A 72,089-nucleotide genomic window follows, 5' to 3' on the forward strand; every position below is an offset into this window, starting at 1 on the left:
CATCCATGAGATCGCCTTCGTCAACATCTGGCCAAATCAACAAGCCAGGTGAGTACTACGAAAGTACTCGCAAGACAGTTCAGACATAAGATATAACAGATGTAAACATGATGCATATGAACAGATTAATAGAGCGCACTCAAACAATGAGATAGCAATGCATGGAAAATAAAAGGGGAGTCGGGCGGTAGTCCTCCCGAAACCCCAAAGTAGTACTGAAGGCCAATCGAGTGTCTGAATGACTCCTCGAAAGGATACAATTGAAATAACAATGCCGCAGTCGGGCGTCAAGGCGACACCTCATAAAGGGCTTATAATGGAATACTACTGACATTGCGTGCCACAGTCGGACGTCTGAGCGACATCACGTAAAGGGCTTATATCAAAAGTAAATAACGGGCGTGCCAGAGTCGGACGTCTGAGCGACATCACATAAAGGGCTTATATTGAAAGTAAATGACAAGAGTGCCATAGTCGGACGTCTAGGCGACATCACATAAAGGGCTTATATTGAAAGTAAAAGACAAGAGTGCCACAGTCGGACGTCTAAGCGACATCACATAAAGGGCTTATATTTAAAGTAAAAGACAAGAGTGCCACAGTCGGACGTCTAAGCGACATCACATAAAGGGCTTATATTTCATAACTTAATATTTCAGTAGCTCATGAATTTAAATCATTGCAAAGGAATATTCAGATACGAGATAAATAAAAGGTTAGTCCATCCACAGGAATAACAATTCAACCGGGTTTACCACTCAAGCTTGTTCAACGGGGATATACCACGGAGACTGACATAGGGACTGGCATGGATAAGGATATACTGGCCATGGTCCGGGCGAAGGTGGAGTACTCCGGTGGGTGCTGCAAGCTCCAAATTGATGCGCGGGTCAGAAGAGTGGATGTTCTAGGAGGCTACTAGCAAGAGCTGAGGGGAAGGGGTGCACGCACGGGGGTGAATCGAGCTGGATCCCGTGGCGGGTCGAGGCGGCCGGAGTTGGGGAAGAAGGCTCCCTCGGGGCTCTTCTAGTGGCTTGGCGTGGTATTGGTGGTGTGTAGAGGTGGTGCGGGTTCGAGTTCAAGCTCGGGACCTCCTTTTATAGGCGATCCGAGGGGGTGGCCGTGAACAGGATAGCTCTGGCTAGCGATTACGGTGAGGCAGAGGTTGGGCAGGGAGTTTAGGAGGCTAGGCACCATCAGGGAGGATCACTGGCGCCGTTCCTCCGCTAAACCTTGGTGGGGCTAGGCGTAATGCGCCGGTCCTCGACGGGATGGTAGTACGGGCACGGCGGCAGCAGGGAGCGCGCTCCGCGCCTACCAGTTCACGACGACGGACTGCAGCGTGCACGGGTGAGTGGATGGCCACGCGGTGGCCTCTGGTGGCTGGGGCGGCGCTGGATGGCGCCGTCCAACGCTGCGCCTCTGTGGCAGCCGCAAAGGCCGCTGCTGCCATGGCTCACGGGGTGGCGCACCTCCTCCTGCTCGTCGCCGACGCCCGCAAGCCTGCAGGCGATCGTGCGGCGCAGGGGATAAGAAGGAGGCACAGGGCGCATGGTGCCACCGCGGCTACTGGCGAGATCGAGAACGGGTTCTGAAGAAAACGACAGTGCTCACTGAAACTGTATCACTGAATTTCTGAACATGACAGTGACAGTGCCTTTCAGGTGTTCGACAAAATGATTTGGCATGAAGAATTTTTTTTTCTGGAGCTGGGACTTGGTGAGGTGACCTCTCAATGCATCCAGAGGCTGCCTGAATTTTCTCAGATTTTTAGGAGGAGAAAACAATTGAATTTCATCAAATTTGGCAAATATGGTCCAAACTTGCAGCAAGTACAATTTCAAATATTTGAACTGGAGTCCAGTGGATCATCACGGATCTAGGTTGAGGGCTCTAAGGACTAGCCAGGGAAATTTGTTTGGAGTCCAAACTCAAAGTAGAAATGGTAGTTCCTTTGTAAATCTCCAAGAGCCAAAGTATAGGGCAGAAATTATTTTTGATAAGGAATAAATGGAAGAAAAATCATGGGGAGGTTCAACTTGCTGGATTTGAAGCATAGCTTGACACAAAGATGAGGAATGGCTTTTGGGAGGTGGTTTACACTTAGGTCATGGTAGGAGGAGATTTTGAAAAGGGGAAAAGAATCACTCCAAATGCCATAGGCTATTTAAAAGATTTTTCAAAAGAAATTTCCCAAATGAAAAGCATTTGGTTTTGAGTCCACATAAGATGGAAACACCTCCAAGACCAAAAATCAAGGCTTGGGTGAATCCAAACAAAACGCTTGTCATAAAAGAAAGTTTTTGAGAGGGAGAGTCCTTTAGAAGAAAATTTTAAATAACATCCCTCAAATCAAGATAAAAGTTTGAAAAAGCCAGATAAAATTTTTGGCTGTCACAACACCTACCCCCTTAGGAAAAATCTCGTCCCCGAGATTTCAACTGATCCTCTAATAGATGTGGGTATTCTGCCCAAAGAAAATCTTCTCTTTCCCATGTAGCTTCATCCTCGGTGTGATTGCTCCACTGAACCTTGAAATTTTTTGTTGCTTTGTGACGGGTCCTACTTTCAGACTCTTCCAATATCTTTACTGGCCGCTCTCTGTAGGTGAGGTCTGGTTGTACATCAATGCTTTCATGAGATACATGCTTCTCCGGGTTACTCACACATTTCCTCAACTGTGAGACGTGGAACACGTCGTGGACGTCTGACAGTTTTTTGGGTAGGTCTAGTTGGTAGGCTACTGTGCCTCTTCGTGCAACTATACAGAAAGGTCCAATAAATCTCGGGGCTAGCTTCCCCTTAATTTTGAACCGTTGCAGGCCTCGCATAGGAGACACTCGTAGGTATACGTAATCACCGGGTTCAAAGCTGACCTCACGATGTTTTCGATCGTAATAGCTCTTTTGTCAGCTTTGAGCTGTCTTGAGTCTGTCCCTGATCTGTTTAACCTTCTCCTCGGCTTCCTTGAGCATGTCTGGGCCGAAGATACGACTGTCACCTGTTTCTGACCAATTTAGTGGGGTACGACATCTCCGTCCGTACAATGCTTCAAAAGGTGCCATTTGTAAGCTGGCTTGGTAACTGTTGTTGTATGCGAACTCGGCATACGGAAAACTTTCTTCCCAACTGGATCCATAGGTGAGCACACAGGCTCTCAGCATGTCCTCTAGGATTTGGTTTACGTGTTCAGTTTGTCCATCAGTCTGGGGGTGGTATGCTGTACTGAATGCTAGTTGAGTGCCCAGAGCTTGTTGTAAGTGATCCCAGAATTTAGAGACAAATTGAGTGACTCGGTCAGATATTATAGTCTTTGGGACTCCATGCAAACAAACTATACGGGAGAGATAAAGCTTAGCTAGCCTTTGAGTGGAGTAGGTCATCTTCACGGGAATGAAATGTGCTACCTTGGTTAGCCTATCTGTGATGACCCATATGGCATCATTTCCGCGTTGTGATCGAGGTAGTCCGACGATGAAGTCCATTCCAATTTCACCCCATTTCCACTCAGGTATCCTGTTTGGCTGTAGTAGCCCTGCTGGCTTTTGATGCTCGGCTTTTATGCGCTGACATGAATCGCAACAAGCAATGAATGCGGCTATATCCCTTTTCATACCGTGCCACCAAAATCTTTCCTGAATGTCTTTGTACATTTTGGTTCCTCCAGGGTGGATCGAATATGGGCCGGTGTGGCTTTCGGTTAGGATTTGTTGCTTGAGTTCCTCAATGTTTGGTACGCAAAGTCTGTCCCCGTACCATAATATTCCCTCATTGTCTGTGACGAACTCTGAAGCCTTGCCAAGGCTCATTTTTCTCTTTATACCGTCAATGCTGGGATGTTCCTGCTGAGCCTTCTTAATTTGTTCCATTAGGGTGGGATGTATCTCCAGATTTGATACGTTGCCCTCAGAGACCAACACCATGTTGAGTCTAGCGAACTCCTGCTGAAACTCAGGCCTTAAGTTCTGTGGACTGTCATTGCCCGGGCTGGGGTTCCGACTAAGAGCATCTGCCACTACATTTGCTTTCCCTGGATGGTAGTGAATGCCGACATCATAGTCCTTGACCAATTCCAACCAGCGTCGTTGTCGCAAATTTAGCTCTGGTTGCGTGAAAATATATTTAAGGCTCTTATGGTCCGTATATATTTCACAACGATTTCCCAACAGAAAGTGCCTCCACTCCTTGAGTGCATGGATGACTGCTGCTAGCTCCAAGTCATGAGTTGGATAATTTTCCTCATGTTTCCGTAGTTGCCTGGAAGCATACGCGACAACTTTGCCGTCCTGCATCAATACGCACCTGAGGCCCTTCCGGGATGCGTCACAATACACTTCAAAACTTTTGTGTATGTCTGGCACGATCAAAACCGGTGCTGTAGTTAGTTTCTTTTTGAGTTCTTGGAAGCTTTTCTCGCACGCCTCAGTCCATACAAATTTCTTGTCTTTCTTGAGCTACTATGTCATTGGTTTTGCCACAGTGGAGAATCCTTCAATAAACCTTCGGTAATATCCAGCCATTCCTAGGAAACTCCGTACATCTGTTACGTTGGCTGGCGGTTTCCAGTCAAGTATGGGTTTGACTTTTTCTGGGTCTACGGCCACGCCTTCTTGGGTCAATATATGGCCTAGAAAACCAACTTGTCTTAGCCAAAATTCACACTTGCTAAATTTGGCGTATAATTGATGTTTCCTTAATTCTCCCAAAACAATTCTGAGATGTTCAGCATGTTCTTCTGGTGTCCTTGAGTATACCAGAATATCGTCAATGAACACCACAACAAATTTGTCCATAAATTTCATAAACACTTTGTTCATGAGGTGGACGAAATATGCGGGGGCGTTTGTCAATCCAAACGGCATTACTGTGAACTCATATAATCCGTATCTGGAGGTGAATGCTGTCTTAGGGATATCTTCTGTCCGTACTTTTAATTGATGATATCCCGATCTTAAATCAATCTTTGAGAACACCTTGGCTTGTGCGAGCTGGTCGAATAGGTCATTTATCCGTGGCATCGGATATTTGTTTTTGATGGTGACCATATTGAGAGCTCGATAGTCTATACACAATCTCAGTGTCCCATCCTTTTTCTTGGCGAATAATACTGGTGAACCCCATGGTGAGGAGCTGGCTCGAATAAATCCTTTGTCCAGTAATTCCTTTATTTGCTTCTTCAATTCTACCAACTCGGATGGTGCCATTCTATAAGGTTTCTTGTAGATGGGGGTGGTGCCAGGTGCTAGTTCGATGCTGAACTCTATCTCTCGGTCTGGTGGCATGCCTGGTAGTTCTTCTGGAAATACGTCGGGAAATTCGCACACCACTGGAACTTTTCTCAATTCTGAAATGTCCACTTTGTTCAGCTTTGGTTGCCGTGACCGTGGTCGCTCTTGAGCTGTAACTTTTATTGTCTTGCCTTGATGATGAGTGAGAATCACAGTCCGATTGAAACAGTCAATAAATCCCTTGTTGGTGGTCAACCAGTCCATCCCTAGGATGACATCCAGTCCTTTATTTTCCAACACGATGAGATTAGCCTGAAACTTTAGTCCTTCGAATTCAATAATCACTCCTTGGCAGTAACTCTGAGTGATCTGCTTATTCCCGGGGGACTTGATGATCATAGATTTTTCCAAAGGAAGTATCGGAAAACCATGTTGCAAAACAAAACTCTTCGAAATGAACGAGTGAGAAGCTCCAGAATCAAACAAAACCGTGGCAGGTATTGTGTTGACAGGGAACGTACCGAGTACGATGTCTGGGGCATTATGTGCTTCTTCCCTGGTCACATGGTTCAGGTGACCCTTCCTGTGATTGTTGTTGGGATTGAAATTGTTACGCTTGGGGGCTAGATTGTTCCCACCATTGTTCGGCTTGGGGGTCGAGTTCCTTGGTTTTGGGCACTGTTTGGCATAGTGCCCTTCCTCTCCACAAGCATAGCAAGTGACCCCTGGACGGTATGTAAAGTCCTTGTCCCTCGAATGGAACTGTCTGGTTGGCCTTAGAGCAGTAGTCGTGGATTTTCTCGCTTCATTCCTCTGAACATCAGTCTTGCTTCGGTTGTTGCGAGCAAGAGTCGTCTTGTCCCTCTTTCGCTTACGAATATCCTCCAGACTGCGGTGCTCATTCTCCAAAGTAATGGCCTTGTCAACCAGAGTTTTGAAATCTGGGAAAGTGTGTACGACCAGTTGGCATTTTAGTGCTGGCGCCAGGCCGTCCAAAAACTTTTCCATCCTTTTGTTCTCAGTCATATGCTCATCGTAGGCATAACGAGATAGCTGGGTAAACTGACTGTTGTATTCCGTCACTGTCATGCCTCTTTGCTTGAGGTCATCAAATTCTCTTTTCTTGATTTTTATGATGCTCCTGGGGATGTGTGCCCCACGAAAACCTTCCTTAAACTCCTCCCAGGTGATGTTATGTTCACTGGGATGCATGTGTAGGAAGTTCTCCCACCATGCTGCAGCTGCTCCAGTGAGGTAGTGAGGTGCATAAAGCACCTTCTCATGATCAGAAAATTGAGCAATAATCAACTTTCTTTCGATGTCTCGAAGCCAATCATCGGCTTCAAGTGGCCTATCAGTGTGAGCAAACGTTGGAGGGCGTGTCTTCTGCAGTTCAGACAACTTGGAGTGTGGTTGGTATGGCTCACGGTGATGTCCCATATTGATGACGTGATTCATCATCTCTTGGTGTTGCTGTTGGCTTTGTTCGAAAAGGCGGCATACTTGAGATAAGGCTGCCTCGCTGTCCTGTTGACTAGACTGTCCCTGAGTGAAGTTGTTGCTTGTCTGTGTTCCATAAACTTCTTCTGGTGGATTTGGCATGGAACGAGTCCACGGACGAGACATTTTCCACTCTGGGGGTATTATTTTGCAAAATTTATGAGAAGAACTGTGTGGCACAAGGAAAAATTTGCAGAGACGAAAACTTTAAAAGACCTCAAGATTTTTCAAGAACATAATTGATTTCGCACGGAGAAGGACTGCTTAGCACATATCTTACACGCGATACGCAAACATACGATACATCACTCAAGATGTGCGTACACACTCCTGACATGTTATTAAGGCTAGCACACTCCTCCGGGATCCTACATGATGCGCACACAAATACTACAAACTAACGTACATATAAAACATATCATACATGCAGGCACATCGCGCGGCGACTAGGCGCACTCAGTCGGAGATGGTGAAGATGTCCTTCCCCTTGCCAAGGGTAAGACCCAGCGGTGCAGGAGACTCAACCTCCACCTCCTCCCTAATAGGCTCCAGGCACGTAGCACTGCGCTGAGGTGATGGCGCGGGTGCGACAGGCGGTCGTGTGGGTGCGGCAGGTGGTGCAGCTCTGACTGGAGTAGGAGCAATGACCCGGTCGAACTCCTCAGTGGTAGGCAGACGGCGAGCGGTGGCCAAAATGGCAGGTGAATAGGATGCTGAGGACGAGGCGAAAGTCAGTGGCGGTGCCATGTGGAGAAGCTCCCTCCTGTTGGCAAAACAGCCCCGAACTAAGTCCATGCGGGCAGCCACAAGATCGTCCACGAGGTTGTCGAAAGCTTCCTCCAGAGCTTTGAGATACTCAACAAGCATCTCGATAGCTTCATCTCGCTCTCCCCTATGGCAGGCGAATGCATAGTGACAAGTATATGGCACATGGCATGGGAGGTAGCGGTAGCGACGAGTCTTCATCGACGGAAGAATGTCCCGAAGGCGAGCTATCGCCTCACGGGCAGCCATCTGCATGGCATGCCTCTCCGTAGGCATGGCCCTTCCCACAAAACGGAAGTGGCGAGACACAGAACGCCCTCCCTTGAATTGCACCACGGCCTGGTGCATAGACACGTCGTCGCTGAGCTTGTGCTAGTAAAGCGTGAACTCCGGACGAGTCGCTGGCCCGATCGCGAGCTTGGTGATGGATACGAGGAGTTTGACAAACCCCTCGGGCACATTCGTGAACACCCGAGTCTCGCAGTCGCTGCCAGCCATCTACAAAAGTAGGCAAAATTTCTGAGTAGTCAAATCATAAATTTATGATGACCAACAGAAAATAGCTACATTTGCAAAATGCTGAAAAAGCACTAAAGACGCTAATAACCAATTAGCGATCGCACCTAGTGGCTTCCTACAGTCAGCCTGGCTCTGATACCAAGCTTATCATGACCGGTTTTCCAATAAAAATATTTATTGAGAAACTGATCCCTTTTACGGACCAGTAGGGAAGAATCCTCCTCACCGGTAGACAATTTCTTGATCACAGAAGAAAAACCAGGAGTACTAAATATAATACAAGGTTGAGCGGAGACTGCTCAACAATTTATTAGAAACACATCGATATTACACATAAAGGCGGATAGGGTGGCATAACTACTGACTCACAATAAAAGCGGTGGTGGATATGTCACAGTGAAGAGGGTGACATGACTCCTGAATCTAAGAGCTCTTCGAGCGTCGGAGTGAGGCTCGAGGATACTTATTGTGGGTGGCGGAAGCGTATATAATACAAGTGACCAATATCCAGGATCGCACGGGACTGACTGGGATTCCTCTAGGCGTCGGACTCACTATCAAACTCTTCATCCATGAGATCGCCTTCGTCAACATCTGGCCAAATCAACAAGCCAGGTGAGTACTACGAAAGTACTCGCAAGACAGTTCGGACATAAGATATAACAGATGTAAACATGATGCATATGAACAGATTAATAGAGCGCACTCAAACAATGAGATAGCAATGCATGGAAAATAAAAGGGGAGTCGGGCGGTAGTCCTCCCGAAATCCCAAAGTAGTACTGAAGGCCAATCGAGTGTCTGAATGACTCCTCGAAAGGATACAATTGAAATAACAATGCCGCAGTCGGGCGTCAAGGCGACACCTCATAAAGGGCTTATAATGGAATACTACTGACAGTGCGTGCCACAGTCGGACGTCTGAGCGACATCACGTAAACGGCTTATATCAAAAGTAAATAACGGGCGTGCCACAGTCGGACGTCTGAGCGACATCACATAAAGGGCTTATATTGAAAGTAAATGACAAGAGTGCCACAGTCGGACGTCTAAGCGACATCACTTAAAGGGCTTATATTGAAAGTAAAAGACAAGAGTGCCACATTCGGACGTCTAAGCGACATCACATAAAGGGCTTATATTTAAAGTAAAAGACAAGAGTGCCACAGTCGGACGTCTAAGCGACATCACATAAAGGGCTTATATTTCATAACTTAATATTTCAGTAGCTCATGAATTTAAATCATTGCAAAGGAATATTCAGATACGAGATAAATAAAAGGTTAGTCCATCCACAGGAATAACAATTCAACCGGGTTTACCACTCAAGCTTGTTCACCGGGGATATACCACGGAGACTGACATAGGGACTGGCATGGATAAGGATATACTGGCCATGGTCCGGGCAATGGTGGAGTACTCTGGTGGGTGCTGCAAGCTCCAAATTGATGCGCGGGTCAGAAGAGTGGATGTACTAGGAGGCTACTGGCAAGAGCTGAGGGGAAGGGGTGCACGCACGGGGGTGAATCGAGCTGGATCCCGTGGCGGGTCGAGGCGGCTGGAGTTGGGGAAGAAGGCTCCCTCGGGGCTCTTCCAGTGGCTTCGCGTGGTATTGGTGGTGTGTAGAGGTGGTGCGGGTTCGAGTTCAAGCTCGGGACCTCCTTTTATAGGCGATCCGAGGGGTTGGCCGTGAACGGGATAGCTCCGGCGAGCGATTACGGCGAGGCAGAGGTTGGGCAGGGAGTTTAGGAGGCTAGGCACCATCAGGGAGGATCACTGGTGCCGTTCCTCCGCTAAACCTTGGTCGGGCTAGGCGTAATGCGCCGATCCTCGACGGGATGGCAGTACGGGCACGGCGGCGGCAGGGAGCGCGCTCCGCGCCTACCAGTTCACGATGATGGACTACAGCATGCATGGGTGAGTGGATGGCCACGCGGTGGCCTCTGGTGGCTTGGGCGGCGCTGGACGGCGCCGTCCAACGCTGCGCCTCTCTGGCAGCCGCAAAGGCCGCTGCTGCCGTCGCTCAAGGGGTGGCGCACCTCCTCCTGCTCGTCGCCGACGCCCGCAAGCCTCCAGGCGATCGTGCGGCGCAGGGGATAAGAAGGAGGCACAGGGTGCACGGCGCCACCGCGGCTACTAGCGAGATCGAGAACGGGTTCTGAAGAAAACGACAGTGCTCACTAAAACTGTATCACTGAATTTCTGAACATGACAGTGACAGTGCCTTTCAGGTGTTCGACGAAATGATTTGGCATGAAGATTTTTTTTCTGGAGCTGGGACTTGGTGAGGTGACCTCTCAATGCATCCAGAGGCTGCCTGAATTTTCTCAGATTTTTAGGAGGAGAAAACAATTGAATTTCATCAAATTTGGCAAATATGGTCCAAACTTGCAGCAAGTACAATTTGAAATATTTGAACTGGAGACCAGTGGATCATCATGGATCTAGGTTGAGGGCTATAAGGACTAGCCAGGGAAATTTGTTTGGAGGCCAAACTCAAAGTTGAAATGGTAGTTCCTTTGTAAATCTCCAAGAGCCAAAGTATAGGGCAGAAATTATTTTTGATAAGGAATAAATGGAAGAAAAATCATGGGGAGGTTCAACTTGCTGGATTTGAAGCATAGCTTGACACAAAGATGAGGAATGGCTTTTGGGAGGTGGTTTCCACTTAGGTCATGGTAGGAGGAGATTTTGAAAAGGGGAAATGAATCACTCCAAATGCCATAGGCTATTTAAAAGATTTTTCAAAAAAATTTCCCAAATGAAAAGCATTTGGTTTTGAGTCCACATAAGATGGAAAAACCTCCAAGACCAAAAATCAAGTCTTGGGTGAATCCAAACAAAACACTTGTCATAAAAGAAAGTTTTTGAGAGGGAGAGTCCTTTAGAAGAAAATTTTAAATAACATCCCTCAAATCAAGATAAAAGTTTGAAAAAGCCAGATAAATTTTTTGGGTGTCCCATGCTTCTCGAGGGAGCTATCCTTCGCTGCATCCTTCCGTTCCTCGTCATTGTTTTCTTTGGGTGTATCCACCATATATATATCGTGTGATGAAGTGGCTGTCCAGCCCCCTGTGGGTGGTGGTTCCTATTCCTCTCCTGCATCGTAGTCAATATCGTCGATGTCTTCGGAGTTGAAATCGAGCATGTCGGTTAAATCGTCGATAGTGGCTATTAAGTGGGTGGTGGGTGGGGAGCGAATTTCTTCGTCGTCCGCATCCCATTCTAGCCGGACATAGTTCGGCCAAGGGTCTCCTGACAGGGAGAGAGACCTCAACGAGTTTAGCACGTCGCCAAAGGGCGAGTGCTGAAAGATATCCGCGGAGGTAAACTCCATGATCGGTGCCCAATTGGATTCGATAGGCACTGACGCAGGCGGCTCGCAGCCCATGGCCGGGGACGAATCCAATGGTTCGGCAACACGGGTCTCGGAGGAGGTGAAGTCAGTATTCGGCTCTATCGCCGCTGAGTGTGCGGCCACCGTGGCGGGGTCCATCCACCCGTCCTCGGATGGCATAATCTACTTCGGATCGAGGGCCGGAGTAGCTGCAGGTGTGATTTCCCAAACCCTGTCTGACGGCAGAGCTAAGTCATGCTCGTCGTGATTGTGCGGCGCACCTGACATGGGCTCGAATCCGTCGAAGACCAAGTCTCCGCGGATGTCGGCAGTATAGTTCAAGTTTGCAAACCTGACCTGATGGCCACGGGCGTAGCTCTCGATCTGCTCCAGATGGCCAAGCGAGTTGGCCCGCAGTACGAAGCCGCCGAATACGAAGATCTGTCCGGGGAGGAAACCTCACCCTGGATCGCATCGTTGCCGATGATCGAAGGAGCCATCTAGCCTTACGGTGATGGCACAGTGGAACTCTCAATGAAAGCACCAATGTCGATGTCAAACCGGCGGATCTCGGGTAGGGGGTCCCGAACTATGCGTCTAAGGCGGATGGTAACAGGAGGCGGGGGACACGATGTTTACCCAGGTTTGGGCCCTCTCGATGGAGGTAATACCCTACTTCCTGCTTGATTGATCTTGATGATATTAGTATTACAAGAGTTGATCTACCACGAGGTCGTGGAGGCTAAAGCCCTAGAAGCTAGCCTATGGTATGATTGTTGTTCTCGTCCTAAGGACTAAACCCTCCGGTTTATATAGACACCGGAGGGGGCTAGGGTTACACAGAGTCGGTTACAAGGGAGGAGGTCTACATATCCGTACCGCTAAGCTTGCCTTCCACGCCAAGGAGAGTCCCATCCGGACACGGGACGAAGTCTTCAATCTTGTGTCTTCATAGTCCAATAGTCCGGCCAAAGGATATAGTCCGGCTGTCCGAGGACCCCCCTAATCCAGGACTCCCTCAGGCCAGACTGATGGGCCGTGAAGATACAAGACAAGGACAACTTCCTCGTGCCTTACTTTCCCAAGTAAGTCCTCCCCTCAACCGCCCCGTAACATATGAATTCTTAGATTTCGATCGTTTTTCTTTTAACATTCTGTGTTTTCTGCAGTGACACACATTGCACGCTCATCCTCCTAAGCCCCAAATATTCCATGGCCACGTATTTCGACCCGGACCATCAGTCGAACGTAGACTACACAAATGTCAAGAAGGTTCTTGATGATGTTCTCCCCGGCTACGTCAAATCTGGAGGCACCTTCACCAGGCCTATTCGTAAGTACGGCAAGCACGTGTTCTCCCACAACACGACGTTCTGCTGCGTCAAGCAGCCGCCTGGCGGTCAGAAGGGTGCCTACTACGCCATCCATCACATGCGGGCGATCGTACGGGACCATCATCAACTACTGCTACCGAGTAGACTCAAAGATTGGGCCGCGAGCGTGTCGGCAATCCAGGACGCGGACATCAGACAAGAATTCTTTCGCATCCAGTCGGAGTTTGCGGAAATCATCCATCAAGATGTCCTTCGTACCTCGGGGCAGTTCTACCTCAGAAATCAACCGTCCAACAATGACATCAACACAATCCTACAAATGCAGGCTGACAACGCCCGTGGTTTCATGACTCCCACGATAGACGGCGGCTTCATCCACGCTCCGGTCCCTTGAGTCGAGTCGAAAGCAGTGATGCTGTGTCTAGTTCTGAAACATCGATTGGCTCATGTTGTAATTAAACTTTAATGAACTTGTAGTATGTCTCTTTGGTTTCGAGAGTCCTTCAACTTAGATGTAATCGATGCTATTAATGTCTTGCTTTTCTCTTCCGATCGTTCTGTTGCATACTTATATATTGCTTATGTATTGTCTGTGAATTGGTACTAACATTTTGTTTGGCTACTGCATAGCGATGCCGTGGTATGTCGTGTACAAGGGTAAGGTTCCCGGAGTCTACGATGACTGGGAGGAGTGTCGGAGACAGGTTCACCGATTCAGCGGTAACAGTTACAAAGGGTACGCCACTAGGGTCGAGGCCGAATCTAGATACGCCCGCTATCTAGCGGGAGAGGGGAGGGATCGTTGGAGGAACCGGATGAAGACGAGTTTCATCGTGATGATGCTCATCGTGATGACCGCAGCTCTCTTCTATGTGATGGTAGTTTAGATGATCGATATCGACTTGTAATGTGAAGACAAACTCGCGGTCTCGAGACTTGTAATATAATGTTCTATCTTTGTTCGGTCTTTTCAATTCGGAGACTAATATGATGAATTGTATTCAGAGACTAAAATGATGAATTGTATAATCTTTTATTGTATTCGATGAATCTGTTGTTGATGTGTGCTGTCTATATTTTGTCCAATTATACATTTTGTAACCTGTGCAAAAAACAGAAAATAAAAAATAAAAAAACCTAATATTCATACTAATGGCGCATCACATCATAGTGCGCCATTAGTATGCCAGAGCATACTAATGGCGCATCACTAAACAGTGCGCCATTAGTATGCCGAAGTTACTAATGGCGCATCCCTTTGCTGTGCGCCATTAGTATGCCAAAGCACCTGGGTATAGATGGCACCCTGGGAGGCATACTAATGGCGCACTGTTGTATATACTAATGGCGCATCTGGGGTGCGCCATTAGTATACCAGATACTAATGGCGCACCAGTGGTGCGCCATTAGTAAAATATACTAATGGCGTGCTACTAATGGCGCACCACTGATGCGCCATTAATGGCCAGATTAGGTGCGCCATTAGTAGTCCTTTTTCTAGTAGTGAAGACTTCCCCTATGTCTGGATGGGACTCTCCTTTGCGTGGATGGCAAGCTTGGCGTTCGGATATGAAGATTCCTTCCTCTGTAACCGACTTTGTACAACCCTAGGCCCCTCCGGTGTCTATATAAACCAGACGGTTTAGTCCATAGAGGCAATCATAATCATACAGGCTAGACATCTAGGGTTTAGCCATTACGATCTCATGGTAGATCAACTCTTGTAATCCTCATATTCATCAAGATCAATCAAGCAGGAAGTAGGGTATTACATCCAAACATCGTGTCCCCCGTCTCCTGTTACCATCGACCTTAGACTCATAGTTCGGGACCCCCTACCCGAGATTCGCCGGTTTTGACACCGATAGCAGCCACTAGCAAACCAGGGAAAAGGAAGACTAGGAAATAAATAAGCCCGAACCTAATGCTAGGCTATTAAGGCGATTGCACATATTACATCCACTGGGCATCAAAGTTCACCACCAGTGCAAATATAGGGAACACCCTACACTATACAAAAATGGCTTGCTGTTTCCTTCAGCCGGTGGGTACACGTTAAGAACAAATTTTTTATCGCAACAAAACAAATTACAACCATAAAACAAAAGGAAGGTTGGCATAAAAGTTAATAGTCTGACAGATAAATGCACCACCAGAAGTTCAGAAGCTCAGTTCATTTGACCTGACTATTATGTTTTCATGCTATACTGTCTGATGGAGCACCATAACCTTCGCTTTCATTTCTCCTAGGCTCCTGAACAACATAGCAAATGTTTGATAGTCTGGTTTCAGAACCATGCATATCTTGACGACATCGAACAATGGTTGTCCTTGTTTCACAAAGGGTCTCTGTTAGGGAATGGACTTGTGTCTGGAGCACAAATATAACATTGTTTTGAGCTTGCATATCTTGATCATGAGGCAGTTTGGATGAGATTGCCTTAACAACCAACCCAGTATTATGCAGGAACGTGCTTTTGGCACTTTTAGTGGACAGTTACTAACCCACTGCAGCAAGAGGTGACATTGCGGTTATAGGTGCCTCGTCACCTTCAGAAGGTGGTGGTTGCACCATTTTTCCGTAGCTTGCTGAAATGTTGAGTTTTTACATTAGTAGTACGAGAACAAAAGATATTAAGGAGGCAGCAAAACCAAACAAAATAGCTTTGGTCTATATATTGAACTTATTCTGGTGAACCCGTGTAAAATATTAGTTTTATTTTACTGCAAAGTACATAATAAAACTAGGTTCCAAACATATGACCATGTACCATGGCTAATGTATTGTCTATTTCTTCACATTGTATTGACAACTAAGGATAAAGAGACAAAGTTTATAATACTATAAGCATAGTATGACATCATTCATGTCACAAAACAACTGAGAACAGACAAACATGCAATTGTAACATTGTGTGGGCAAGTCCAACACGGAACTAGATTACAGATCAAGATCAAAGGAGCATCACTCCTATCTTTTAAACCTTGTAAGGTGCAATGATACGCTAAGACAATTGTGTATAAAATTGAAAAGAGTAATAGACATTGGCTGCAAACCATGCAGTTCAATGCACGAGTCAGAGTAAGTAGTAGTTAAAATGCATGAGGATTAAGTACTTACAACAACGGCTTTGACTGGTGTAGTCATGCCCTTCGTCTTGCTGGTGTGACAGTCCTTGAAGATTTCCACATCATTTGGTTCAGGTACTTTTTGCTCCTTGTGGGCCTTCCTCTGCATTTGGAACAAGTCAATATAGATCTTATAATATGGCACAACAAAAAGAGTGAAACAAAAACTAATTACAAGAGCCTCCCAGTGTGCAATATAGCTACGAGATCCCGTCGTCTGTTGGAATTTCACTTTCGTACGGTTGGCCTTGTTCTTTGAACACTTCACCTACAAGAAGATAGATTTGTGAGGCACATGTGTAAATAGGAGTTCAACATGTGATCTGATCACATACATATAACGTACTTGATACTTTGGATCAGACCAGTGTTTAATGAGGTCTCTCCAGTCTTCATTCGATATATTTTCCACTGGAGATGTTTGGGCAAGTTCACTATTAGCCTTGCCTTCAAAATGAGTTTTCCTCAAGTTATACCGATACTGTCGCAGAGCAGACTTGAAAACATGGGTGCAAGCTTGTCTGGTTGCATCATCTTGGCCATCCAACTTGAACCTCATCTGTTGAAAGTTATGGGAGTCTCATTATCAACAACCTAGAAAGTATGGGACAGAGCAAGACGATATTACTAGTTTCCATACATAACCATACTTACAGATAAATGGTCGAGGAAGGTGTTGAACTAGGTTTCATCTTTTTCATTCCTGTACTGAATTCATGTTGGGAGGATACATGCATGACACCTAACGGCAACCGCTGCCTCTGATACTAACTTGGCTGACTCTGTAGCATCACTTGGCCTTTTTAAACCTACCTCAAAACGGATCTCCATTCTTCCTTCTCTAGATTTAGTTAATCTATCGAGCATTATCCCTGAAGTTTGTTTCCTCTTGCGCCTAGGTGCTAGTCCAACAACGAACATAGGAAGTGTTAGTGTACATCAAACTGTGAGACTACATATAAAGAAGCATGCAACTGTAACTTGACTCCAGCAACTATCTTCTTGCTGTTGAAGCTCACAAGGTTCATCAGATCTTGCCAGCTCGTCTTGTGTCAAGAGTGCTTCGGAAGTAGTGTCAGGTGGCAAGGGAGCTTGGGAATGTGCTGCTAGCTGAGTTGACAAACGAGTAAATCGTGCAACTCGTGGTACTGTGGAAGGTGTTGCAACAACTAGGGCTGTCTCTACTTGTTTGGTGGTAGCTATTAGTTTCTGTTTGACTTGTTTTATAGCTCGTGTAGCACGGTGTTGGGGATATAACTATTAAGCATAAACCGCCCAGGAGGGGCCGGGTTATACTCATTATAAGTTATTTATATTGAAGCCCACGAAGACAAGGTATGTGGCGCTTTACAGAAGAGATCTAACAAGAAGGCCCAAGGCCCAAAGGCGGATTAGAGCCCGTAAACATAAACCTCCATATGATGTGTAACTTGTGTTGTAAGATAGGAAAGGGTAGAACCCGAGCCGGGCACGTTTATGAGCCGGCCGGGATTCTGTAAACCGCCGGGCGTCAACCTGTGTATATAAAGGGACGACCCGACAATGGTTTAGGGACAAGAAACAACAGATCGAGAGCCAGGCAAAGCGTATTCGCTCCCTGGTCATCGAAACCCTAGCAATTCCACCTCAACTGGATTAGGCTTTTACCTTCACCGCAAGGGGCCGAACCAGTATAAACTTCTTGCGTCCTTTGTCCCACTTTAACCCCTTTAAGCTAACTACGTTGCGATGGCTCCACGACTAAGTCCTCACACTAGGACATCTGCCGTGACAAAACCACGATAGTTGGCGCCCACCGTGGGGCTATCGCACGATGGTTCAAGTTCTTAGAGGGCAGCTTTGAAGGGCTCAAGGGATACGCTGTGGGCCGGATGACAAAGAGTCGTCGCGGCAAGCTCTACATCGATGATACAGGCTGGGGCCCCGAGGCCGGCTCAATTGAGTATGGGTACCGGGTCCCCTTCGGCGGTATTCACGTCTTCATTGGCAAGATCGGCAAATCGGGCCCTGAGCCGGACATCTGCACCGACATCGTCGAAACGTCTCAGCGTGCGAGACCCGCCCGGGTTCAGCCTGCCATGAAGCGTGCCTTCGTGGGAGTCATCCACGGAGTGGAATCTGAGGATAGATCGGTATCTGGTGATGAAACCGTCGTTTACTCTGATGACGAGTCATCTACCGGAGAGACCGAGTCATTGTGCCAACTGCAAGACGACCGGCTTGGGGGCTGTTCCGATGGCGACAGTACTCCGGACCCCTTCGATCCGCTGAGCCGGGTTGCGATCTTCATGGCCAGTACACAGTCAGTGCAGCACTCTTCGACCGCAGCGGCGATGATCTCCGGATCAGCGGCGGTGACAGCAGCTGGGGCAGGAGGCCCTGCGCAACCGCCGGTTCAGGTTTTGTCCGATTTATTTGACACTTTGGCAACGCTGCTGGTAGCAAAAGTTAACCCGGCGAATCAGGATCAGCATAACCCAGAAGTTGCGAAAGTGAAGGATCAGATAGCTCAAGCCAAGGCAGACCTGACAGCTGAGAACACCATGATGGCTGTAGAGCGGGCCGAGTTGGATGCACAGGCTTACCGGCTTATGTTGGATCAAAATGCGTCAAATAATGTCATGAGGAGAAGGTACCGGTCTCACCTGCCTCCGTTTTATGAGGCAAGGAATCTCTTTAACACGCGAGGAGCAGGAACCAGTAACCAGCTAGTGGTTAACCGGGTGGAAGCGCCGGGAACGGGGGCGCCGGTTCAGCCGCGCACGATGGGTCCACCTCGTCAGAATGTCCCATCACAGCACATATCAACACCTCCGGGTCATTACTCTAACCCTTTGGATAACATAGTCGCCGCCGCTTCATGATTGGCGGCTCTCCCAGTTGAAGGCGAGTCCCCAGTAGCGGTTGAAACGTGACGGGCTAGAGAGCTCCTTCAGACAGCCTTGACTCAGCAGCAGGCTTATTCGTACAGCCGTGAGAGGATTCATTCCACCCCCCGCCCAAGCCGGGTTACAGCAGGCATATTGATGAACTGGCTGTGTCAAGCAGTGCGCGGAACCGTAACCCTCCTCGAGGGAATAACCCAGCGGGCGGTGGTGCTAATGCTCAGAACATGGTGGATCACGGTAGAGCACGTCGAGAAGCCAAGCTAGCGGCGCAGTATGCGGCCCGTCAGCTTACTCCGGCTCGTCCAACAACTTCAGTCGAACCAGGTGTTGCTTTCAGTTCTTTGGGGCTACCGTGTCTCACCCCGGCTCTACATAATGTGCAGCTGCCCAAGGATTTCAAAGGTCCTCGTAAGGTGCCCAATTACACTACAGACTTACCCCCCGAATCATGGATTGAGAGTTATGAGATGGCGATGGAGATGCTGGATGTTGACGACGCGGCATGTGCTAAATACTTCACCATGATGTTGGAAGGAACAGCTCGCACTTGGCTGAAAAGTTTGCCAGCTAACTCCATTGGATCATGGGCCGAGTTAAAGGCCCGATTTATCCAGAATTTCAAGGACACGTGCAAGCAACCCATGTCAATTGTGGACTTAGCCGCCTGTGTCCAAGAAGAAGGTGAATCGACAATTCATTGGGTGCGCCGGGTCTCAGCAATCCTGCATTCATCGGACCGCATCAATGCCGATACAGCAGTCTTAACGTTGGAAGGCAATTGCCGGTTCACGCCTCTGAAGCTGAAGTTAGGACGGCTCAAGCGTCACTGCAATGACATGGGGACACTTATGGCGGCTCTGGTTAAGTATGTTGACTCTGATGGTACCAAGAAGAGCAGCAGCACCAGAGGGCAACAGCATAACCCGGTAGTCCATGGAAACAACGGTAAGCGCAAGGCGGATAACAGTTTGGATTTTGTGGCTAACACCAACACACAGAATAATGGTTAGTGTCGTAAGGGTAAACCGCCCCCGAGGAGTGGAGGACCAGGTATCAATCTTGAGCACCTGTTAAACCAGCCTTGCCCAAGACACGGGACGCGAGAAAGGTCTGATGTCTACTACGCAACCTTCTTCTTGTAGACGTTGTTGGGCCCCCAAGTGCAGAGGTTTGTAGGACAGTAGCAAATTTCCCTCAAGTGGATGACCTAAGGTTTATCAATCCGTGGGAGGCGTAGGATGAAGATGGTCTCTCTCAAACAACCCTACAACCAAATAACAAAGAGTCCCTTGTGTCCCCAACACACTCAATACAATGGTAAATTGTATAGGTGCACTAGTTCGGCGAAGACATGGTGATACAAGTGCAATATGGATGGTAGATATAGGTTTTTGTAATCTGAAAATATAAAAACAGCAAGGTAGCGAGTGGTAAAAGTAAGCACAAACGATATTGCAATGTTAGGAAACAAGGCCTAGGGTTCATACTTTCACTAGTGCAAGTTCTCTCAACAATAATAACATAACTGGATCATATAAATATCCCTCAACATGCAGCAAAGAGTCACTCCAAAGTCACTAATAGCGGAGACAAACGAAGAGATTATGGTAGGGTACGAAACCACCTCAAAGTTATTCTTTCCAATCAATCCGTTGGGCTATTCCTATAAGTGTCACAAACAGCCCTAGAGTTTGTACTAGAATAACACCTTAAGACACAAATCAACCAAAACCCTAATGTCACCTAGATACTCCAATGTCACCTCAAGTATCCGTGGGCATGATTATACGATATGCATCACACAATCTCAGATTCATCTATTCAACCAACTCATAGGACCTCAAAGAGTGCCCCAAAGTTTCTACCGGAGAATCAAGACGAAAACGTGTGCCAACCCCTATGCATAGGTTCATGGGCGGAACCCGCAAGTTGATCACCAAAACATACATCAAGTGAATCACGTGATATCCCATTGTCACCACAAATACACACGACAAGACATACATCAAGTGTTCTCAAATCATTAAAGACTCAATCCGATAAGATTACTTCAAAGGGAAAACTCAATCCATTACAAGAGAGTAGAGGGGGAGAAGCAACATAAGATCCAACTATAATAGCAAAGCTCGCGATACATCAAGATCGAATCACCTCAAGAACACGAGAGAGAGACAGAGAGATCAAAAACATAGCTAATGGTACATACCCTCAGCCCCGAGGGTGAACTACTCCCTCCTCGTCATGGAGAGCGCCGGGATGATGAAGATGGCCACCGGTGAGGGTTCCCCCCTCCGGCAGGGTGCCGGAACGGGGTCCCGAATGGTTTTTGGTGGCTATAGAGGCTTGCGGCGGCGGAACTCCCGATCTATTCTGTTCCTCGATCGTTTTAGGGTATATGGATATATATAGGTAAAAGAAGTACGTCAGGAGAGCCACGAGGAGCCCACAAGGGTGGAGGGCGCGCCGCCTGCCTCGTGCCTCCCTCGTTGCTTTCCTGACGTGCACTCCAAGTCTCCCGGGTTGCTTTCCTTCCAAAAATAACTTCTCCAGAAGGTTTCATTCCGTTTCAACTCCGTTTGATATTCCTTTTCTTCGAAACACTGATACAAGGAAAAAAGGAACTGACACTGGGCTCTGGGTCAATAGGTTAGTCCCAAAAATAATATAAAAGTACATAGTAAAGCCCATAAAACATCCAAGATGGATAATATAATAGCATGAATACTTCGTAAATTATAGATACATTGGAGACGTATCAGCATTCCCAAGCTTAATTCCTGCTCGTCGTCGAGTAGGTAAATGATAGAAGAAAGAATTTAGGAAGTGTGAATGCTAACAGGTGCATAAGTTTGATCAATGATAATTTCAGTCACCTTTTCTAGCATCATTATATGTCATAACAGTAGCTCAACTCATAGAACTTTTCATGATCAAGTAACAAGCTATTCACATGTTAAAGTATAGATCATAAACTTTCTAAAAAACTAACAAACCGTGTTATTAGTCATCAAACAATTACAATTCATCTTATTTTTAGGAATAGTCTATGTCAGAGCTTTGGTTCAGCAAACTTCACATACTCAACTATCATTTAGTCTTCCATGATTGCTACCACTCAAAGCATATTTTTAGAACAAATAGTATTCATCGAACACAGAGAAAGATAGGGGCTTAATGTTTCGCCTCCCAACCTTTTACCTCAAGGGTAATGTCAACAGTAATAATTCATGATCAAATATATTTGAATGGCCATATATGCTTAGATCTTTCCATCATATGATGCTTGCCAACTAAAGAGTAGGTTGGAATGAGAAGGAATATTACTGACTCTTGCATAAAAGTAAAAGAAAGGCCCTTCGCAGTGGGAAGCAGGGATTTGCAGAGGTGCCAAAGCTCGAAGCAAAAACAGAGATGAAAATAATTTTGAGAGGTATGCTTTCATTGTCAACATAACGACCAAGAGTTCCCAATATCTTCCATACTACATACATTATAGGCGGTTCCCAAACAGAAAGGTAAAGATTTTTACTCCCCCTCCACCAACAATCATCAATCCATGGCTTACCCGAAACAACGGGTGCCTCCAACTAACATCAAACCTGGGGGAGTTTTGTTTGCAATTATTTTTTATTTGATTTAGATCTTTTGATCATGGGACTGGGCATCCCAATTACCAGCCATTTTCTCGTGAATGATGAGAGGAGTCCACTCATCGTGAGAATAACCCACCTAGCATGGAAGATACTGCTAGCCCCTAGTCGCTACATGAGCGATTCGGGCATACAAAACAGATTATTATTTGAAGGTTTAGAGTTTGGCACATGCAAATTTACTTGGAACGGCAGGTAAATACTGCATATAGGTAGATATGGTGGACACTCATGGAAGAAACTTGGTTCAAGGAATTTGGATGCACAAGCAGTATTCCCGCTTAGTACAGATATTTTGGCTAGCAAAGGATTCTAAATAGCAAGCACCACATGTTAGATGATCCAAAACAATATAACTTATACAAATATACCCAAGCATAACTCATTATGTTGTCTTCCTTGTCCAACTTCAACTAATTTGCTCAGGTTTGAACATAATTAATGGGGATCACTGTCACATCCCTAGCCTTACCTTGCACTAGGCCAGCACATGTGTGTTGCAGCATGTTTAAATTTTATTTAAAACTGAAATGGGGATTGATCAAACCCTAGCACCAGAAAGAACTCAAATAGGTTCAAATAAAATCTTTTCCAAAGAACCCAAAATGCCTTTGAAAATGTTCATGATTTCTGATAAAGGTGAAAACCTGTGCCAAAAATGATGAGCATATTTCTTGGCCATTTATGGATTTTTAATTAAATCATAAGTATTTGAATTGGAGCATTTAATGGCTATAAATATGTTAAATGCTTCAATAATTCTGAAAACATTTGAGGGCTGTTAGCAAACATTTTAAAAGTGCCCACTAATTTTCTTAGGAGTTTTTAAAATGGTTTAGTATTTTAATAAATCAAAACAAAACAGAATAAATAGAAAACAGAAACAAATTAAACTAGACAACAGAGAGAGAGAGTTACCTGGGCCGGCCTACCTGTTCTGGCATTGTAGCGGCCCAGCCCACCGAGGGCAGAGCCGTCTTCTTCCTCCTGCCGGTAGGCAGAGGGGAAGCGTGGCGCGCGCACGTGCGTATCCGGCCACCTCCTGCTTCCCCGGCCCCTCCGGACGACGCCCACGTCGCCCGCTCGACCCCCTCTCCCTTCTCCCTCGCTCTCTGGACCTCCCTTCCCCTCGCTCCTCTGTTCCCCCCATGGCCGAGTATGCCGTCGCCGCCGCTCGCTGTTGCCACGACCACCGGGCCTCCCTCGCCCTTCCAACGTGCTCGAGACTCCGCCACGCCGTCCCCATCTACCCCACCAAGCCATGTGAGCTGGGAAGCACCGCAACGCCTCGACGTCCTCATCTTCTTCCTCGGCCACAGGAGATCGCTGCCGGGATTCCGAAGCCGTCAAGCCTTCCCCGAGCCCGCTTCGACGACCTCTGCAACCACCGTGAGCTCCCGCGTCGTAACCCCCTCTCCCCAAGCTCGATTACGCCCTCTAGTCGTGCCAGCCGCCGTACCCGAGCACCGTCGTCCTCCATGGTCGTTGCCCTCGCAGCCACCGTGCATCTCCGCTCAAGATTGTGCCTCTGGCGTGCTCCTGGAGCAACGATTAGTCCAACGCAGCCCCTAACTAGCTCTCCCGTGCACCGGAACACCGAACCCCCGCATGTTCCCGAACTCCGGCCGCCGCCGCGAGCTCGTCTCCGGCGAGTACAGCGCACCCCAGTCGCTGCTGCCTACCCCGTTGGATGCGGACAAGCATGGGCTCCCTCCTGGTGGTCGCACCGCACCTAACCGCAGCCCCTAGCGCCGCCCAGCTGCAGCTCCGCCGTGCGGAATGGTCGCCGCCGGCCAGAGTCCCGCGATGATGACGTGGCTCCGTTATTAGAGGCTAATCCCTTAACTAGCCACCTCACAGCCACTGACAGTGGGCCCTACCACAGGGTCAAACCCAATCAGCGCTGGTTTTGACCGGGATTAGTCCCCGTGTCACTGACATGTGGTCCCCACACGTCAGGTTTGACCTGGACGACCCCGCTGACCAGCTGACGTCATCCTGACGTAGTGCTGACGCAGTAATCTAATTACTGGAATTACTCTTATACAGGAAATTCCAGAAAATAGTGCAAACTTCTAAAATTCATAGAAATTCAACCGTAGCTCCAAATCAAATAATTTATATATGAAAAATTATCAGAAAAATCCAATCTATCCATTTATGCTACTTTCATGCATGAAAAACCAACTTATACCTGCTGTATAAGTGAAAACATTCAAATGGCATTTTAAATGCTCAAACTAGAGTTTGCATTTGAACCTTTGGTTCAAATGGACTCCCTTGCACTTGTTGCTAGCTGCATTAGCTCAATTCACAGCATATTGCCATGTCACATTCATGCATCATACTGTTGCATTGCATTGATTGATTTTCCTCTCTGTTGCCGGTGTTTGTCCCCTCTCGGTAGACGATGTTCCGGCGTTGTGATCGTTGGCACTAATGAAGACTCAATGCTATCTTCAGAAGTGCCAGGCAAGCATAACCCCCTTGTTCATTCCGATACAATCCCAATCTCTCGCTCCTGCTCTCTTTTACTACATTAGGACAACAACGATTCAACTGTTACTTGTTGCGGTAGTTGAACCCCTTATCCTCTGCATGACCTGTCATTGCCACAGTAAATAGATGAAACCCACTAGCATGAGTAGGAGTTGTTTGAGCCCTGATGTGCCTACTCATTCATGCTTGTTTGTCATGCCTGCTATTGCTTAGAGTTGTGTCAGGTCTGATTCATCGGGGATGAATTGGAAAGTGGTGAACATGTCCTACTGTGTGAGAGCTAAGTGTGTGAACACGATTTGGTAAGGGTAGCGGTGAGAGGCCATGTAGGAGTACATGGTGGGTTGTCTCATTGAAACCGTCCTCAGGAACTGAGTTTTGTGTTTGTGATCCATGAACAGTTACTACCACACATTGGAATGCTTAAGTGCCCCTCTCGACTTATTAATCAACTTGATCTCGGTCCAGGAGTTGCAACTAGTTTCTGGTGTTTGTAGGTAGTGTTAGTAGTCTACCAAGTGGCACCCGGTACAGGTGGGCTTGGGACAGACTAGGCACACGTGGCCTGGTGTACCGAGTGGCACCCGGATGGTGGGCTCGGGAACCCTGCACACATCGTTTGGGGCCGTGAGCGACACCCCGGCCGGATCTCCTTGCGGATGGAACCCGAATAGGCGATAAACCTGGACTAGAGACTTGTGTGGTTAGTCAGGTCGTGGCCGACTCCCTCGCCAGGCTTCCGCTTGAAGGTTGCCGAGGTACACGACGTGTACATGGTGGTAAGTGGCGAGAGCGTGTGTGACGAAGTACACCCCTGCAGGGTTAATATGATCTATTCGAATAGCCGTGTCCGCGGTAAAGGACTTCTGGGTTGCCTATAACAGTTCATAGACAAGTGAAAGTGGATACTCTAAAATGCGCAAGATAAGCGTGAGTGCTATGGATGGCGTCCTCGTAGGGAGACGGGAGCGGATCCATAGTGGTGTATTGATATGGTGAATATGTGGACTCGTGTGCGCCACCTCAAAAGAGTTACTTGCAGTCGTAGTTTAGGATAGCCACCGAGTCAAAGCTGGCTTGCTGCAGTTAAACTCCACCACCCCCTTCATTGATACCGATGCATATGTAGATAGTTCTGATGTAAGTCTTGCTAGGTACATTTGTACTCACGTTTGCTTATTTTATGTTTTGCAGAGAGACGTCAATCTCGCTAGTAGCTCCGTGTGGACTTCGACGTTTAGCTTGATACCTCAGCTACGATCTTGTGCCCTCGGCAGGATCTAGTAAATAGTCAGGCTTCTCAGCCTTTTTCATTTGTAGATGTCTGTACTCAAACATGTTAAGCTTCCGCATGTGCTTTGACTTGTATGCTCTGAATGTTGGGTCATGAGACCCATGTTTGTAATATCTGACTCTTCGGAGCCTAATGAATAAATACTCTGAGTCGTAGAGTCTTGTTGTGATGCCATGTTGTATTTGCACATATCGAGCATATTGTGTGTATGATTGAAATGCTTGGTATGTGTGGGATCCGACAATCTAGTTGTCTATCCTTAGCAGCCTCTCTTATGGGGAAATGTAGTCTAGTGCCTCCTTGAGCCATAGTGGTCCGCTACAGCCCGGTTCACCGGAGTCCTGCTAGCCCAGCACTACTGCTCTGGACACTTGACTGGCCGGCATGTGTTTCATATCGTTCCTGTGTCTGTCCCTTCGGGGAAATGTCACGCGGTGACATCCGGAGTCCTGCCTAGCCTGCTACAGCCCGGGTTCTCGGAGTTCTGTTAGCCCAGTGCTACAGCCCGGATTCGCACGCTGCTGACCGACACGTTCGATGTTGATTCATGTATGCCTGTCCCCATACGTTAGTGCCGCTTTGGGTTCACGACTAGCCATGTCGGCCCGGGTTCTCTGTCATATGGATGCTAGCGACACTATCATATACGTGAGCCAAAAGGCGCAAACGGTCCCGGGCCATGGTAAGGCGACACCCGTGGGAATACCGTGCGTGAGGCCGCAAAGTGATATGAGGTGTTACCGGCTAGATCGATGTGACTTGGAATCGGGGTCCCGACAGCGTTGGTATCAGAGCCTGACTGCCTGTAGGTTTACGAAGCCAAAATGGTCGAAGTTGAGTCTAGAAATTCTTTAGTTATACAGGGGAATTGATTGTGGAAGGGAACGTAAGGCTCTTTTTACTTCTTTACCTTATGCCCTCTAATCTGAGTCAACCTCTTCTCTTCTACGGGGATTAAGAACTAGGCTTCTCATCTTTCTATCAGGATCACGTGTTACTAATCCGTAGACTCGTAGGATTGTTGGTCTGAAGCCTCAGTTCAGTTTCTACTACTTCCGTGTGTTGATAGCTGATCTCGGAACCTTGATATTATGATGTTGAGTGGTTATGCCACCATTTTGCAGGATATCTCAAATCCTTTTGAGCTTTTACAGCCGTTATGTTGTCCGAGTCATCCCAGGTTTCTAAACAATCTGATGCATTTGCAAAATCCTTTCCCTCTGTTTTTGCATCCCTTTGGGCCAGATTAAGCACACTATCGGTGCGTTGAGGCACTCTATTGCCTCGGTATATATGTTGGAGCTATTATTATGACCCTAGGTGTTTTAGGGAGTCACCTAGTAATCTAGCCATGTTTTGTGTTCCCGGTGTGATGATTCTGGCCATCTTTCCCGAAAGCATCCCGTGATGCAATTTAGTTAGTAGGCATTCTATTTCTTGGGTTCTTGACCCAAGATTCACTCTACTTACCTCGTGTTGGTAGTGTTGCTCGTACCTTTAGGATATTAGTAACCTTTCCGATAGTCCTCGAGGTCCGTGGTATCTCATTCTTCCAATACCATGAACCATCATGGCAGAAGTTCTTTTGAACCCAAAGATCACAACCAGGGTGCTCTTGAGGAGTACTCCATCCATATTGTGAATCTGCCAGTCCTACCTTTCCGCATGGATTATCTGGAAGAAATATGTTGAACTTGTTTGACATACTAAATTTATGCATCCGCAACTCAGAAAACCATATGTTCCTTTGAGTTGTCTCTCTTTAGTTGTATTCTGACCTCTGTCTATCAATTGATAGTCAGGAGTAATTGTGCATCCGTGTTGTCGATGCTTATTATTCTTGTGGTCCGTCAAGCCGTTCTATTTCAGAATGACTAGGAGAAACAAACTCCAGTACCTCGTCCATCTCTGGGATTGGGTCAAAGTAGTTGTATTCCGCAGATCAAAACGCCAAACCAGCTTTTGACTCTATTCTACCTTGGAGTATTACCATCTTTATGTCAAGAGTGTCATGAGAATTGCACCACCTCTTATGAATTCTTGACGCAGTGATACTTCTCGCCATCATTATTCATTCCTCGGTCCCGTGTTGTCACAACCGGAACACCGACAAGTGAACCGTGATGTGTGAAATCAATACTCTAAGCAACTCGTTGCTTGGTAGTTAATGGCAATACCCTCATTCTTAGCGTGTTGGTTGTTCAATCATCATCCCGAGATTGATCGTGTTACCTAGTCCAGTTTCCTGGTGCACTCTTCGGTCAACGAGTTAGGATTGTATCAATTCCTCGCCCTTTTTGATCACATCGTCTTGCCCTGAAAAGCAAGATTGTTCTCGAGCTTAGTAACATATCGGTGGTTTGTGATTTTCTGATTATCTTCTCGGAAGTATCACCAGGTTGTTTCCTGACTGTTATGTTGAGCTCGTGATCAAGTTGGTTTCCTGTAAACCACCCCTTCTCCAAGAATCCGTGTTGGATACCCCTGAGCTAGTTGGTCAAGCTAAACAACAACTTGGAGAGTTGGAAGATAAAAGCTTGCCTGGCTTAGTTCTTTCCAAAGGATATCTCTTGTGTGTGTGTTTGTCGTAGAAAGATAATTTCTTCATCGATTTGTCCTCGTGATCAATTAATGGACCTATCATCTTAACCAAACTTTGATTTGAGTATGGGCTATCATCAAATCAAATCAGAACCAATGATGTTCGTAATGTTGTCCTACTCGTGGTTGATTCCTCGAGCATACACCATTACATCTTTTGGGTCTGACCAATGCTATTCCCGTGTTTACTTAATTTTGGAACTCCATCTATATGGAAGCCTGGATGGATTGTTGTTGAGCTCATTGACAACATTTCCATCTTGTCCATATTTTGTTGAGCATTAAGCTAGTGTTGGAAACTTTTATAAGCATTATCTTCGTGTCCCGCTCATGAAGCATATGTTTGGATGAAGAAGATACTTCCTCTAATTCACATGCACTTGATGTAAGTTGCCGCCGAGAATTCGAGAAAGTTTGTTTTGCTTCCTCTGGAATCATCCCAAGTCAGTTATGCATGTGTGAAGTATTCTATGGTCTGTTAGACTGATCATCTTCGTTCCATATGAATTCCGTAGCACCTCGAGCCACTAACTGATTTGTTCAAGGAGAAGAAGTTCCTTCATAAGAGCTAGTCAAATGACTTATGCAAGGACTTCGTTATCCGCGATGATGGTTCCCCACCTGAACCCGGTAGTGTTTTATTATAAGACTACCACGTGGTCATGCTTGTCTTGGATAGCGTGTTCACAGGTTTGTAGCGGAACCAGCTCATGTTTTGGAGCTTGCTATCGTAGCTCATGCCCCGAGAATCTCACAACGTCATCTCGTCGAATTGCGTTACAAACTTTCATTTTTCTTTCTAGACCTGATGAGTCTGGAATATCCCGACACCAACCAGATCTGAATCTCAGGCAGATGTGATGGTTGAACGTTTCCCAAGAACTATACTAATGGTCTCTCTGTTACCGGTAAGTGGATGTCGTGGCCAACACACCCAGCCGGAAGACCTATTATTGTAGTATCTTGATTGAGAAAGTTGGCCAACTCCCCATAAGGATTTTGTAGGATTTGCTCCCTAGTTGTTCCTTATGGATCCTTTGCATTCCGAAGTCCGACCACTACTTGATGGCTATGTTGATGCTTTAAGCATGACCGTAGTAACCAGTACATCAAGGAGAACATTAGAAGCGGAGTGCTAAATGTCTCTCGGTCGATCATCGAGATTTTGCTCCCTTGGCTTCGCTAAGGTGAAATCTAAGAAAGTGTTGTCCTCCTTTGCACCTGCATCCTCCATCACCGTTCATTATGGTAGTATGATGTGTTGCCAGGATCCTCGGCACGGATGTTGGTAAAACCTTGATGAATATGGAAATGCTCAAGTTCTTGAAAGCACGCTCAGTCACTCGGTTATATCCTTGGTATCAACTGGAATGTGCCTTCCATTTGCCGAGTTGTTCTATAACCATAGTTTCCTTTCCAAATTGAGTGTGACATTCTTTTGAATTCTTTCAAACGATCATTTGTGATTGCCTTAGGCTGGCATAAAGAGTTTCAATGATATTTATATCAAAAGTAATTCTTTTTGCCACTTAAGGGAATAATTCTACAAGTCACCTTTCCTAAGGTGCCCCGTTATGGAGTCATGGCAATTATCTCCTCGCTACTTTGAAACCATGCACCGTCTTATTCAGCGTGGAATTGTGTTTATCAACTTAAATCTTCGTTCTCTGTTTCACTTCATCCCTCTCTCGATGTATGTGTTGAGTCTCAGCTCAAGAGATACTCAACGTCGCATTCCGTGAGTTGATCGTGAGTTGCTCGATCTTTAAGGAGATCGATTTCTATAGAGTTTCCCTTGTCGTCATCGTGTCGGATGAAGATCTCGAAAGCAAAGACGTCAACGTTAATTGAAGCAACGGATCAACATCTTCGCGAAGAGCAATTGGATCATGAAGATCGTGTTAGCTTTGTGACCCCTCTGTCTTCTTACCTCACGTCTTGAATCTCGGGACAAGATTCTTGTTTAGTGGGGGTGAGTTGTCACATCCCTAGCCTTACCTTGCACTAGGCCAGCACATGTGTGTTGCAGCATGTTTAAATTTTATTTAAAACTGAAATGGGGATTGATCAAACCCTAGCACCTGAAAGAACTCAAATAGGTTCAAATAAAATCTTTTCCAAAGAACCCAAAATGCCTTTGAAAATGTTCATGATTTCTGATAAAGGTGAAAACCTGTGCCAAAAATGATGAGCATATCTCTTGGCCATTTATGGATTTTTAATTAAATCATAAGTATTTGAATTGGAGCATTTAATGGCTATAAATATGTTAAATGCTTCAATAATTCTGAAAACATTTGAGGGCTGTTAGTAAACATTTTAAAAGTGCCCACAAATTTTCTCAGGAGTTTTTAAAATGGTTTAGTATTTTACTAAATCAAAACAAAACAGAATAAATAGAAAACAGAAACAAATTAAACTAGAAAACAGAGAGAGAGAGTTACCTGGGCCGGCCTACCTGTTCTGGCATTGTAGCGGCCCAGCCCACCGAGGGCAGAGCCGTCTTCTTCCTCCTGCCAGTAGGCAGAGGGGAAGCGTGGCGCGCGCACGTGCGTATCCGGCCACCTCCTGCTTCCCCGGCCCCTCCGGACGACGCCCACGTCGCCCGCTCGACCCTCTCTCACTTCTCCCTCGCTCTTTGGACCTCCCTTCCCCTCGCTCCTCTGTTCCCCCCCATGGCCGAGTATGCCGTCGCCGCCGCTCGCTGTTGCCACGACCACCGGGCCTCCCTCGCCCTTCCAACGTGCTCGAGAGCTCCGCCACGCCGTCCCCATCTACCCCACCAAACCACGTGAGCTGGGAAGCACCGCAACGCCTCGACGTCCTCATCTTCTTCCTCGGCCACAGGAGATCGCCGCTGGGATTCCGACGCTGTCAAGCCTTCCCTGAGCCCGCTTCGACGACCTCTGCAACCACCGTGAGCTCCCGCGTAGTAACCCCCTCTCCCCGAGCTCGATTACGCCCTCTAGTCGTGCCAGCCGCCGTAGAGGGCAGCCACCGTGCATCTCCGCTCAAGATAGTGCCTCCGGCGTGCTCCTGGAGCAACGATGAGTCCAACGCAGCCCCTAACTAGCTCTCCCGTGCACCGGAACACCGAACCCCCGCATGTTCCCGAACTCCGGCCGCCGCCGCGAGCTCGTCTCCGGCGAGTACAGCGCACCCCAGTCGCTGCTGCCTACCCCGTTGGATGCGGACGAGCATGGGCTCCCTCCTGGTGGTCGCACCGCACCTAACCGCAGCCCCTAGCGCCGCCCAGCTGCAGCTCCGCCGTGCGGAATGGTCGCCGCCGGCCAGAGTCCGGCGATGATGACATGGCTCCGTCATTAGAGGCTAATCCCTTAACTAGCCACCTCACAGCCACTGACAGTGGGCCCTACCACAGGGTCAAACCCAATCAGCGCTGGTTTTGACCGTGATTAGTCCCCGTGTCACTGACGTGTGGTCCCCACATGTCAGGTTTGACCTGGACGACCCCGCTGACCAGCTGACGTCATCCTGACGTAGTGCTGACGCAGTAATCTAATTACTGGAATTATTCATATACAGGAAATTCCAGAAAATAGTGCAAACTTCTAAAATTCATAGAAATTCAACCGTAGCTCCAAATCAAATAATTTATATATGAAAAATTATCAGAAAAATCCAATCTATCCATTTATGCTACTTTCATGCATGAAAAACCAACTTATACCTGCTGTATAAGTGAAAACATTCAAATGGCATTTTAAATGCTCAAACTAGAGTTTGCATTTGAACCTTTGGTTCAAATGGACTCCCTTGCACTTGTTGCTAGCTGCATTAGCTCAATTCACAGCATATTGCCATGTCACATTCATGCATCATACTGTTGCATTGCATTGATTGATTTTCCTCTCTGTTGCCGGTGTTTGTCCCCTCTCGGTAGACGATGTTCCGGCGTTGTGATCGTTGCACTAATGAAGACTCAATGCTATCTTCAGAAGTGCCAGGCAAGCATAACCCCCTTGTTCATTCCGATACAATCCCAATCTCTCGCTCCTGCTCTCTTTTACTACATTAGGACAACAACGATTCAACTGTTACTTGTTGCGGTAGTTGAACCCCTTATCCTCTGCATGACCTGTCATTGCCACAGTAAATAGATGAAACCCACTAGCATGAGTAGGAGTTGTTTGAGCCCTGATGTGCCTACTCATTCATGCTTGTTTGTCATGCCTGCTATTGCTTAGAGTTGTGTCAGGTCTGATTCATCGGGGATGAATTGGAAAGTGGTGAACATGTCCTACTGTGTGAGAGCTAAGTGTGTGAACACGATTTGGTAAGGGTAGCGGTGAGAGGCCATGTAGGAGTACATGGTGGGTTGTCTCATTGAAACCGTCCTCAGGAACTGAGTTTTGTGTTTGTGATCCATGAACAGTTACTACCACACATTGGAATGCTTAAGTGCCCCTCTCGACTTATTAATCAACTTGATCTCGGTCCAGGAGTTGCAACTAGTTTCTGGTGTTTGTAGGTAGTGTTAGTAGTCTACCAAGTGGCACCCGGTACAGGTGGGCTTGGGACAGACTAGGCACACGTGGCCTGGTGTACCGAGTGGCACCCGGATGGTGGGCTCGGGAACCCTGCACACATCGTTTGGGGCCGTGAGCGACACCCCGGCCGGATCTCCTTGCGGATGGAACCCGAATAGGCGATAAACCTGGACTAGAGACTTGTGTGGTTAGTCAGGTCGTGGCCGACTCCCTCGCCAGGCTTCCGCTTGAAGGTTGCCGAGGTACACGACGTGTACATGGTGGTAAGTGGCGAGAGCGTGTGTGACGAAGTACACCCCTGCAGGGTTAATATGATCTATTCGAATAGCCGTGTCCGCGGTAAAGGACTTCTGGGTTGCCTATAACAGTTCATAGACAAGTGAAAGTGGATACTCTAAAATGCGCAAGATAAGTGTGAGTGCTATGGATGGCGTCCTCGTAGGGAGACGGGAGCGGATCCATAGTGGTGTATTGATATGGTGAATATGTGGACTCGTGTGCGCCACCTCAAAAGAGTTACTTGCAGTCGTAGTTCAGGATAGCCACCGAGTCAAAGCTGGCTTGCTGCAGTTAAACTCCACCACCCCCTTCGTTGATACCGATGCATATGTAGATAGTTCTGATGTAAGTCTTGCTGGGTACATTTGTACTCACGTTTGCTTATTTTATGTTTTGCAGAGAGACGTCAGTCTCGCTAGTAGCTCCGTGTGGACTTCGACGTTTAGCTTGATACCTCAGCTACGATCTTGTGCCCTCGGCAGGATCTAGTAAATAGTCAGGCTTCTCAGCCTTTTTCATTTGTAGATGTCTGTACTCAGACATGTTAAGCTTCCGCATGTGCTTTGACTTGTATGCTCTAAATGTTGGGTCATGAGACCCATGTTTGTAATATCTGACTCTTCGGAGCCTAATGAATAAATACTCTGAGTCGTAGAGTCTTGTTGTGATGCCATGTTGTATTTGCACATATCGAGCATATTGTGTGTATGATTGAAATGCTTGGTATGTGTGGGATCCGACAATCTAGTTGTCTACCCTTAGCAGCCTCTCTTATGGGGAAATGTAGTCTAGTGCCTCCTTGAGCCATAGTAGTCCGCTACAGCCCGGTTCACCGGAGTCCTGCTAGGCCAGCACTACTGCTCTAGACACTTGACTGGCCTGCATATGTTTCATATCGTTCTTGTGTCTGTCCCTTCGGGGAAATGTCACGCGGTGACATCCGGAGTCCTGCCTAGCCTGCTACAGCCCGGGTTCCCGGAGTTCTGTTAGCCCAGTGCTACAGCCCGGATTCGCACGCTGCTGACCGACACGTTCGATGTTGATTCATGTATGCCTGTCCCCATACGTTAGTGCCGCTTTGGGTTCACGACTAGCCATGTCGGCCCGGGTTCTCTGTCATATGGATGCTAGCGACACTATCATATACGTGAGCCAAAAGGCGCAAACGGTCCCGAGCCATGGTAAGGCGACACCCGTGGGAATACCGTGCGTGAGGCCGCAAAGTGATAGAAGATGTCCAAGATAGTATATTTATATATGAAACCTCTCTTCCTTCAATATTCTTTCATGAATTGTTCAGGTGACCAATACAAAGTTTGCTATCCTTAAAAATTTTTACCACCTCTACTTCTTATATGTAAAGGCATTACTCCCCATGGGAAAAGCATATATAATTTCAGATTTATGACATTCAAATCATTCAACCATTTACTCATAGGATATAAGTGAAGCACACGAGTAAATGACAAACTACTCCAAAAAGATATAAGTGAAGATTAATGAGTAGTTAAATAATTATGTAGCTATGTGAAGACTCTCTATCATTTAAGAATTTCAGATCTTGGTAATTTATTCAAACAGCAAGAAAAACAAAAGAAAATAAAATGACGCTCCAAGCAAAACACATATCATGTGGTGAATAAAAATATAGCTCCAAGTAAAGTTACCGATGAACGAAGACGAAAGAGGGGATGCCTTCCGGGGCATCCCCAAGCTTAGACGCTTGGTTATCCTTGAATATTACCTTGGGGTGCCTTGGGCATCCCCAAGCTTAGGCTCTTGCCACTCTTTATTCCATAGTCCATCGAATCTTTGCCCGAAACTTGAAAACTTCACAACACAAAACTTAACAGAAAATCTCGTGAGCTCCGTTAGGGAAAGAAAACAAAACACCACTTCATGGTACTGTAATGAACTCATTCTTTATTTGTATTGGTGTTAAATCTACTGTATTCCAACTTCTCTATGGTTTATAAACTATTTTACTAGCCATAGATTCATCAAAATAAGCAAACAACACATGAAAAACAGAATCTGTCAAAAACAGAACAGTCTGTAGTAATCTGTATCAAACGTATACTTATGGAACTCGAAAAATTCTAAAATAAATTGGTGGACCTGAGGAATTTGTCTAGTAGTCATCTTCAAAAAGAATCAACTAAATATCACTCTGCAGTAAAAAGTTGAAGCAAATCTCGTGAGCGCTAAAGTTTCTGTTTTTTACAGCATGATCATAAAGACTTCACCCAAGTCTTCCCAAAGGTTCTACTTGGCACAAACACTAATTAAAACATAAAACCACATCTAAACAGAAGCTAGATGGATTATTTATTCCTAAACAGAACCAAAAAGCAAGAAACTAAAATAAAATTGGGTTGCCTCCCAACAAGCGCTAACGTTTAACGCCCCTAGCTAGGCATGATGATTTCAATGATGCTCACATAAGACATAAGAATTGAAACATATAGAGAGCATCATGAAGAATATGACTAGCACATTTAAGTCTAACCCAATTCCTATGCATAAGGATTTTGTGAGCAAACAACTTATGGGAACAATAATCAACTAGCATAGGAAGGCAAAACAAGCATAACTTCAAAACTTTAAGCACATAGAGAGGAAACTTGATATTATTGCAATTCCTACAAGCATATATTCCTCCCTCATAATAATTTTCAGTAGAATCATGAATGAATTCAACAATATAACCAGCACCTAAAGCATTCTTTTCATGATCTACTTGCATATAAAATTTACTACTCTCCACATAAGCAAAATTCTTCTCATTCGGAACAGTGGGAGTATCATAAGAGACTGGAATACTATAAATTGTTTCCGCATTAAAAGAGTAATGTTCAGAAAAAGGGTAATCACAATCATGACAAGTTTTATAAATATAATCATCACTACTTTTTATAGCATAAGTTTCATCGCAATAATCATCATAAGTAGCAACTTTGTTCTCATCATAATCAATTGAAACCTCTTCCGAAATAGTGGATTCATCACTAAATAAAGTCATGACCTCTCCAAATCCACTTTCATAATTATCACAATAAGATTAAACATCCTCCAAAATAGAGGGATCACTATTTCCTAAAGTTGACACTCTTCCCAACCCACTTTCATCAATATAATCATCATAAGTAGGAGGCATGCTATCATCATTATAAATTTGCATATCAAAACTTGGGAGACTAAAAATATCATCTTCATTAAACGTAGCATCCCCAAGCTTGGGACAAACATTAATTGCAGCAAATATATTCTCAAAAACATCATCTTCATCAAACATAGCATCCCCAAGCTTGGGCCCTTTCATATCATAAGCATAATCACTCTCATCATTAATAGCATGGATAGCGCCAATAGTATAGCAATTATCATATTCTTCCAAGCAAGTGCCAAAAAGATTTTCAATATCATAAGAAGTATCATTATCTTCCCAATCATAATCATCACAACAAGCAATAGGATAACAAGATCATCATCAAGTGCATCATCTTCCACAATTATTTTTGATTCATTTTCATGAGGCACAACAATAATGGGAGCAACTTTATTTGGGAGAGATATCTTTTAACCTCTCTTCCTTTTTCTTTTCTTCTTCTTCACCACATCATGTGTGGGTTCAATCCTCTTTTTGGAGCTCCTTATTAATGAGATTGGTTGAATAGAAGGCTCCTTCTCGTTACCTGATTCATCATAAGAAATAATAGGAGGATATTGGGAAGTCTCTTCCCTTTCTCTTCATCTTCTATTTGTTTTCTTTTCTTTATGTAATTGGCAATATAAGGATTTTCATTGCAATTCACCGCACAATACATATAAATTTCCTCTAGATCAAATTCAAGAAGTTTATAACGGGCAATTTCTGGAAGATAATTAGTCATATGTTTCATTTCTTTGTAGCCCATAAGCAAACTAAGTTCATTATACTGTGCAAGGGAAATCAAGTCATCACAATTTTTGGACATGATTAGATCATGAAACAATTTGCATCGGATAGTTAAATGACCCCATTCATTGCAAAGTTCACAAGTACGGCCAAGAAAATTTAAATTTTCAGCACAAACATCTAGCCTTTCTTGCAACAATTTAGTTTCCAAATGCTTATGCCTCTTGCAATATCTATCTTCCCTATTTGCTGTGTACTTGCAAACCCAATACAGTCCACAAAAATCGACATGCTTATAAGAGATGTTTTCATCATGACTAGTGCAATCATCATTAGTACCATGGATATTCAAGGAGTTCATACTAACAACATTGAAATCAGGCTCATCATTCAAAGATTTAGTGCCAAACATTTTAATGCATTCTTCTTCTAACACTTTGGCACAATTTTCCTTCCCATCATACTCACGAAAGATATTAAAAAGATGAAGCGTATGAGACAAACTCAATTCCATTTTTTTGTAGTTTTCTTTTATAAACTAAACTAGTGATAAAACAAGAAACAAAAAGATTCGATTGCAAGATCTAAAGATATACCTTCAAGCACTCAACTCCCCGGCAACGGCGCCAGAAGAGAGCTTGATGTCTACTACGCAACCTTCTTCTTGTAGACGTTGTTGGGCCCCCAAGTGCAGAGGTTTGTAGGACAGTAGCAAATTTCCCTCAAGTGGATGACCTAAAGTTTATCAATCCGTGGGAGGCGTAGGATGAAGATGGTCTCTCTCAAACAACCCTGCAACCAAATAACAAAGAGTCTCTTGTGTCCCCAACACACTCAATACAATGGTAAATTGTATAGGTGCACTAGTTCGGCGAAGAGATGGCGATACAAGTGCAATATGGATGGTAGATAAAGGTTTTTGTAATCTGAAAATATAAAAACAGCAAGGTAGCGAGTGGTAAAAGTGAGCACAAACGATATTGCAATCCTAGGAAACAAGGCCTAGGGTTCATACTTTCACTAGTGCAAGTTCTCTCAACAATAATAACATAATTGGATCATATAAATATCCCTCAACATGCAACAAAGAGTCACTCCAAAGTCACTAATAGCGCAGACAAACGAAGAGATTATGGTAGGGTACGAAACCACCTCAAAGTTATTCTTTTCAATCAATCTGTTGGGCTATTCCTATAAGTGTCACAAACAGCCCTAGAGTTCGTACTAGAATAACACCTTAAGACACAAATCAACCAAAACCCTAACGTCACCTAGATACTCCAATGTCACCTCAAGTATATGTGGGTATGATTATACGGTATGCATCACACAATCTCAGATTCATCTATTCAACCAACTCATAGGACCTCAAAGAGTGCCCCAAAGTTTCTACCGGAGAATCAAGACGAAAACGTGTGCCAACCCCTATGCATAGGTTCATGGGCGGAACCCGCAAGTTGATCACCAAAACATACATCAAGTGAATCACGTGATATCCCATTGTCAACACAGATACACACGGCAAGACATACATCAAGTGTTCTCAAATCATTAAAGACTCAATCCGATAAGATTACTTCAAAGGGAAAACTCAATCCATTACAAGAGAGTAGAGGGGGAGAAGCAACATAAGATCCAACTATAATAGCAAGGCTCGCGATACATCAAGATCGAATCACCTCAAGAACATGAGAGAGAGAGAGAGATCAAACACATAGCTACTGGTACATACCCTCAGCCCCGAGGGTGAACTACTCCCTCCTCGTCATGGAGAGCGCCGGGATGATGAAGCTGGCCACCGGTGAGGGTTCCCCCCTCTGGCAGGGTGCCGGAACGGGGTCGCGATTGGTTTTTGGTGGCTACATAGGCTTGTGGCGGCGGAACTCCCGATCTATTCTGTTCCCCGCTCGTTTTAGGGTATATGGATATATATAGGTAAAAGAAGTACGTCAGGGGAGCCACGAGGGGCCCATGAGGGTGGAGGGCGCTCCCCCTGCCTCGTGCCTCCCTCGTTGCTTTCCTGACGTGCACTCCAAGTTTCCCGGGTTGCTTTCCTTCCAAAAATAACTTCTCCAGAAGGTTTCATTCCGTTTCGACTCCGTTTGATATTCCTTTTCTTCGAAACACTGAAACAAGGGAAAAAAGGAACTGGCACTAGGCTCTGGGTCAATAGGTTAGTCCCAAAAAGAATATAAAAGTGCATAGTAAAGCCCATAAGACATCCAAGATGGATAATATAATATCATGAATACTTCATAAATTATAGATTCATTGGAGACGTATCAAGGCCATCTACGCACCTCTGGAAGGATTGCTTTATTATGAGGGAGTTCAAAAACTCAAATCTTTTCCAAGATGGTCATGGACCGGGCGGTGGTTCAGGACCCGGTTCTCATGGGCCGGGTTATGGTGGAGGCAGTTTTGGCTCAGGATTTCAAGGCAATCAAGGCAGTCATGGCAATCAAGGCAGTCTTGGCAACCACGGTGGTTATAATCATCAGGGGAGTCAACAACAGCAACAGTCGGGTTATCAGAGCAATCCGAAGCAGTTGAATAGTGGGCAGTATCATGTCTTCACCACTAGCCTATGCAAACGCGACCAGAAGCTTCATAAGAGAGCAGTGCACTCCGTTGAACCGGCAATTTCCCGTTATTTGCGATGGTCTGAGCAGCCCATCGTATGGAGTCGAGAAGATCACCCGCCCCGGGTTGATAATCTGGCTCACCTGGCACTGGTGGTGGCGCCTTAGGTTGGAGGGTATAAGTTTACCAAGGTACTCATGGACGGGGGAGCAACATCAATATTCTCTATTATGAAACCTTCCATCGCATGGGGTTGACAGATAAAAATCTTAAACCGTCGAACACTGTTTTTCATAGTGTGGTGCCTGGTAAGTCGGCGTATCCAGTCGGTAAGATAGCTCTGGAGGTTGCTTTTGGAGATGATCACGACTCTAGATTAGAGACATTGACCTTTGAAGTGGTGAAAATCAAGAGCCCTTATCATGCCCTATTTGGACGGCTGGCTTATGCTAAGTTCATGGCAAGGCCCTGTTATGTTTATCTGCAGCTCAAGATGCTGGGTCATAAGGGGAATATCACGGTACATGGGAGCCGTAAGATAGCTTTGGAATGTGAAGAAGGAGATGCGGCTTATGCTGAGTCGGTTTGTGCAACAGAGGAGTTGAAGTTTTATAAGGACAATGTTGATTCGGCGGATATGACTTCTTTGAAAAAGCCAACTACAGAGCATGATCCGGCCTTGAAGTTTAAATCGGCTGATGAGACTAAGTTAGTTGATTTTGTTCCTGGTAATTCATCCAAGCAGTTTAGCATCAGTGCTAATCTGGATCCGAAATAGGAAAGCGCGCTCATCAAGTTCATCCGTGAGAACCGGGACATCTTTGCGTGGAAACCTTCTGACATGCCTGGTGTACCGAGGGAACTCGCTGAGCACACTCTTAATATCGATCCCATGTTTAAACCGGTTAAGCAATTTGTCTGCCGCTTCAATGAAGAAAGGCGCAAGGCTATTGGTGAGGAGGTAGCCCGGCTCTTGGCAGCAGGGTTCATTGTGGAGGTTTTTCACCCTGAATGGTTAGCTAACCCGATGCTGGTACTTAAGAAGAACGGCACTTGGCGTATGTGTGTGGACTACAAAGATTTGAACAAAGCTTGTCCGGCTGATCCGTTTGCTCTCCCTCGTATTGATCAGATTATTGATGCTACGGCGGGTTGTGAGCGTTTGAGTTTCCTAGATGCTTACTCTGGTTATCATCAGATCAAGATGGCAGTTAAGGACCAGGAGAAGACGGCTTTCATAGCTCCGTTTGGAGCCTTCTGCTATGTATCTATGCCTTTTGGGCTGAAGAGTGCCCAGGCTACTTATCAGCGATGTGTGCAAAAGTGCCTTCACAGGCAGATTGGGCGCAATGTTCATGCTTATGTAGATGACATTGTGGTGAAGTCAAGGAAGAAGGAGACCCTATTTGATGATTTGAAGGAGACATTTGACAATCTTCGGGTCTACAAAATGATGCTTAACCCGGCAAAATGTGTCTTTGGTGTACCAGCAGGCAAGCTCTTGGGTTTTTTTGGTGTCTAATAGGGGCATTGAAGCTAATCCGGAGAAGATCAAAGCCATTACTTCCCTGGCTAAATCGGCGTGTGTCAATGACATTCAACGTTTGGCGGGCCCGATTGCAGCTTTGAGCCGGTTTATAAGCCGCCTTGGAGAAAAGGCCACCCCTCTGTATCAGATGATGAAAAAGACGGATAATTTTGTCTAGAGTGATGCTGCTAATGCGGCGTTTGAGGACTTGAAGAAGCAGTTAGCTAAGCCACCTGTCTTGGCTGCTCCGGTCGATAAAGAGCCGCTGTTGTTATATGCGGCTGCCAATGCCCGGGCTGTTAGTGTGGCCATTGTGGTGGAGCGTAAGGAGGCTGGCAAGGAATATCCGGTTCAACGGCCGGTTTATTATATCAGTGAGGTGCTTATTGAGTCCAAGCAGAGGTACCCACATTGGCAGAAGCTGGTGTATGGAGTTTTCATGGCAAGCCGGAAGCTTAAGCAGTATTTTCAGGGCCATCCCATCACTGTGGTCAGTTCTGCTCCTTTGGGAGGTATAATCCAAAACAGGGAAGCAACTGGCCGGGTGCCAAGTGGGCCATTGAGCTTGGGCCTCACGGGTTAAAATATGTGCCCCGCACGGCGATCAAGTCCCAAGCAGTTGTGGATTTCATCAATGACTGGACAGAGTTGCAGGCGCCAGAGGAAAAGCCGGATAACACGTTTTGGACTATTCACTTTGATGGGTCCAGGCAATTGGAGGGCTCGGGGGCTGGATTTGTGCTAGCTTCCCCTCGAGGTGATAAATTTTGTTATGTTCTCCGTTTAATGTTCCCTTGCACTAACAATGCAGCTGAATATGAGGCCTTACTCCACGGTCTTCGAGTGGCTAAGGAGATGAACTTAAGCCGGGTTAGGTGCTTTGGTGACTCGGATTTGGTAGCTCAACAAGTATCTGGTACTTGGGATTCCAAAGATCCACTCATGGCAGCTTATCGACGAGAGGTGGATGTTATTGCTGGTCATTTCAAGGGTTATCATGTTGAACATGTGGACAGGAGAAAGAATGAAGCGGCGGACGCTTTAAGCCGTTTGGGTTCCCTACGTAAACCGGTGCCGCCCAATGTTTTTCTAGATGTCTTGCTTAACCCGTCAGTTAAGCTACCTACTGAGGAGGATTTAGCTATTCCTGACCCGGAGGCTCAGTTGGTGGCGGCTCTTCATGTCATCCCAGATTGGACAGTCCCATATTTGGCATATATGACTCAGGGCGAGTTACCTGAGGATGAAACTTTGGCCAGGCAGATAATTCGGCGATCCAAGTCAATGACCATTGCCAATGGAGAATTGCATCATTGCAGTGTGACAGGGGCGTTTCAGCGCTGCGTATCTCCTGAAGAAGGCTGTGAGACTTTGCGTGAGATCCACGAAGGAGATTGTGGTCACCATGCCGGTTCAAAGTCCCTAGTAGCCAAGGCTTTTCGTCACGACTTCTATTGGCTGACGGCTCATGCTAATGCTGAAGACTTGGTCAAAAAGTGTGATGGCTGTCAAAAATTCTCATGACGTGTTCATGTACCGGCTCAAGAATTGAGGATGATTTCAATTACTTGGCCGTTTGCAGTCTGGGGGCTGGATATGGTTGGGCCCTTTAAGAGGTTCAAGGATAAGAAAACCCACCTTTTGGTGGCGGTTGATAAGTTCACTAAGTGGGTGGAGGCAGAGCCAGTCAGTAAGTGTGATGCAGCCATGGCGGTTCAATTCATCAAGAAGGTGATTTTCTGGTTTGGTTTTCCACACAGCATCATAACTGATAATGGCACTAATCTGTCCAAGGGTTCTATGAAAGAATTTTGTCAACGTGAGCACATCCGGCTTGATGTATCATCAGTGGCTCACCCCCAATCCAACGGTCAAGCAGAGAGAGACAATCAAGAGATCCTGAGAGGCATCAAGCCCCGGCTTATGGTTTCTTTACAAAGGACGCCGGGTTGTTAGGTGGAGGAGTTACCTTCTATGTTATGGAGTATCAATACCACGTTACACACCTTTTTTCATGGTTTACGGAGCAGAGGCGGTTCTCCCTAGTGACATTCGTCATGACTTGCCTCGTGTGGCGGCTTATGTTGGAGCTGACAATGAGAAAGCACGTCAGGAAGCACTTGACCTGTTAGATGAGGAGCGTGATATTGCAGCAGCTCGTTCGGCAGCAAGATCTGCGTCGTTATCACAGCCGCCGGGTTAAAACCAGAACTTTTCAAGAAGGCGATCTGGTGCTTCGGCTCATCCAGGATCCGACTGATATGCACAAGTTATCCCCGCCTTGGGAAGGACCCTTTGTGGTCAGCACGAATCTAAACAACGGGTCATACTACCTTATCGATGTTCAAGAGCACAACGACTCACATAAATCAGAGGAGGATACCCACCGGCGTGGAATATCTCTCATCTTCAGCCTTACTACACCTAAGCCATAGGCTCCTCTTATGTACATATTCTTGACAATGTATATATTATGATCAATATAATAAACCGGCATCCCTGCTAAAGCGGGGCCTCTGCCGTTCTTCCTTAAAAGTTTTTTGGTTACATGGGGGCTTTTGTTTATAAAACGGAGTTCCGATTGCCCATTGATCCGGCTTATAGGACACATAAAAAATCATGGGGGCTTGCTACCCAAAGTAAAAGGGGCCAAAGAAAGTCTGTTGCAAAAGCACAACTCAAACATAGGCACCCATTGAGCACAGCTCAAAATATTGCTTGGGGGCTCTTTTGTTCTAAAGAACAAAGAGTCTATAACCTTGTAATAGGCTATAAAAGCCAGGCTTGGAAGCCAGGTGTATTCACCTAAAACCCCGGGTTATCCTGCCTTTTTAAGTAAGTCACTCCGCCCAGGTAATCCTGATAAGACCCGTCGAACGTTTGACAAGTCAATCTTATACAGACCATGAACTTGTCATAGTTAAAATGATGATTGGTTAATGTGAGGTCCATCTTATAAGGTTTGTAAAACGGGTTAACTCAGTGGCCTGGCAGCCCATGAAAAGCCTCGTTTTGGGCCTGGCAGCCCATGAAAAGCCTCGCTTCTTGCATATTTTCTTTTGAAATCTTTCTTTTGGAGGTTTATTTTGATGAGGTTTATACTAATCCGGTGTTTACTGACCCGGTCTGGCGTTTGACTATAAGTTGCTAGTACAAAATTACAAGATAAACTGGTGTCTATTGACCCGACTTGGCTTTCGACTATAAGTTGTCAGCGCACGATCAGCTATAATCTGGTGTTTATTGACCCGGTCTGGCTTTCGACTACAAGTCGCCAGTATGATATACGGATAATCCGGTATTTATTAAAACCGGTCCAGCTTGCTATAAACCGACAAAACATAGGAGGACTTATCAATATTCAAGATTTGGGTTATCACCCTTACCACAATAAGTTGGTAAACCAACAACGTGGTTCAATATCACAGGTATAATATATTTAATATTTGATTATTCTTAAGCACAACCTTGGTTATAAACCCTGGTTATATGTTGGGCATTATGACCCGTCCGGCGGTAAACCGCCAGGACACTTTATACATGTTGTCTGCAGGAACAGGTTGAATAAGCTATTGAGGATCATAAGCAAACATAGCATATCTTCATCATGGCGGATTAACAATGTCATGCAAAGTGAATATGCACGATGGCATAGTAGACCAAGCGTTTAAACTAGCCTATTACAAGGCGCTTTGATGCCCAAAAGGGTAATTGTTTTCCACAAGTATTGCAGTATGCAGAAGCTAAACCGGCCTCCGGTTCATGAATCTTCGCCAGGCTGACTTGACGGTTGTGGATCATCCTGCGCCGGTTCATCCTCCTCCTCTCCACCCAGTGGCTGGAAGTCAATGGTTGCCCAATCGATCCCAGTTAGGGCTTGGAATACAGCTTCATCACTTATAAGTGTGGAGGGTTCAACATCAGGGGCATAGGTGTGCACACGGATTGGCGGGATAAGATTTTGTGCATCATAAGTTGGTGCAGTAACCCGTTTGTTGTTGGCATCATAAATCGACTGATAGTGTGAAAGATCAGTTTCTTCAGCCAGTTTGCTAGCCAGTGGAGGCATTTCCCTTGTTATGGCTCGGAGGTCGTCATTGTCAAAGTCTGAACCGTCCTCCTTTATGCTTGGATAGCCGTTTACAATATCGGCCGGATTAAGATCAGGTATCCATGCTTTGGCCCGGGTTAATGCAGTAAGAGCACCTGCCCTGGCAGCCGATTTCTTCAATTCTTCAAACAGGGCAGGTAACATTGACAACCTTTACAATGTCCCCTTGATTAAAGTTGGGGGTGGCTTGTTAGGAGAGGTGGTACAGATGATCCGTTGCGCGCCGGTATATAATTGCTCTATAAGAGTATAGGCAGCCTTCAATTTCTTCTGCATATCAGAGCCCAGATGGGTAATGCGAGATCCTGCATCATTACGAACGTCGATAAACCGGCAGTTTATGGGTAGTACATGTTAAAAGCTTATAATGAGGATACTTACCAAACACAGCAGTGATCATGGCATTTATTTGCCGCTTCAAACCAGTCAGCTCTTCTACCACCGGATTAAGGGCCGCTTCTGCATCCTCAGCCCTCTTTTGCAGTGTGGCTTTCTCTGTGTCCCAGTCTGCCCGTTCCTTCTTGAAGCTTTCCTTCAGTTTCTCCATTGCTGTTAAAGCACTGGTTAGCTCTTCTTTAGCCTTGGAAGTCTCTGATTGCTGGGACTTAGTATTTTCTTGAAGGTCGGCGATTTGGGATTATTTCTTGCTAAGATCAGCCTGCAAGTAATGTTCAATTTATGAGTTCACAGCATATATTTTAAGTCCCAAGCACATATCAAGTTCTGCACTTGGCACTTGGGGGCTAATGCCTAATTGCTTTTTATCAAAAAGTTTTTATAAGTCCCAAGCTCAATACAAGTATTATTCTTGGCACTTGGGGGCTAATGCATATTTTCTCAAGTTAACACTACGGATTTTCTTCAATCAATCAGCTTGGCGGTCAATTGGTTTACAGAAATATTCAACAAGAGTTTGCACCTTATAGGCTAAAGTCCCGGTTCATCTTGAAAAGATAAACCGGCCCTTGGGGGCTATGCATGCAAGGTTGAAATATTACACAGTCCCGATTTATATGGATATGATAAACCGGCCCTTGGGGGCTACTGGAGTTGATATTATAAATTGGATATAAAGGAAGAATAGTTATGCAGAGTTAACAGCATTTACCTCATATCGCTCCTTCATCATATTCACTAAGCCGGCTTCATAGTCGCGGCTTGTGTACATGCGGTTTAAAAACCCAGAATGAATGTCTTGGCTGTTGAGGTGGGCATAGCTTGACAAATCTGTTTTCGACTTGCCCTTGTCCATAGCAAAAATTTCTTCCTTGGCACTATGCTTTGATAAAGCGATAGGGTTACCAGGGGTGGTGTGGCCGACCGGTAATCATAATATCATCCGTGTTGTCATCAACAGCTTTGAGTGGGCTTGGCGGTTTATCAGCAGCTCCGATTGGGCTTGCCGGTTTATCAACATGGCCTTCTTCAGGATCAACTTCCATTTGTTCAGCGGTTAAGTCATGATCTTGCGGTGGCGGATCATCGAGAATAGCGTCAACATTTCTGTCCTCCGGTTCTGGAGTTTTCTCCGGTTCAGTGGCTGTATTATCATCAGCCGGTTTATTCAATTCGGCCTTTTTGCTGGGTCTGACCTTGGCTCTGAAAGGAATGAATATAAAGGTTAGTATGATAAGCAAGCACAAGGTATAAAGGGTTAGTTTAATATACTTACCCAGGAACAGTTTTTAGAGGTGGAAGCTGTGTCCCTGTTGACTCGCCAGAAGATGAATGAGATGTTCCCTGATAGTTTGAATCAGACGAATTAAGATGTTGTCGGAAATAACCTGCCCTGGGATAAGATGTGTCAGGAATAGGTGAAACCTCTGGGCGGCGTTTACGAACTGGCGTGTTCGATAAACCGGATGAAGTAACCACCTGGCCACTATGCTGGGTTGTGCGGCGAGCTTCGTGTTGCTGCTTCTTCAAAAGAAAGTTTGGATCCAAGTGAGAAAGGGGGTGAGAAAATCTTACTTTCCGGTTTGCTTGACGGGTTTTCTGTGTTGGCAGAGGATCTGAACCGGAGGAAAGAATAATTACCTCTACATCATCAGCATGGCTGGCTTCAACATCATCCTGATAATAGTCATTGTCAATGAGGTGTATGAAAAATGAGCCAAGAGAATCAAGTTCTACCTCTGATTCCGGGTTATCAAGATCATCATCAATGTTTAAATCGGTGGACTCGACGGTTTTCTTCTTGGTAGGTTTTTTGGTAACTGTTGGGGATATTACTACTAGGTGTAAACCGGCCAAGGAAGCCGGGTTATCCCCTTAATGGATTGTTTATACTTAAAAGCCCATGAAGCCAGGGAATAAAGCGGTTTACTACAGAGACTCGAAGGCCCAAGGTCCAAAGGTAGATTAAGGCCTGTAGCTATAAACCGCCATATAGTACATGACTTGTATTGTAAGGTATGACAAAGTAGAGACCGGGCCGGTATGTGTATAAACCGGCATCGGGACTCTGTAATCCTGCGGGCGTCGACCTATGTATATAAAGGCACGACCCAGCGGCGGTTCAAGGACAACACACAACAACTCGAGACTCAGGCAAAGCGTATTCGCTCCCTGGTCATCGAAACCCCAGCAATTCCATCACAACTAGACGTGGGCTTTTACCTTCATCGTAAGGGGCCGAACTAGTATAAAACTCTTGTGTCCCTTGTCCGGTTTAACCCCTTTAAGCTAACCCATTGCGATGGCTCCACGACTAAGTCCTTTCGCTAGGACATCTGTCGTGACAATTCCACGACAGTTGGCTCCCACCGTGGGGCTATCACGCGATGGTTTCGAGTTCTTGAAGGGCAATTTTGAAGGGGTCAAGGGATACGCCGTGGGCCGGATGACCAAGAGTTGTCGCGGCAAGCTCTACATCGACGACGCAGGCTGGGGCCCCGAGGCCTTCTCAATCGAGTACAGGTACCGGGTCCCCTTCGGAGGAATTCACGTCTTCATCGGCAAGATCGGCGAACCGGGCCCTGAGCCGGACATCTGCACCGACCTCGTCGAGACGGCTCAGCGTGCAAGCCCTGCCTGGGTTCAGCCCGCTGTGAAGCGTGCGTTCGTAGGATTCATCAATGGTGCGAAACTTGAACCGGCGTCCGATGGCGAGACCGTCGTCTATTCAGATGACGAGTCGTCCACCGGGGAGACCGAGTCATTGTACCAACTGCAAGATGGCCAGTTTGGGGGCTATTTCGATGGCGACAGTATTCCGGACCCCTTTGAACCGTCGAACCGGGTTGCGATCTTCATGGATGGAACTCAGCCCACGTTGCAATCTTCAACCGCGGCAGTAGTAATTTCTGGATCGGCAGCTGGGGCGGGAGGCCCCGCGCGCCGGCCAGCCCAAATCTTGTCCGATTTTCTGGACGCCTGGACGACCTTACTGACCACACAAGTTACCGCCGACACCCAAGATCAGCATAATGCAGAGGTGGCTACTGCAGGATCAGATAACTCAAGCTAAGGAGGACTTAGCGGCTGAAGAAACCAGGATGGCTGAGGAGCGGGCCGTTTAGAGGCACAAGCACAGCGGATTCAGGCGGAAAATTATCGACTCCTGTTGGATCAGAATGCTTCAAATGACATGTTAAGGAGAAGGCATTGGTCACGACTACCACCAACCGGATTGAAGCGCCGAGGACTGGAGCACCAGATCAGCCACGGGTGACGGATCCCCCTCGACGGACCCATAACCCGCTGCAGTATGTACCGGCGCCGCCGGGTCACTTCTCCACCCCTTTGGATAATATGATCGCTGCCGCATCACGATTAGCCGCTATTCCAATGGAGGGTGAATCCCCAGCGGCGGTTGAGACGCGGCATGCTAGGGATCTTCTTCAGACGGCTATGGTGCAGCAGCAGGCTTATTCATACAGCCGAGACAGAATTCATTCAACCTCACGCCCGAGCCGGAGTTATAGCATGCACATCGATGAACCGGCTGTGTCAAGCAGTGCGCGGAACCGAGATGCTCCTCGAGGACCTAATCCGGCGTGTGGTGGGGCAAATGCTCAGGATGTGGTGAACAATGGAGCACGTCGAGAAGCTGAGTTAGTAGCGCAGGACCATCAGCTCACTCCGGTTCGTCCGGTGGCTTCCGTAGAGCAAGGCCTTACTTTCAGCTCTTGGGGGTGCCCTGCCTCGTCCCGGCTTTGCGCAATGTACGGCTGCCCAAGGATTTCAAGGGCCCCCGTAAGGTGCCTAATTACACCGCTGATGTGCTTTCCGAGTCATGGATTGAGAGTTACGAGATGGCTATGGAGATGTTAGATGTGGACGAAGCGGCCTGCGTGAAATATTTCATGATGATGTTGGATGGAACAGCTCGCACGTGGTTGAAAAGCTTACCAGTTAATTCCATTGGGACATGGGCTGAGTTAAAAGCCCGGTTTATAGCAAACTTCAAAGACACGTGCAAGCAACCTATGTCAATTGTGGACTTAGCCGCCTGCGTCCAGGGAGAAGGTGAGTCAACAACCCGTTGGGTGCGCCAGGTTTCAGAGATCTCACATTCTTCGTATCGCATCAATGACGACTCAGCGATTATAACATTGGAGGGGAATTGTCGGTTTTAGCCTTTAAAGTTGAAGTTGGGACGGCTCAAGCGTCACTGCAATGACATGGGAACACTTATGGCTGCTCTGGTTAAGTATGCTGATTCTAATAGTACCAAGGACCCCGAGTCTGACGATGACAAACCGGGGAAGGGAAAGAAGAGCGACAACGCCAAGGGGCAGCAGCATAACCCAACGGGCCACAATAATAATGGTAAGCGGAAAGCAGATCATAATTCAGATTTTGTGGCTAACACCAATACACAGGGTAATGGTCAGTGTCGTAAAGGAAAGCCGCCCCCAAGAAGGGCAGAGCCCAGTCCTAATCCGGAGCGCCTGAATTACCTGTTGAACCAGCCCTGCCCGAAGCATGGAACGCAGGACAAACCAGCCACACACCTCTGGAAAGATTGTTATATCATGCGAGAATTCAAAAATTCAGATTTCTTCCGGAATGATCATGGACCATCCGGCGGTTCAGGATCCGGGTCCTATGGGCCGGGTTATGGAGGAGGCAACTCCGGTTCAGGATTCCAAGGCAATCAGGGTGGACATGGCAATCAAGGCAATCAGAGCAACCAGGGTGGTTATAACCAACAAGGACCGCAGCAGCAACAGTCGGGGTACCAAAGTCACCCAAAGCAGTTGAATAGTGGACAGTACCATGTTTTCACCACCAGCTTATGCAAACACGATCAGAAGCTTCATAAACGAGCGGTGAACTCGGTTGAATCGCCAGTGCCTCGTTATTTGTGATGGTCTGAGCAGCCTATTGTCTGGAGCCGAGAGGATCACCCGCCCCGGGTTGACAATCCGGGTCATTTGGCGTTGGTGGTGGCGCCTCAGGTTGGAGGTTATAAGTTCACTAAGGTGCTCATGGATGGAGGCATCAGTATCAACATCTTATATTATGACACGTTCCGTCATATGGGGTTGACAGATAAGAATCTTAAACCATTGAACACGGTTTTCCATGGTGTGGTGCCTGGCAAATCAGCCTATCCGGTTGGTAAAATAGCTCTGGAAGTCGCTTTTGGAGATGAGTATGACTCAAGATCAGAGACATTGACTTTCGAAGTGGTGAAAATCCAAAGCCCGTACCATGCCCTGTTTGGACGGCCGGCTTATGCTAAGTTCATGGCACGACCCTGTAATGTTTATCTGCAGCTCAAGATGCCGGGTCATAAAGGGACTATCACAGTACATGGAAGCCGCAAGATCGCTTTGGAGTGTGAGGAAGGTGATGCGGCCTATGCTCAGTCGGTTTACCCAGCAGAGGAGTTGAAGTTCTATAAGGACAATGTTGATCCGGCGGACATGACTTCTCTGAAGAAACCAACCACGGAGCATGATCCGGCCTTGAAGTTTAAATTGGCTGATGAGACTAAGATGGTTGATTTTGTGCCCGGCGATTCATCCAAACAGTGCAAATCTGGATCCGAAATAGGAAAGCGCACTCATCGATTTCATCCGTGAGAATCGGGATATCTTTGCATGGAAGCCTTCTGACATGCCAGGTGTACCGAGGGAACTCGGTGAGCACACCCTTAATATTGATCCCAAGTTTAAACCGGTCTGACAATTCCTTCGCTGGTTCAATGAAGAGAGGCGCAAGGCTATTGGTGAGGAGGTAGCCCGGCTCTTGGCGGCAGGGTTCATTGTTGAAGGTTTTCATCCGGAGTGGTTGGCTAACCCGGTGCTGGTGCTTAAGAAGAATGGCACCTAGTGTATGTGTGTGGATTACACGGATTTGAACAAAGCGTGTCCGGCTGATCCTTTTGCCCTCCCCCCGTATAGATCAAATCATTGATGCTACGGCGGGTTGTGAGCATTTGAGTTTTGTGGATGCTTATTCAGGTTATCATCATATTAAGATGGCAGTTAAGGACCAGGAGAAGACAGCTTTTATAACTCCCTTTGGAGCCTTCTGCTCTGTGTCTATGCCCTTTGGGCTCGAGAGTGCCCAGGCAACTTATCAGCGTTGTGTTCAGAATTGTCTTCATAACCAGATTGGGCGCAACGTTCATGCTTATGTGGATGATATTGTGGTGAAGTCCAGGAAGGAGGAAACATTAATAGATGACTTAAAGGAGACCTTTGATAACCTCCGGGTTTATAAGATGATGCTCAACCCGGCCAAGTGCGTTTTTGGTGTGCCAGCAGGCAAGCTTTTTGGTTTTTTGGTGTCTAACAGGGGCATTGAAGCTAATCCGGAGAAGATCAAGGCTATTACTTCACTGGCTAAACCGAAGTGCATCAATGATGTTCAGCAACTTGCATGCCGGATTGCAGCATTGAGCCGGTTTATAAGTCATCTCGGGGAGAAGGCCATCCCTTTATATCAAATGCTGAAGAAAATGGACAACTTTGTCTGGAGTGATGCGGTTAATGAAGCGTTTGAGGCTCTAAAGCGGCAGCTTGCCGAACCACCTGTTCTTGCTGCTCCCATGGAAAAGGACCATTCCTGTTATATGTGGCTGCTAATGCTCGGGCTGTCAGCGTGGCTATTGTGGTGGAGCGCAAGGAGGCAGGAAAGGAGTATCCGGTTCAACGGCCGGTTTATTATATCAGTGAGGTGCTCATTGAGTCAAAACAGAGATATCCACATTGGCAGAAGCTTGTATATGGGGTTTTTATGGCGAGCCGGAAGCTGAAGCAATACTTTCAGGGCCATCCCATTACTGTGGTCAGTTCTGCTCCTTTGGGAGATATCATCCAGAACAGAGAAGCGACTGGCCGGGTTGCTAAGTGGGCTATTGAGCTTGGGCCTCACGGATTAAAATATATGCCTCGCACGGCCATCAAGTCTCAAGCACTCGTGGATTTCATCAATGACTGGACAGAGTTGCAGGTGCCGGAGGATAGACCGGATAACACATACTGGACGGTTCATTTCGACGGATCCAGGCAATTGGAGGGCTCGGGGGCTGGAGTGGTTCTTACTTCCCCTCGAGGTGACAAATTTTGTTACGTTCTCCGCTTGATGTTTCCTTGTACTAATAATGCAGCTGAGTACGAGGCCCTGCTCCATGGTCTTCGGATGGCTAAGGAGATGAATCTGAGCCGGGTTAAATGTTTTGGTGACTCAGACCTAGTGGCTCAACAAGTTTCTGGTACTTGGGACTCCAAGGACCCCCTCATGGTAGCGTATCGTCGAGAGGTGGATATTGTTGCAGGTCATTTCAAGGGTTATCAGGTTGATCATGTAGACCGGTGAAAGAATGAAGCAACGGACGCTTTAAGCCGGTTGGGCTCCCAGCGTAAACCGGTGCCGCCCAATGTTTTTCTTGATGTTTTGCATAACCCGTCGGTCAAGCTACCCACGGAGGAGGACTTAGTTATTCCTGATCCGGAGGCTCAGTTGGTGGCGGCGCTTCATGTCACCCCGGATTGGACGATCCCATATTTGGCATACATGAACCGGGGTGAGTTACCAGAGGATGAAGTTCTGGCCAGGCAGATAATCCGGCGTTCCAAGTCCATGACTATTGTCAATGGCGAGCTACATCATTGCAGTGTCTCATGGGCTTTTCAACGTTGTGTTTCTCCTGAAGAAGGTCGTGAAATTTTACGCGAGATTCACGAAGGTGATTGTGGTCATCATGCCGGTTCAAAGTCCCTGGTGGCTAAGGCTTTTCGTCACGGTTTCTATTGGCTGACGGCTCATGCTGATGCTGAGGACTTGGTCAAAAGGTGCGATGGCTGTCAGAAGTTTGCACGCCGGGCTCATGTTCCGGCTCAGGAGCTGAGGATGATTCCAATTACCTGGCCGTTTGCAACCTGGGGGCTTGATATGGTTGGACCCTTTAAGAGGTCTAAGGATAAGAAGACCCACCTCTTGGTGGCGGTTGATAAATTTACCAAGTGGGTGGAGGCAGAGCCAGTTAGCAAATGTGATGCAGCCACGGCGGTTCAATTTATGAAGAAGGTGATATTCCGTTTTGGTTTTCCACACAACATTATAACAGACAATGGCACGAATCTTTCCAAGGGTGCTATGGAGGAGTTCTGTCAAAGAGAGAACATCCATCTTGATGTGTCTTCAGTGGCCCACCCCCAGTCTAATGGTCAAGCGGAGAGAGCTAATCAGGAAATCTTGAAGGGGATCAAGCCCCGGCTTATGGTTCCTTTGCAGAGGACACCGGGTTGTTGGGTTGAAGAGCCGCCTTCCATTTTATGGAGCATTAACACCACCCCCAATAGATCTATGGGTTATACACTCTTCTTCATGGTTTATGGAGCGGAAGCTGTCCTTCCAAGTGATATTCGTCATGACTCACCACGAGTGGCAGCTTATGTTGAAGCGGATAATGAAAGAGCACGCCAGGATGCGTTGGACCTGTTGGATGAGAAACGGGACATAGCGGCGGCTCGCTTGGCGATTTATCAGCAAGACCTGCGGCGTTATCACAGTCGCCGGGTTAAAACCAGAACTTTTCAAGAAGGCGATCTAGTGCTCCGGCTTATCCAAGATCACACCGATATGCACAAGTTATCCCCGCGTTGGGAAGGGCCCTTTGTGGTCAGCAAGAATCTGAACAACGGATCATATTACCTCATTGATGTTCGAGAGCATAAAGACTCACGCAAGTCAGAGGAGGAGACGATCCGGCCGTGGAACATAGCTCATCTACGGCCGTACTACACCTGAGCCATAGGCTCCTATCATGTACATATTTTGACGATGTATATATTATGATCAATATAATAAACCGGAGCCCCAGCTAAAGCGGGGTATCTGCTGTTCTTCTCATATCATGAGTGGTTACACGGAGGATTCTGTTTGGCGACATCCGGTTTACCCTTTGATTAAGCTTTATAGTTGTCTATTCAATATAAGTCACTTGGGGGCTTGGTCGTATTCGAACCATAGCTACACCTCTTGGCTGGCTCAAGGCCACAAAAGAAAGTCACTTGGGGGCTTGGTCGTATTCGAACCATAGCTACACCTCTTGGCTGGCTCAAAAGCCACGACAGTAAGTCACTTGGGGGCTTGGTTGTGTTCAACCATAGCTACACCTTTTGGCTGGCGCAATACCATTACTCAGGGGCCAAAGAGTGTTGTCAAGAACAACTCAAACATAGGCACCCGTTGAGCACAACTCAAAATGTTGCTTGGGGATTCTTTGCTATCGCAATGAACAAAGAAATCTACACTTGCAATAGGCTATCAAGTCGTGGCTTCGAAGCCTGGTATATACACCTAAAACCCCGGGTTCACCTGCCTTCATTAACTAAGTCACTCCACCCAGGTAAGCCTGGTATGACCCGCCAACTTGACAAGTCAATCGCATATGACCCTGAACTTGTCAATGATAGACCGGCGATTGGTAAAATATGGAGGACCATCTTAAAAGGCTTTGTAAAACAGTTTAACTCAGTGGCCTGGCAGCCCATGAAAAGCCTCGCATTTGGGCCTGGCAGCCCTTGAAAAGCCTCGACTACAGGTTTTTTCTCTCTGGTTTTTATTGGTCAGTTTTTTTCCCTTGTTAAAGTTTTGAGCTAAACCGGCGTCCAATGGCCCGGCCTGATTATAAGTCATATGTATAAACCGGTGTTTATTTAACCCGGCCTGGAGTTAACTATAAGTTGCCAGGATGATCATCCGGTGTTTATCATAACCCGGCATCACTTATTATATACCAGCATAACATGGTTTGAGTTATCAATGCTCAATATTTGGGTCGTCACCCTTATTACAAGAATGTTGGTAAACCAACAAAGTGATTCAATATCACAAGTATGATATGTTTCATATTTCATTATTTAAAGCTATGGTTATCAACCTTAGCTATATAATGGGCATTATGACCCGTCCGGCGGTAAACCGCCAGGACAGTTTTCACTTTGTTTTATGCAGAAACGGGACTGTGTAAAACCGATAAAGATCATAAGCAAATATAGCATGACGGATTAACAATATTGTGTGCAACAAGTATGCACGATGGCATATCAAATCAGCTCTTCAAGCTAGCCTATTACAAGGCGTTTCGACTGCCCATAAGAATGATTGTTTTTCACAAAGATGACAATAGGCACAAGTTAAACCGGCTTCCGGATTATGATTCTGCCTCAGGTTGATGTGAAGGTTGCGGATCTTCCTGCGCCGGTTCATCCTCCTTCTCTCCACCTAGTGGCTGGAAATCAACAGTTGTCCAATCAATTCCTGATAAGGCTTGAAAGACAGCTTCGTCGTGTATAAGATCAGACGGTTCAACATTAGGAGCGTAAGTGTGCTTACGGATCGCCGGGATCAGACTTTCCACGTCATAAGTTGGAGCACTTATTCGCTTGCCACTGGTGTCATATACATTCTGCTTAGTATCTTCAGCCAACTTACTTGCCAGTGGTCACATCTCTCTTGTGATAGCCCGCAGATCATCATTGTTAAATTATGAACCGTCCTCTTTTTGGCTTGGGTAACCATTTCCAACATCTTCCAGATCAAGGTCAGAGATCCAGGCCTTGGCGTGCGTCAGTGCAGTAAGGGCACCGGACCTAGCAGCGGATTTCTTCAATTCCACAATCCGGGCAGGCATCATAGACAATTTTTCCAGCGTTTCCTTGATTAGCGACGGGGGTGGATGGTTATTGGAAGCTGTGCAGATAGCTCGTTGCGCGCCGGTATAAAGCTGCTCTACCAAAGTATAGACGGCCTTCAATGTTTTGCGCATATCTGCGCCAAGATGAGTAACACGGCTACCTGCAAAAGGATCATATTATTATTAAACCAGAAGTTTTTATAACTGGTGTCGTTACATATTGGTGAAGAGATTGTTACCAAAGATGGCAGAGGTCATGGCATCAATCTGCTGCTTCAGGCTGCTCAGCTCTTCTGTGGCCGGTTTAAGGGCGTTTTGCGCATCTTCTGCCCGCTTTAACAAGGTGGTCTTTTCAGTTTCCCAATCTGCCCGTTCGCCTTTGAAGAATTCCTTCAGCTGCTCCATGGTTGTTAAAGCGGTGGTCAGCTCGCTCTTAACTTTGCATGTTTCGTCTACCTGAGACTTGATGTTTCCTTGGAGATCGGTGATTTGGGAGTCTTTTTTTGGACAACTCAGCCTACAAAATACAGATAATAAGTTAGCATTACAACATCGAAGTCCCAACCACATAACAAGTTCTCTACTTGACACTTGGGGGCTAATGCGGATTGCTTCTTATCAGCTATTAATTTAAAGTCTCAAGCGCATAACAAGTTATCTACTTGACACTTGGGGGCTAATGCAGATTGCTTCTTATCAGCTATTAATTCAATGTCTCAAGCACATAACAAGTTATCTACTTGACACTTGGGGGCTAATGCATATTCGTTCAGATTCAGATGGATTGTCATCATTATAAGTGGTGAGATTAGTAGGATGTACCGGTTCATTTTAAAAAGATATAAGCCGGTTCATGGGGGCTACACCAGCAAAATGCAAATATCGATTCAAGACCCGGTTCAAACCAATGTTATGCACCGGCCCTTGGGGGCTACTGGAGTTGATACGTTTGACCAGTTCTAACAAATGGAAAGTTGGAATATTTATGCAAAGGGAAAGTGACATTTACCTCATACCGCTCCTTCATCAGGCCTACTAAACCGGCTTCAAAGTCGCGGCTTGTATACAGGCGGTTTAAAAAACCAGAATGAAGGTCTTCAGCACTGAGGTTGGTATAATTGGATAACTCAAATTTCCATGTCCCTTTGTCCATAGCAGAAATTTCTTCTTTGGCGCTATGCTTTGATAACGCGACAGGACGACCAGGGGAGCTGAAACCAAGGCCAGTTACGACAACATCATCATCCGTAGTTTTGGCAGGGCTTGGCGGTTTATCGGATGCTTTAGCCGGACTCGGCGGATCAACAGTTGGACTTAATGGATCAGCTGACTGGCTTGTTGGATTATTTTCTACCGGTTCAACAAGCGTGTCGGTTGCTTGAGGTTCCGGATTATCAATAATAGTGTTAGCCTCCGGGTCAATAGCCTCTGGGGTTTTCTCCGGCTCGGTAGCCGGTTCCTGGTCGGTTGGCCTATTCAATCTAGCCTTCTTGCTTGGTCTGGCTTTAGCACTGAAAAAGAGCAGACACGAAGATCGATATGACAATATAATACAAGACCAAAAAGTTAAAAGTATGTTATGCTTACCCATGGACGGTTCTCAGAGGAGGAAGTTGTGTCGCTGACGACTTGCCGGACGATGAATGGGAAGTTCCCTGATAATTTGAGTCAGACGGATTAAGAGGATATCGGATGTAACCCGCCTTAGGATAAAGGGTGTCAGGAGTATAAGCAACCTCTTGGCAGCGTTTGCGAACCGGCGAATTTGGTAAACCAGAGGAGGTCACCACTTGCCCACTATGTCGAGTTGTGCAGCGAGCTTCATGCTGCTACATCTTTAAAAGAAAGTGCGGGTCCAAATAAGAAAGAGGGCATCAAAATTTTACTTTCCGAATGGCTCGACGGATTCTTGGTACTGGCACAGGATCATAATCAGAAGAAAGAATTGTTACCTCATCAGCATGGCTGGCTTCCGCTTCATCCTGATAATGTTCATTGTCAATAAGGTGTATAAAAAATGAACCGAGAGAGTCAAGTTCTACCTCTGAATCCGGAATATCCAGATCATCATCAATAATGGGCTCGAACGGTTCGACGTTCCTTCTTTTCATAGGCTTTTTTGAAGCCTTGGTCTTAAGCCGAGGATTCTTTACCGGTATATCTTGTGATTTTCTCTTCCATAATGGATCATCGGCCTGCATAGACAAATAGTAAGTCATCAAAGGAGAAACTTAACAAAGGATGGATAAAGGCAGAAATACGGTAGATTATACCTTTGGTGGTTTATTGGCAGCATAGAAAGGTCTGAGCCCGATTTTGTTGCACACATCTATTGGCTCATTAAGCATCTTTTTAACAGCTTCGGTGACTTCATCATCAGTCAGTTGGATGTCAATATGGCGTTGCGGGTCTTTCAGATCCCCTGTGTATTCGCACATTAAACCGGGTCGCCGGCTTAAAGGTAAAACGCTCCATGAAACCCAGCATCGGACAAAATCCATGCCTGTCAGCCCATTTGCAACAAAGGCTCTGAGCTTTGCCAGTTGAGGGGCATATTTTGCTCGCTCCTGGGCGGTCAACCATTGTGGAAAGGGATGAGCTTGGGTAAGCCGGTGTGGACGGTAACCCGGCAAAGGATTTTCATTGGCTGGGGCTGTGTTGCGGCAGTAGAACCAAGTTTGATTCCATTCCTTAGGATGACTATGAAGCTTGGCATGAGGGAAATCAACATCTCTCCTCTTCTGAATTGAAACCCCGCCTAGTTCAGTATTGGGGCCATCCGTAAACTCAGTACGGCGGTTTAGATAAAAGAAATCCCGGAACAGATCAACAGTAGGCTCCTCTTGCAGGTACACTTCACAGAATACTTGCCGGTCACAAATATTGGATATGGAGTTTGGACCGATATCTTGGGGATGGATTTGAAAGTCGGCGAGCACGTCACGGAAATTTTTTGATCCGGGAGGAGTGAAGCCTCGGCTCAGGTGATCAGTAAATACAATAACTTCTCCGTCTTGGGGTTTAGGAGGAAATTCTGGACCGTGGACTCGCCAATGAATGGTGTCCTTATTTGCTAAAGCGCCTGTTGCAACACAACCAGCCAGCTGCGCTTCCGTTACCCGGGAAGGAACCCAATTACAGGAACATAATTGTTTGGCCATTTCTGGTGACAAGCTGGAAAAAAGCACGGTATCCGGGTTAAAGTTCATGGTTACAACTTACAAACCGGCGCAATGATGGAAGACGATGATATTTCAAGCATTTGGGTGTACTAAACCGGATTTCAGCACTTAAAGCAGGTTGGCGGTTTAACAGAGGGCTAATGGTATATGATGAGTTATCAAAGTTTAAAGGATAAACCGCCCACAAAGGTATAGAGGCTACAGATTTACAAAAATTTCTAAGTATGGCGCAAACAGATTTCATAGATCGGTGGTATAAATTTGGATCTGCCACAGTTCTAAAAAGAGGAAATAAATTTAACCTAAAATGGTGGCAGTGGAAGAACACGTTTGTTTGATTGGATCTCAGGCAGTAAAAGGTGTTTTCTGAGGTTGGTAAAGGGCGCTAGACTATCATCGCCTACTTCTACTATCAGTTGCAAATCAAGTTATGAGATCTAAGAACAGAAAGAAGACGAACAGGGAAGAACACCGACGAACGGCGGAACCCTAATGCAGATCTGAGGTTGAAAAGGAAATGAACTCACCGGTGCTGCGGAACAGCGGAGAAGCGCCGCGTTGCTCTGGTTCGATCAGGTTGATGCAGCGGCCTTCGTTGATGCAGATATGAAGGACGACAGCGGCGATAGAGCTCGGGTTCTGAGACATCGCGAGGAAGAAGGAGACGAAGAGAAAGGGGGAAAACGGAAAGGACCCTCGGCCGTATTTATAAAGGCGAAAGGATAAGGGTCAAGCGCAAGAATCGAGGAGCCTACCAAATGGATATGTGACAGATTTGTCGCCTCGATTGTCGGAGGCTCATTAATGAAGGTGATGAATATACCATTTAAAATAACAAACGACGTCATGGCGGTTTATTATGATTCTGGATGATGACGTCATGGCGGTTTACAAGATTTATGCGAGGATATGGAAGAAGAAATTTTCTCAAGGTTTTGGAGATTGACATGAACTAGTTCAAATCAATCTGGGGCCTAATGTTGGGGATATTACTACTAGGTGTAAACCGGCCAAGGAAGCCGGGTTATCCCCTTAATGGATTGTTTATACTTAAAAGCCCATGAAGACAAGGAATAAAGCGGTTTACTACAGAGACTCGAAGGCCCAAGGTCTAAAGGTAGATTAAGGCCTGTAGCTATAAACCGCCATGTAGTACATGCCTTGTATTGTAAGGTATGACAAAGTAGAGACCGGGCCCGTATGTGTATAAACCGGCATCGGGACTCTGTAAGCCGGCGGGCATCCACCTGTGTATATAAAGGCACGACCTGGCGGCGGTTCAAGGACAACACACAACAACTCGAGACTCAGGCAAAGCGTATTCGCTCCCTGGTCATCGAAACCCCAACAATTCCATCACAACTAGACGTAGGCTTTTACCTTCATCGTAAGGGGCCGAACTAGTATAAAACTCTCATGTCCCTTGTCCGATTTAACCCATTTAAGCTAACCCGTTGCGATGGCTCCACGACTAAGTCCTTCCGATAGGACATCTGCCGTGACAATTCCACAACAGTAACCTTAGTCTTGGGGCGAAGCGTCTTGGCCGGTTTGTCCTGTGGCTATTTCTTCCAGAATGGATCATCACCCTGTCAAAGATTGCCAAAATTATAACGGAATATTTAAAAGGACCAGATTAAAACAAGAGTTATATAATTCTTATAGCTGGCGGTTTATTGGAGGCGGAGAAGGGACTAAGCCCTGTTTTGCTGCAGATAGCCACCGGTTCATCCATTGTTTTCTTGAGAGCTTCAGTAATTTCAGCTTTCGTTAGCTGAATGTTGATATGCCGTTGAGGATCTTTCAAGTCCCCTGTGTACTCGCACATTAAACCGTGACACCCAAAATTTCATTTGGATTTTTCAAAAAATTTACTTGACTTGAGGGAGGTGATTTAAAATTTTTCTTCAAAAGAACCCTCCCTTTCAAAATATTTTATTTATGGCAAGAGTTTTATTTGGATTCACCCAAAACTTGTTTTTGGTCTTGGAGGTTCTTGCTTTTTATTTTGGACTCAAGCCAAAATACTTTTCACATGGGAAAAATGCCTTTTGGAAAATTTCTTTGATAATACTCCATAGCTTTTGAAATGATTCCTTGCCCCTTTGAACATTCTCTCTTACCATGGCCTTAGTGCAAATCCACTCTCCTAAACCTTCCCTCATCTTTGGATCATGATTTGTATCAAATCCAGCATGTTGAACCTCCCCATATGATTATTTTCCATTTAAATCTTATCAAAACAATTTCTGTCTTCTATTCTAGCCCTTGGAGATTTAGAAAGGAGCTACCATTTCTGCTTTGATTTTTGCCCCCAAACCTTTTCCCCATCCTAGTCCTTTGAACCCTCAACCAAGATCCAGGAAGATCCACTAGTCTTCAGTTCAAAATGTTCAAACTATACTTGCTGCAAGTTTGGACCAGATTTGCCAAATTTGATGAAATTCATTCAAATCCTTCTCCAAAAATTCCGGGAAAAATCAGACAGCCTCTGGGTGCATTGAGAGGTCACCTCACCAAGTCCCAGCCCCAGGAAAAATTTTCTTCATGCAAAATCATTCTGTCGAACACCTGCAGAGCATTGTCAATGTCAAGTTCAGAGATTCAGAAATGCAGTTCAGGGATCTACTGTCGTTTTCTTCAGAACTTGTTGTCGATCTCGACAGTGCCGCGTTGGCGCCTTGCTCCCCGCCCCCTCCCCCTTGTCCCTGCACCACACGAGCGCCTGGATGTTTGCGGGCGTCAGCGACGTGCTGGAGGAGGTGCGCCGCCCCGTGACCGACGCCAGCGGCGGCTTTGCGGCCGCCAGAGAGAGGCGCGGCGCAGACGGCGCCACCCAGCGCCGCCCAAGCCACCGGAGATCGCCGCGTGGCCTTCCACTCCCTAGTGCGCGCTGCCACCCTTGTCGTGAACCGCTGGGCGCGGAGCGCGCTCTCTGTCGCCGTCGTGCCCGTGCGGCCACCCCACCGTGGACCGGCGCCATTACGCCAAGACCGACCAAGATTAGCAGGGGAACAGCACCAGTACACCTCACTGATGCTACCTGGCCACCTAAACCCCTCGCCTAGCCACTGCCTCGCCGTAATTGCTCGCCGGAGCAACCCCGTTCACGGCCACCCCCTCGAGCCGCCTATAAATGGAGGCCCCGAGCTCCAGCTAGTACCCACACCACCTCTACACTCCACCAAGACCCTGCCTAGCCACTGGAAGAGCCCCGAGGAAGTCTCCTTCCTCAACTCCGGCCGCCGCGACCCGCCACGGGATCCAGCTCGATTCGCTCCCGTGCGTGCACCTCTGCCACCCATCTCTTGCCAGTAGCTCTCTAGTGCATTCCCCCTTCTGACCCGCGCTTCAATTCGAAGTTTGCAGCACACCACCGGAGTTCCCCACCATCGCCCGAGCCACCGTCCGCCGGAGAAAGTGTCGCCGTCGACGTGGTGCTCCCCGACGCCCAAGTCCACCACCCACCGACGCGGAAGGGCACGCTGATACTCTTGGTACACTCCGATCTCCCTGACTCGCCGTGGTTCGACGCCGGCGACCTCCGCAGCCTTCGGGCGCCGGCGAGGTTTTCAAACCTGACATGTTAGAAGTTTTTATGCACGCATTGGTTTTCACGTTAGTGCCCGTTTTCGTTATGCCGTAGGTTCCGGAAGAGGTGACGGAGCCGCGAACTTCGCCGAGCTAGACTCCGACTTCTCCGAACTAGGCAAGCATGTTTGAACCTTTGATATGACAGGTGTTTTGCATGTTTGCGTGAAAGTTTGTGCGCGGCATATGAGTATCAGTGAGTACCTCGTTGCTTGTGAGGCAACTACCCGCATGTTCCAAAGTTGCGATGATCTCTGGTGAGAGATGGCCTAATCATGTGGTGACATGAAGGGCAGCAAGGTGGTACTGTTGTAGCATACCAGCCTTGCGTCATCCGACTAATTCCGACGTTACGTGGACGGAGTCACGTTATCGTTCTTTCCCCTTCCGTGCTACCACTGGTTTTCTGCCAGAATGCGGTTTAGTAAGTTGGTAACATCCTTCCATGTACACACCAAACAGAGGGGCCGGGATGATGGTTCCATGGCCCTGGATTAAAGCCAGTCATCCGGTCAGGGGGCATGGGTGTTTCCGGTTGGGACCGAGAGGGGGGCACCCCTTAGAGCGCGTGTATAGAAGTTTGATCCCATGCTACGCGAGGTTGTAGCCTCCCCGTCTCAAGGTTTTTCTTGAACGTTGCCGAGGGTGATTCCTGGCTTCGGAAATGTTGAATGGGTGTGTCCTGGTTAGATGTGTTTCTTCCAAAACACCGTAAACGGAACTAGTCCCCGTGACTACCGAAATCCGTTGGCTTTGGTTAAAGTACAAACTCTGCAGAGTCAAATCCTTCCAAGTCATCGTATCCATGATCAAGTAGAGGGATCAGTATATCCATATCTATCCTCGTGGAACTTTATCCCCGGTGAACAAGCTCAAGTGGTAAACCCAGTTTAATTGTTATTCCTATGGATGGACTAACCCTGTTATTTATCTCATGACGGATTATTTTCTTGACATGATTTAAATTCATGAGCTACTAAGTTATGTATTATAAGCCCTTTATGTGATGTCCCTTAGACGTCCGACTGTGGCATGTTTGTCTCTTATTTTCAATATAAGCCCTTTATGTGATGTCGCTTAGACGTCCGACTGTGGCATGTTTGTCTCTTATTTTCAATATGAGCCCTTTATGCGATGTCGCTCAGACGTCCGACTGTGGCACGCACTGCCTTTGCTTTCTGTTATAAGCCCTTTATGTGGTGTCGCCCCGACGGCCGACTGCGGCATTATTATTCTTGCAGTTTCCTCTCGAGGAGTCATTCAGACCCTCGTTTGGCACCCGCGGCATTATTATTCTTGCAGTTTCCTCTCGAGGAGTCATTCAGACCCTCGTTTGGCACCCAGTATTTATTTTGGGATTTCGGGAGGACTACCGCCCGACTTCTCTGTTATTTTCCCATGCATTATTTTCTCTATGTCTGAACGCACTTGTTAATCTGTTCATATGCTTCATGTTTACATTTGTTATATCTTATGTCCGAACTGTCTTGCGAGTACTTTCATAGTACTCACCTGGCTTGTTGATTTGGCCAGATGTTGACGAAGGCGATCTCTTGGATGAAGAGTTTGATAGTGCGTCCGACGCCTAGAGGAGTCCCAGTCAGTCCTGTGTGATCCCGGATATTGGTCACTTGTATTGTATACGCTTCCGCCACCCGAAATAAGTCTCCTCGAGCCTCACTCCGACGCTCGAAGAGCTGTAGTTGTCAGGAGTCATATCACCCACTTCGCGGTGATATTTCCACCACCGTCGTTATTGTGAGTTAGTAGTCATGCCACCCTATCCGCCGTTATGTTTTATCGGCATTCATGTAATAAATTGTTGAGTAGTCTCCGCTCAACCTTGTATTATATTCAGTACTCCTGGTATTTTTCTTCTGTGACCAAGGTATTGTCTACCAGTGAGAAGGAATTCTTCTTTACTGGTCCGTAAAAGGGATTGGTCTCTCAATAAATATTTTATTGAAAAACCGGTCGTGACATAAACCGGGGCGACGGCTTAAAGGCAGAATGCTCCAGGATATCCAGCCACAAACAAAGTCAATGCATGTTAAACCGTTCGCAACAAAGGCTCTGAGCTTTGAAAGCTGCGGTGCATAGTTGGCCCGTTCCTTTGCAGACAGCCTTTGGGGAAATGGATGTGTGTTGGTAAGCCGGTGAGCACGATAACCCGGCAAAGGATTCATGTCAGCTGGAGACATATCTCGACAATAGAACCAAGTCTGGTTCCAGTATTTGGGGTGACTGTGATGTTTGGCACGAGGGAAGTTGACATCTTTCCTTTTCTAAATTGAAACCCCACCAAGTTTAGTATTGGGCCCATCTGTAAATTCAATCTGGCGGTTTAAATAGAAGAAGTCTCTGAACAGTTCAACGGTGGGTTCTTCTTGCAGATAAGCCTCGCAAAACACTTGAAAATTTCAAATATTGGACACAGAGTTAGGTCCAATATCTTGAGGGTGGAGTTGGAAGCTAGCAAGCACGTCACGGAATTTTTTTGATCCGGGAGGGCTAAACCCTCGACCCAGATGATCAACAAACACAATTACTTCTCCATCCTTGGGCTCAGGAGGATTTTCTGGACCAGGGACCCTCCAGTGGATAACTTCCTTTTTTGCTAAAGTGCCGGTTGCGACGCACCCGTTCAGTTGTTCTTCAGTAACCCGGGAAGGAACCCAGTTGCAAGCGTAAAAAGACTTGGCCGTTTGTTCAACAACCCGAAGGAAGGTTTGTGCCGGTTTAAGATTCATGATTGGCAAGCATGAAGTGTTACGGGTTAACAGACAGAAATTGTTAAAACATGCAAGATTGTTAAACCGGAGGTTGATGTTCTAATGACAAGTGATTGGCGGTTTATGAGGGGACTAATGGTACCTGGCGGGTTATCATTTTCTAAAAGTTAAACCACCAACTTTAGTATTGAGGATACATATCTGAATAACTAAGTGATGGAAAACAGGTTTTGCAAATTGGCATTACAAATCTGGATCTACCGCGTGTCAGAAAATGGAAAAATATTCAGGGTTAAATATTCTGGTACTTGAACAGTTGAAGGATCCAGATGGGATTTTCTACTTAAATGAGATGCACTAATGGAAAGAAGGACTACAGATATTGCTGTACGAGATAAAATCAAAGTTTGAGTCAAGAACTATTGCGCAGCAATGAACACCGACGAACATGGATGAACACTGAAACCCTAGTAGTAGATCTACGGCGGAAAGACAGAAGACTTACTGATGTTAATAGAGCAGCGGAGTGGCGCCGCGATTCTCGGGTACAATCAGGGTGATGCAGCGGCCGGAGTTGAGGTCGAGGACGAAGACTTGGCGGCTACGGCTGAGCTTGAGCGCTAGGTCGACGCGAGGAAGAAGATGAAGTGAAGAGGTATGAGGGGGAAAAGTAAAAATGACCCCCGGTCCTATTTATAAGGTGAATGGATAAGTGGCAGGCGCAAAATCGAGGAGGTCGAAAAACGGATCTGTAGGTATACAGACGCCTCGATTTTCGGAGATTCACTAAAGGAGAAGTATTAAAAGATTTGGGTTCTATATAAAGTTAATGGCAGATGACGTCATGACGGATTATCATGATCTTGGAAGATGACGTCACGGGGAGTTACAAGGTTTTCACGAAGGTGTTGAAAAAGGAACTCTCCTAAGTACTGAAGATTGGCATGAACAAGTTCAAATCAATCTGGGGCCTAATGTTGGGGATATAACTATTAAGCATAAACCGCCAAGGAGGGGCTGGGTTATACTCATTATAAGTTATTTATATTGAGGGCCACGAAGACAAGGTATATGGAGCTTTACAGAAGAGATCTAAAGAGAAGGCCCAAAGGCGGATTAGGGCCCGTAAACATAAACCGCCATATGATGTGTAACTTGTGTTGTAAGATAGGAAAGGGTAGAACCCGAGCCGGACACGTTTATGAGCCGGCCGGGATTCTGTAAACCGCCGGGCGTCAACCTGTGTATATAAAGGGACGACCTGGCGACGGTTTAGGGACAAGAAACAACAGATCGAGAGCCAGGCAAAGCGTATTCGCTCCCTGGTCATAGAAACCCTAGCAATTCCACCTCAACTGGATTAGGATTTTACCTTCACCGCAAGGGGCCGAACCAGTATAAACTCCTTGCGTCCTTTGTCCCGCTTTAACCCCTTTAAGCTAACTACGTTGCGATGGCTCCATGACTAAGTACTCACACTAGGACATCTGCCGTGACAAAACCACGACACACGGGATACCGCGTTTGTACAATTTTCCGCTGGACTTTGACCTTCTATTGCACCATCAGTACCAGTAGAATCTGCATAATTCTTCTGCTTCTGTTTCCGTGTGTCCTTAGCACTAACACCATCCCCTGTCTTTCTGTGTTCCTTCCTCTTTCTATGTGCCATGTTAAGTCAAGCCGACAAGAAAAAGGAATAAAAATTTAGTTCTTCAGAACAAATTGATGCGTGATACAGACGAAATGAACTTTGATGTTAGACAACCACATGATAGGAGGATGTAATATGTATGAAAAACAGGACGACATGAGATAATCAGAACTATGATGTGTAAACTAAGCAGAAGGCATTTCAATAAATTAGAAGCAATGCAATGGAAGGTAGACACCATATGAAAGATGCTACAAATATCGCTCTGCCAAGTTAATAGTGTCTCGTCATAACTGGCGTTTAAACAAATGTGAAGCAGTACAAGAAATAAATCATATGCAAGATGCAAACAACATCACACTACCAAGTTAAAGGTATCTCGTCATTAGTGCCATTGCATATTCACAGCATTTCATATTCACAGCTTATGATGTGTAAACTAAGAAGAAGGCATTTCAACAAATTACAAGCAATGAAAGCTAGACACCATATGTAAGGCGCAACGAATATCACTCTACCAAGTTAAAATTGTCTCGTCATTAGTGCCATTTCAACAAATTAGTAGTACAAGATAGAAAATAATGCGAGATGTAAACTATATCAGACTCCCAAGTTAAACGTGTCTTGTGAAAAGTGATTGTTCCAGGTTACATAATAGTAGTACTTTGATGTAAGAGCATGGTGTGATAGACAGATATTGTATGTTCTAGAAACAGGAACACATGTCTTATTCACAAGTATAATGTGTAAAGTAAGCAGATGGAATTCAACAAAATTAGAAGCAATACAAGCTAGACATCATACATAACATGCAATCACATATAACAGTGCCAAGTTAGAGGGAGCACCTGTGATGGTGCACTAGGGGAGACATGCTCATCATCAACACAACTACGTTGAGTGTCTATGCATGTGTTGTCTTGCAAATCTTCTTGGGGTGGTGGCAGAGTAGAATCTGTAGAGGCCCTCCGTTTGGGAGGAGCACCTTTATCCACTATCTTGCTAATTTCCTTACGCTTTATTGATTTTGAATTGTCAAGTAAAACCGACAAGAAAAAGCAATAAAATTCACTCTTCAGAACTCATTCGTGCATGGTACTGACAATCACTACTTTGATGTAAGGCAAACACATGATACCAGGATGGAATATGTACGAAAACAGGACGGCATGGCATATTCACAACTATTTGTGTAAACTAAGCAGAAGCCATTTCAACAAATAAGAAGCAATGCAAGCTAGACACCACATGAAAGATGCAACCAATATGACTCTGCCAAGTTAAAAGCGTCCCATCATAAATGGCGTTTCAACAAATTAGAAGCAACACATGCTATAAATCATATGAAAGATGCAACCAATATCACACTGCATATACAAAGGTGTCTCGTCATATTGATTGATGCGGGATACAAAAAAACAATAGTTTTATGTAAGGACATGCTTAATAGATAGATGTACTATGTACTAAAAACAGGAAGGCATGTCACATTAACAGGTATAATGTATAAACTAAGCAGAATAGCATATGCAATTTAACCAGATTGGAAGATTTACAATCTAGACACCATATGCAACATGCAACCACATATCACACTACCAAGTTATAGCAAGCACCTGCGATGCTGGTGTAGGGGAAATGCGGTCATCAACTACAGAGCTACATTCACTATCTTCATCTAGCCTTGCTGTTTCTTGAGAATTATGTGGGGAGGCTGACACTGCATTCTTTAAAAGAGCATATTTTCTCACAGTAACCCGCTGGCGTGACTGTCTCATCATAAGTGATTGATGAGGGATACACAAGAACATTTGTTTGATGTAAGAACATGGTTAATAGACAGATGTACTAGTATGTCCCAAAAACAGGAAGGCATGTCATATTCAAGGGTATAATGTGTAAGCTAAGCAGATGCAATTTAACCATATTGGAAGCAATACAAGCTAGACATCCGGCTGGAGTGGTGAGCATGATCATCGAGGACCTGAGAGCCTGGTAGGAGGCGGGCTTCTTCGCCACCATCGTGGCTTTTTAGTTGGCTTCCAGGTGATGCATGTATGTGCTGAGCTTGTCACTGGCTCGGCCAGTGCCCTGACTAGCTATTTGTCTTCTAGTGCTCCCGGGATGGTGGTTCATGTAAAAAGTATCTTTCCTTATCTTAATAAAGACCGACTTCGACCTTTCGAATACAAGCTAGACACAATATGCAAAATGCAACCACATATGACACCGCGAAGTTAAAGCAAGCACCTGGGATGGTGGTGCATGGCGAGCGAGATCATCAACTCCAGAGCTACATTTATCGTCTCCATCTGCTGACACTGCACCCTTTATAACGCTGAAACGTGTCTTGCCTGCCCGCGAAGAAAGCAAGAGCGACTTCTCTCTTTTATTTTGTGCTTCTGTCAAGGCAGAGTCTGAAATACCCATGCATAAAAACACAATAGTGAGAGTATAGGTGAAGTGTCTGCAGAACTAGTGCATTGTAAAAGTAGTAGATAACAGGTGGCTGAAAAATAAATGACAGGAGACATATGATAGCTCTACAACATTGCGTGACAAACAAAATTAGATTCTACTCCGTATGATTTTGTAATATATGAGCATAGGGATGGCTGGGAAATGCAAGTACTCCTCCAGCACACCACCACATGTGGTCCTATCAAAATAACAGTCGACTAAAAATAAATAGGTCAGTCGATTTTTTTATGAACCGTCTGATCTATAAGGAACGGTTAGATGGCCTTCGTCTACCTCCCTCCAGCCACTGTTGACAATCTTTCTTGAACCGCCAGCGACCACCAGCCCAGACCTCGGCCTCTGCCGCCCCGCCCTCCCCTCAACCTCACACCGCCGCCGTGCATCGCCCCCCGACCATCCCTTTGGTCCCGGCCGACCTCCAGATCAGGCGCCAGCAGCTCCTAGGCCCCACACACCCCTAAGATAAACACCGAGGCACTGCTTCCCTGGCGTAATAGGCGGACTAGCGCCTGTTATGCCGGGGAATGCTTCCTTTAATTGGGAATCAACTGACCAGGAATTGAAATCCAAGGGGCGACGGACCTCTATCTAAGGTAAAATAGTATATGAGGAGAAACCTTGTGCATCGCGAGTTACTAGGAACATCTAGTATCAGGAAGAAGCGGTCAACTAGTGTCTTCTGTGGGATGAATACCGTGCAAGCAAACACGTAAGATTTGCATGAATAAGGGAAGAGGAGTACCATTTCCGGTTGCCAGTGCTGTGTCCTCCAGATGTCGCGGCGATTTTCTTATTTTTACCGGGGGAACCGATGTTTTGGAGGAGGGTGGAGCCTTGGATGAACCAGTGGCCAAATTTTTGACTGTGTTGCGGTGTCCGTCTATCAGCAGAGGGGAAGTAGATTCAAGACGGCGAAGGACGGCGTAGCAGGAACAGCTCCGGTGCGGTGGACGGTGGCGAAGTTGGAGCGGCAGCGGTGAGGCGCAGGACGATGTGGTTGAACTGGCTCGGGTACGGCGCACATCGGCGTCCTGGAGGCAGCTCGGCCTCAGCTACAACTACTAGCCATGGAGGGTGTTGCGGTTGCGGTTGTGGTGGACAGCGATGTCGGGGTATTGGCTCCAGCGTGATGGAGGAGGGCGGCGGTTGAAGGGTGGGATGGGGTGGCGGACGGAGGACGCCGGGGTTTCGCGGCTGGTGGAGAGGTAGTTTTGGCGCCTACAGAGTATGAATGTGGAATCAGACGGGGGGAGGGAGCTAAGGGAGAACCATGTTTCGGTCTGGGACGCGCTTGTTTGAAATTTGGGGAAAGTACATACTTTGCCCCCTCCTAAATTCGGACCTAGTACGGGTCGGGGGTAGGATGGTAATCCCAGGTGCCCAAATAGTGGGCGGGAGCGATTTCGGCCGCGCGCATGTGTGCTTAGGCGGCCATTGTGTATGAATGTTTTTCGGAGGCAGTTGCGTGGCGTCTAGATGAAGCTACAAACCTACCCTGGTTTAGACCTTTGGACGTTGGGCCGGTAGGTTTCACGGGTCGGAGCTAGAAAAGTAATTTCCTTCTACTAGACATTGGTCTCACGCGGTTTCGGGTGAGCAGAGGCTCTTTTGGCGCTTCGTTCGAAATTTTGAAACACAAGCATTCACGTTTAGAGTACTCTTGAACTTTGAGGATTGACCTAAATAGACAACGT

Source organism: Triticum aestivum, chromosome 6D (assembly GCF_018294505.1).
Source record: "Triticum aestivum cultivar Chinese Spring chromosome 6D, IWGSC CS RefSeq v2.1, whole genome shotgun sequence".
NCBI lineage: Eukaryota > Viridiplantae > Streptophyta > Magnoliopsida > Poales > Poaceae > Triticum > Triticum aestivum.